The sequence below is a fragment of the Rana temporaria genome, chromosome 7 (genome assembly GCF_905171775.1).
Source record: "Rana temporaria chromosome 7, aRanTem1.1, whole genome shotgun sequence".
Lineage (NCBI taxonomy): Eukaryota > Metazoa > Chordata > Amphibia > Anura > Ranidae > Rana > Rana temporaria.
In genome coordinates, this window is record NC_053495.1 from 68,557,671 (window position 1) to 68,629,759 (window position 72,089).

General features: G+C 43.6%; 1 protein-coding gene across 2 annotated transcripts; it reads right to left on the minus strand.

The window, feature by feature from the left end:
• Positions 1-13,565: 13,565 nt before the first annotated feature.
• TEF (TEF transcription factor, PAR bZIP family member) lies at positions 13,566-39,566 on the minus strand. 2 transcript variants are annotated; one of them, XM_040359562.1, is made up of 5 exons: positions 39,344-39,564; positions 32,896-33,204; positions 26,211-26,431; positions 19,480-19,691; positions 13,566-14,425 (listed from the first exon to the last, which is right to left on the minus strand). In XM_040359562.1, exons 1-5 carry the CDS (start codon positions 39,546-39,548, stop codon positions 14,404-14,406), a joined length of 969 nt encoding a protein of 322 aa, XP_040215496.1. In that variant the 5' UTR covers positions 39,549-39,564; the 3' UTR covers positions 13,566-14,403. The 2 variants fall into 2 exon arrangements, with proteins under 2 accessions (XP_040215496.1, XP_040215497.1); XM_040359563.1 differs by lacking the exon at positions 13,566-14,425 and having other exon boundaries at positions 19,476-19,691; positions 39,344-39,566.
• Positions 39,567-72,089: the final 32,523 nt, after the last annotated feature.

Consider the following 72,089-nt stretch of genomic DNA (forward strand, 5'->3'; position numbering starts at 1 on the left):
TTAACCACTTCGTTACCGGGCCTATTTTGGCACTTTTCTCCTTTGTGTAAAAATCACAATTTTTTTGCTAGAAAATTAATCAGAACCCCCAAACATTATATATATTTTTTTAGCAGACACCCTAGGGAATAAAATGGCGGTCATTGCAACTTTTTTTCTCACATGGTATTTGCGCAATCATTTTTAAACGCAATTTTTTTTTTTTGTATAATGTGAAAGACGATGTTACGCCGAGTAAATAGATACCTAACATGTCACGCTTTAAAATTGCGCACACTCATGGAATGGCGCCAAACTTCGGTACTTAAAAATCTCCATAGGCAACGCTTTAAATTTTTTTACAGGTTACTATTTTTGAGTTACAGAGTATGTCTAGTGCTAGAATTGTTGCACACGCTCTAACGCACGCGACGATACCTCACATGTGGGGTTTGAACGGTGTTTACATATGTGGGCGGGACTTGCATGCGCGTTCGCTTCTGCACGCGAGCGACCGGGACAGGGGCGTTTTACATTTTTTTTTTTATTATTTTTTTTTTATTTTTTTTAATTCATTTTTTTATTTTTACACTTTTTTTGACATTTATTTTTTTTGATCACTTTTATTCCTATTACAAGGAATGTAAACATCCCTTGTAATATGAATCAGTGTGACAGGTCCTCTTTATGGAGAGATGTGGGGTCAATAAGACCCCACATCTCTCCTACAGGCTTACAAGCATGAAATCGGTGAAAAAAATTTCACCGATTACATGCCGACAGCCGCGATAGCGGCTTTGTTTACTTCCGGGTACCGGGCGTGACGTCATAACGTCGCGCCCGGCCCTCCGACGGTCATAGAGATGACTGTGATCGTCTGGTCACCAGTCATCTCTATGGTTCAACAACGAGCGCCGGCCGATTCGCTCTCCGGGCCCCCGATGGCACGGGAGAGCCCGGAGAAGCATCGGATGGTGGCGGGAGGGGGGGGGACGTCCCCTCCCGCTGCCTAGAAGAACGATCGAGCGGCGGAACCGCCGCTTTGATCGTTCTTCTGGTGCACAGAATCGCCAGCTGAAGACGGCAATATCTGAATGATGCCTGCAGCTGCAGGCATCATTCAGATATCACCGCTCAAAGTGGAGGACGTCCCAGGACGTCCTACGGATCTGAAGTGGTTAAGGAATGATAGAATTTTAGGCTCTATCCTGCCAGAGAAACCCAAGGTCATATATATTAAAAAGTAAGATCGCACCAAGTATTATTAACCATCCGATTAAACCAACATTTTTTCCATAACTGGCTTGACTATTACCCCTGCAAAAAGGGTTTGGTTTGCCATTATAATACTTGTGGACATAAGGCCACTAAGGAATTTACATCTAAGGTGACTAACCACGTTTACTCAATTAAACAATTTTGCACATGTGCAACAACTAATATTGTGTACCTACTGACTTGTCCTTGTGGCACATCAGTCTAATTAAACTTGGTAGCACCAAACATACAGTCCCTCGACATTACCGGCAACACCATGCCAGTGACCCGACTGGCACTCAATTCTTGATCATTGACAGATTCATTGCCCCATGGAGGGGCAGAGCCAACACTAGAGGAGTATCCATATTGGAAACTTTCTGGATATACAAGCTACAGACCCACTAGCCATTAGGGATGAATGTGGAGTGGGACATTAACTCCTTTATTAATAGATCATAGTGCATTTGGGTTTGAATATTATCCACATACAACAACTCATTACACAGAGAACATTTCTTCTAATTTTATCATTTTCTGGATACATAGGTTTTAAATCAATGTTTTTCCATGCTGATAATTTCAACTAAAAAGTGTCTTTGCCATGTTTGACTTTTTATAAATCAATTTATAACACACTTATTTTGACACACATTTTACTATTCAATGGGAATGGGTCTTTAACCAGGCCATTTCTATATTTTATGTTTATGCAATTCGCATTAATTGTAACTGATGACCCCTGTTAAATACACACGGTACCTATATCAACTGCATTGGGTGACACCAATGCGGCTGGGAATGAGTGACCCCATTGCGAGGTTTGGCATGCCAACATGCTAACTTCACGATGAAGTTTGCCCTATATGTATTTTTCTATTATTGTAGCCCAGTGGCGTGTCAATGAGTTATCGCGAGGCTTGGCATGTATACGTGCCAACTTCAAGGTGAGGCTTACTCTAATTACTGAGCTTTCTATGTTTCTTAGTTTAGCTGGGTTCCCTTTAATACATTTGGATCCGCCCAGAGTCCTGATTCACTCTGGCTAGGGAGACTTCTGGCCTTGCGGTGAGTGTGAGGCTTGGTTGCCATTTCCATGACCAAATGTGGGAGCGGTCTGACGCAGGGGCGGAAGTGATGTCATACAGCTTGGGTTCCATAATGAGACTTGGTTGCTAGCCTCATAGCCAGACGTAGGCATGGTTTGACACACGGACGGAAGTGATGTCATACAGCCCCAAAGCGAGGCTTGGATTGCGATTTCGGACCAGGCTGTTTGTAACCAGCGTAAGAGCTGGATTTATATATGTAGTAGCACCTCTATGCAATTGGCATCTCCCGAGGATGAATTTGTCATTTATTAAATCTCATTTATGTCATACAAGACCTAAAATTAAAGATGTTATTTACCCATTCACTTCCTGGTTTGTGACTGGAAGTGATGTCATGTCCCGTTTACTTCCTGTGCGAGGTATATGTAGGGGGGTCCATACCCCAGATGATGACTTGTTAGTCGAAACACGTGTCGGGTGGACATACTTACAAGCATCGCTTATGTACCCGTCACGATAAGCTTATGCAAGATCCTCTAAATGTGAGTGTTCTGTTTTAAACATCATTAAATTACTACTTTTTTTAAACGGTATCACGCTATGCGAGTGAGTTCAATATATTCTGCATGTCACGTGGATACCAAGCCTTTGCCTTCTACATGAGTGTATGATATACACCTCTACATTCCATTGAAGTCCTGGTTGGTTGATGAGCCAGTTTGGATCCAGAATCAGCTGGTGGTTGTCTCTTTATGTATAGGCTACAGGTATACTAAATTGTTACAGACTTCAATACTAGGGCTGTAATATCACTATTTACTTTTTACCCATGGTATTTTCCTCTCTGCTTGGACTTACCCTGGTGTTATCTGTTTCTTTGTAGGAACTAGCTCTGGGAATCCTATACAATACCCTTGGGTTTATATACCCAGGAACTTTTGGATTGCCCTATCATATGCTAATATCTATCCTGTTTAGCCCAGCACTGTGAAATTTTGAATTACCGCATGCTATAGATCCCTGGATCCGAATTTTTAGTGCCCACCAGCACTTGACTGTCTGAACACCTGTATGCTTACAAACCAGTGTTGTTGGTGAGTAAGCTTTAATCCATGCCGGTGGTGGCTGCTCTTTATCAATTTTTTCTTTCTCTCTCCCCCTTTTTTCTGGACCCCTTCCCCCCCCCCCCCCCCCTACTATGTCCCAGATAAACAATACACTGATTTATGTTTAAAGTCCAATTCTATATTATTTACAGATTATTTCCCCACGTTTGGCTGGCTTGATATAGCCTGTCCGCCCAGCCACTGTGGGGCTAACACGCTATTGTCGCTTGTCTACCCCCAATGCGACCTATTTTTGTAAGTTATGTTTTGTTGTTACATATTCAATATATTAATATCTCTTTTTTTTCCCCATTCCCCTCCTTATTCGTATATAAACTCTCTATGACGCTGTCCCCTCCTTTCCTTTCTTTCCTTCTTTTTCTTATCTATATCCTCTCTTGATGGGCCTTGGGTGACACACTACTACCCCCCCTGCTGTACCACACCCGTACTGATAGACATAAATAATTTTCTTAGTTTTATAAACTGTTTTTGGTTTTCTTTTATTTACTGTATTATGTATATATTTTTTACTGTATATAAGAAACCCTCTTTTTATATATGTATACTTGTGAACTCATTGTTTTCTTGTATATATGTTTCAGTAGATGCAATATCTTATTCTCCTGAGGAAGCGCTAATGCGCGTAACATGTAGAGCAAGCTCTTCACCAAATCTTTGGAATACTACACTGGATATGCAACTCAACATTGTACCTGTAACTGTGCTCTCTAAATGAAGCCTATATATGATATGATTGTATAGTGTTGTAATCACAGCTGTGGTATTAGTTGCTGACCTAATTTCGTTAATTTTTTGATTTTATGTCATTCCACTTTTATGATATTTCATACTAAATAAACTTCTAGTTTTCTACATCTATTGGTACTGTGTGCCCTTAAAGCCCAACTTATTAGTCCTTTCCTCAATTCTCTTTATGTATATATCCAGAGGGTCCTACCTACCTAGTTTTGGACTGTGTCCACTTTTGGATCAGCTTTGCCTGGATTGTATTAGTCACTTTCATTCACTATATGGACCATTTTTGTGCACGATAATGTATAGAGACATTTGTTATCACATTGGGTGAGGCATTCATATTGCTATAATTTTATGCTTATGTGTAGGTTCATTTTTTCACATATACGATTACACTTTGTTCATTAATAGCGCTGCACTTTTCCACATCCACTGCTTTTGTCCACAAGCTGTGCTGGCTGCTTTTTTGACTTGTCACAGTCCAGTATTTATTTTCTATTTTCTACCAGACACATTGGGTAACCCAAGGCTTGGGTCTCTTTATTCCAGGCAGACAGAATACTGTAAGTCTTAAATGAAACTGGGCAGAGGGAACCACTTCAAATGAAGCCATCATCTTCCCTAGCAACCTCATGCAAAGGCGAATGGAAGGACCCTTCCTTGCCCTGACCACCTGGACCAGCTCTCTTATAGGGATGATGACTTTTGTCTGAGGCAAAAACAACCTTCTTTGGGATGTCTATAACCAGACCTAAAACACTCCAGCCTCCTTACCGGATGCAAGAATTACTTTTTTTTTAGGTTGAGAATCCAACCCAGGTGTTCCAGATACTTGACCCTGCTGGACACACCCTGGTTTAATCGAGCCACTGACTGATCTATCAGAAACAGGTCGTCCAGGTATGTCATTACTGCTATACCCTGGGCCCTTAGTTTCGTCAACGGTGGGGCCAGAACCTTTGTAAAAACACTCGGGGAGCAGTGGCCAACCTGAAGGGCAAGGCCACGAAATGAAAGTGGCAGTGTCTTACCTCAACACGCAGAAACTTCTGTTGAGTGGGAAAAAATTGGCACATACAGATGTGCATCTTTGAAGTCTATTGACGCTAGAAATTTTCCTCCCTGCAAGGTGGAAACGACTGACCGGATTGACTCCATGCAAAAAAGGAGTGGATGTTTAGGAATCAATTCAGATCTTTGAGATCTAGAATGGGTCTGACATCTCCAATCGGTTTCGAGACAGTGAAGAGATTTGAGTAAAGCCACATACCCTGCTCTTCTGAGGGGGTCTCTGATTACACCGAGACATCGATCGGTCTAGCTCCAGAAATAAAGATCTTCTTTTCACTGGGTCTTAGGGGACGTTCGAACTTACAAAGCGAACCCGGAGGAAACTCCAGTTTGTAGCCTAGGGCTACCACAGATGACCCATCCGTCTAGGATCTCTTCTTGCCAAGCCCCTGAAAACCACAGAAGTCTTCCCCCCTCCTCGATCAAGCGGGGGCGCCCCTTCATAAGGAGGCCTTGGGACTCTGTTTTGTAGGCTTCTGCCCTCAGGCACTTCTGTAATCCTATGCAAATAAACACATGTGTAAATAGTTCCAGAAAAAACAAGTACATATGTATACAGTTTTAATGTATGCATGTGTTAAAGCAATATGCCTCTATGGATGCATGCGTTCATGAAAGCACGAGTTCCTACAAATATGCTTTTAGGCAAAATATGAAAAGTGTGTGCTGTACACACGCATTCATGTAGCACGTATGCCATGAAACATGCATCTTTCCAACGCAAGCATGCGTTTATGAAACGTGTTATGCAACATGTATCTATGCAGACATGTATTCCTATGCAATCATGAGGAATCATGTATATTTAAGTAAACATGTATTAACATGTCTCATTATGCAATCATGCATTTTTAGGCGATCAAGCATCTCTGCACGACCAGGCACCCTTGTGCGAACAAGCATCTTTATGCAATCAGGCATCCTTGTCCGATCAAGCCTCTCTGTGTGATCAAGCACCCTTGTGCGAGCAAGCATCTTATGCTATCAAGCATCTTTATGCAACCAAGCATTTTTATGCGGCTATGTAAAAACCATGTATATCTTTACAAAACAAACATGCATCTTTATGTGACCATGAATCCTTAAGCGATCCTGTCGCTTGTTGCGATCAACAATAAACATGTTTTGTTATTACACAAACATGTTCAAACATGCATTTTTGTACAACCATGATCATGTATTTTTATGCAAACATGTGAACTGGTAAACAGTTCTGTTCAGCAACTGTGCGTTTTAGCAACTGTGCATTTAGCTAGTTTGTAAGCAAGCACCTGCTCAACTGCAGTTGGTCCCATACTTGGACCTGCAGGATACCAAGCACATATGCACTATATTGGAGATACAACTCCTTAAAATGCACCCATGCTTTTTCAAACATGTACTTTAAAACATGTAATTAAGCAATATATTTGCAAGCACATATATTATGCTGTTCCTACCTACAAACAGTTAATAACACTTTTAAAGTGAACTGCTAATCATCCAGGGGTGTATCTACTTACAGGTGTACAGGCCCCTCAGATAGGCAGAAAATATGCAGCATGTAATCATGACTTGTCGGCACCCAGTTCCCCAAGCAAGTACTCACAAACTCGCGGGCCGGCGTTTTATCTCCAAGACCTATCTGAACCTGTCACCACATGGCATAGCCACCCTTCCTGCCTATATAAAAATAGGCTAGGCTTGAGCGAACCTGAGCCCTCTAGTGGCTGGGGGAAAAACAGCAGCATGCATGAGTAAGAGCACATAGCATGATTGAACAGCAAACTGCTCCCAGTGGCCCCTGGGAGAACAGTCAGATCTCTTTTTTTTAAAAGAAACTGCAAACAAATGCAATCTTACCATTCCTGCTGCAGGACTCAGATAGATAACAGGAGTCCTATCTTCACTCATCACGGTGAGCTTTGTCATGACAGACCTTCAAGGACTTGGGTCCTTTTCCCTGGAGCTGTACAGCACCCTGCCAGAGCAAACCTTTGATATAGTATATATATATGTGACCAAGGAGCTGCATCCCAGAGTCCAGCCCTCAAAAGAGGAGCATTACAAGGTATTCCTCAAGGCTCGGAATACCATTCGCTTTGGCCTTTTTTGGCACTTTGAATGAATCTGATAAGAAGATCCTTGACAGGATTAAGAGGCCATGCTAACAGAGCTCTCTTAGCACATAATTAACCGTGACCAACACCTTAGACACTGGGAGGGGTTATATAGATGGGGACTTCCTGTATTTTGAGTGTCCCAGTGTCCATTCACCTATATGTGGCGTAAAACCGACATGGTAATTACTATGGCTGCTCTGTGTCCCGTGATTGGGATAAAATCTGGGCAATGACCGCTAAATCATCTATGTGTACTGCACAAGGAAACGAACTATAAGGTGTTAAGGTTTTGGTACAGAACTCCTGAGGTCCTACATGCACTTGATCGCTCCATTCCAAAAACACTGCTGGTATCGTGGACAGGCATAATACAACATACTGGCAGCAGGTACTTCGAGTGTTTGATGCATCTTTAGCGTTAGACTCTATACATTGTTTACTTGGTCGGTCTTTCCCAGGACAGCCTAAATATGCAAAGAAAATGACCGCTCATATTTTGATGGTGACTAGGCGACAGATTCCGCTCCACTGGAGATCTATTGTAATTCCGATGTGGTTACAATTCCTTAGTGGCATTGCAGAGTTGCATTGTTTAGAGTATCTCACGGCCAAATTGAGAGATCAACTAGATCTTTTTTGATTGCACTTAGTCTTACTTTGATAACTCACCACATGGCTTTTCAGACCCTCTTACCTCTCTTTCTGATGAATCTCCTGTTTCACACTGACTGGATCTTTCACAGCTATATTTCCAAGGTGGTATGGAGTTTTTTTGTATTCTTGGTTTACATTACTTTTTACTCTGTACATTATGTCCTACCAACTGCTTAAACTGAACTGAAGTTCCCATGCACACAGGACGTTAAAAGTAAAAGGCGCCTTTAGTAGCTGTTTGCATTGGCGTTAATGCGCGTTTAGTCATGTTAGCATTTATCAGCATTTCTCTGCCTCTACTCAAAATCAATGGTTCCCTTTGAGAGCCGTCTTAACTGATCCGACTTTCAGCCCATTGATTTGAATAGAAGTCAGATCATGATGATCCAACCTGTGCTCTGAGGATCTTGAAGGGGAACCTCATGCCAAATATAAAAAAAAAAAAAAAAAAAAAAAAAATGTCCCTTTGAGTCTGGTATGGATCTTGAAAGGGAACCCCATGCCAAAATGAAGGGAAAAAAAAAAACGGCGTGGGTTCCCCCCCCCCCCTCCCCCAAGTCCCTTTTCCGAGCATGCAGCCAACAGGTCAGGAAAGGTGGAAGTGGGACGAGCGAGCATCCCCCTATACCAGGCCACATGCCCTCAACATTGGGAAATGGGTTCTTTGGGACGGGGGGGGCTCTTGAGAATGCCAATCAGCAGTGTTCAAACTCTGATCAAGAAGTGGAAAATGAGGGGGTTCTGTTGAAACCAAACCAGTCAGGTAGACCAAACTAAAATTTCAGCCACAACTGGGAGGAAAATTGTTCGGAATCCAAAGAAAAACCAAATAACACAAATAACTTCAGGTGAAATACAGGACTCTCTGAAAACATGTGATGTGGCTGTTTTAAGATGCACAATAAGGAGGCACTTGATTAAAGATGGGCTGCATGGTGGAGTCACCAGAAGAAAGCCATTACTACACAATTGCCACAAAGTATCCCGCTTACAATACATCAAACAGCACAGAGACAAACCTTCTGGCACAAAGTCATTTGGAGTGATGAGACCAGAATTTAGCTTTTTGGCCACAACCATAAAACGCTACATTTGGATAGTCAACAAGGCCAAAGATAAATAGGTACACTATTCCGACTGTGAAACACGGAGGTGGGTTGCTGATGTTTTGTGTGTGTAAAATATTCAGATGCAGAATGACCCTTCTTTTATATTTTAAAACTGTATCTAAACTCAAGACCGAAAATGTAATATATTGCAGCTTACTAGTTCTTGGTGGCTGCATTCATTTTCAAGCTTTTTTGCTTTAATTTCACCTGGTAGTGAGAAAATAACACTTCCTGTCCCTGGGTGACTACATCATTCATTCAATGTAACTATAGAGGGAACCAAGGTTGTCACTACAATTTACTCTCCTCCTGCCATTGACTATGAAAGTGTCCGTATCTCTTCATCTCCCATACATTGGGAGAAAGGCAATTGGCAATTTATACAACATAACTATGAAGGAAAATATTCAGGTGAACACATTTCTGGCAAAATCAACAAGCTCTGCAAGCTGCTGTACATTGTATTTTTTGTTCTCGAGGTTAATAATACTTTAAGTCTTAATAAAATGGACAATGGACACTGTAAAACAATTCTACACAGCTGTCAGTCATAATGAAGCAAAACTTCATATGGTTCTGGAAACAGGTTTCAAATAGATCAAAAGGTATTTTGCAGTTTATCATCTATATTGAAATGGCCAGTCTGCATTGATATCTTTTATACTGTACAAAACTTTAAAGCATATATATAGAATTTTCATATTAAATAAATGGATTAGGAGCCACGATCATTCTTGTTTTCAAGCTATGATACATCACTAAACCAAATTTCCATAATGCAAGCCATTAGAATGCTAAAATGGCCCTAAAAAGGAAAACTGCGGTCTTGCGTAAATATTGTCTTTAAATAAATTACATACACAAACATGGCCAACTATAGTTTTACTGTTCCTCTGTCTGAATGAAATTTTGTGAGCATGACAAAGCTTTTCATTAATGTATGCCCAACACCAAAATACTTCTGTTGAATCAGAATGTTGGGAAAGTTATCGATCAGCAACTGCAGCCAACTGTTCAGCAGTGTATTCTGACAGTGGAAGAGTGCTACTGTCAGAATCCCCTGATCCCTCATTTGTATGGATGGAGGAACCATTTTTTTTATTTTTTATTCAGGCCGCTGGCTGAACAAAAATTATATTTTTTTTATGGCCAGCTTACTTAGGTTGATGCTGCATCTGTCTCCTGGCACTTCTGCACTGAGAACTGAGTGATCAAACACTGCCGATGGCTTGGTTCTCTCAGCTCTGCCGCCCCCCCAAGCTCACTGGAGTGCTGAGCTGTGGAGGGCAGGCAGCGAGACGCGTGGCAGTCCAGGCACCTGGCGGATCCAGACTTTGCCGCGGTGCCTGGACATCAGCAGAGAGCAGACTTCAGACCGCTCTGACGAAAACTGGTCACAGGAGTGCAAAAACAAATTGCACTCCTGTGACCCATAGGAGAATCCCAGCCAAACTAGCTCAGGCTGAACTTCTCCTTTAAGTCAATGTGGCTGCCGTTTTAAGTGTTAGGCTAGGAAGACTGACTGGTATCCAAGACTAAAGCTGGGCAAAACTGCAAAGCAAACATTCATCAAAATATTGTACAGCAAGCATGTAAAAATGGTTTAAAGCACCAAAAACAAACACGGAAGCAGCCATATTTGTGCGCTACATATGCAGGATGTGCCCTCTGGCAAAATTACAATATTAATCTCTCTAAAAAAAAAGCCAATTTGCTTAATAAACAGTTCAGGTGGCTAAAGATGATTTTGCTGTCTGTCAGAATGCCAACTATAGCAGGGAAGCTGTATTTTCAGGTAGTGTACCCAAGGTATAACTTTAAAAATAGTTAATATGTATGTTTTCACATACAGATGTTTCTACCTTCCCCACCCCCATTGTGGCTGTATGCAAGTCAGATAAATGCAACTGACAACCTTTATATATATATATATATATATATATATATATATATATATATATATATATATATATATATATATATATATATATATATATATATATATATATATATATATAAAAAATAATAATAATAATAATAATAATAATAATAATAATAATAATAATATAGGACTGCAGGTAAAAGTTACTGGATATAAAATGTTGTAGTTTTTATTGATCTGAACAGACTGACAACCTGCCATTAGGAAAGGGAAAGCAGTACAGCACAAATTTCTGTACACTTCTAGGAGGCAGAAAGCACAACTGAAACATAGTATGAAAATGTCACTGCAAGTACAAAAATAAAATGAAAATATTACACAGAATAAAATGAATGAAAAATAAAAACTAACACACATTGAAACTGTTATTTATATTAAGCTGAACAAAAGCACACATACCACAATAAAGGAAAATCTAAAACAGTTGGACAGCCTAAAATCAAATACATTCTCATAGCTGTAGCACATAATGTCAGCTTTCACCGTCTGCTATATCATTAACTATCTAGGAAGCTGGGCTGTAGAGATAGCTAGGAGGTCCCTGAAGATCTTCCAACCACAGCTTTTTTTTTTTTTTGTTTAACCTCTTCCCGCACGCACGGCGGGTTTTTACGGCCACAATGTGGCTCTGAATTGCCGCAAAAGGCCATCTATATATGGCCTCCAGCCACTGGGGGGGGGCGCGCCGCCGTGTCAGTCAGGTGCCGAAGCGCGTGCCTGACGGCCGCGATGTCCGCCAGGCACCCGCGATCGGCAGTCACGGAGACAGGGACGTGGAGCTCTGTGTGTAAACACTGAGCTCCACATCCTGTCAGGGAGAGGAGACCGATGGTGTGTCCCTTGTACATAGGGCCAACCATCGGTCACCTCCCCCAGTCAGTCCCCCTCCCCCCACAGTAAGAATCACCTAGCAGGACACGCATTAACCCCTTCCTCGCCCCCTAGTGTTAACCCCTTCCCTGCCAGTCACATTTATACAGTAATCAGTGCATATTTATAGCATTGTTCGCTGTATAAAATGTGAATGGTCCCAAAAAGGTGTCAAAAGCATCCGATGTGTCGCCGTAATATCGCAGTCCTGACAAAAATCGCAGATCGCCGCTATTACTAGTACAAAAAAAATAATAAAAAAAAGTTGTCAATTCTATCCCCTATTTTGTAGACGCTAGAACATTTGCACAAACCAATCACTATACGCTTATTGCGATTTTTATTTTTACCAAAAATATGTAGAAGAATACGTATCGGCCTAAACTGAGAAAAAACGTTTTTTTTTTTATTGGATATTTATTATAGCAAAAAGTAAAAAAATTAGTTTTTTTTTTCAAAATTGTCGCTCTATTTTTGTTTATAGCGCAGAAAAATAAAAACTGCAGAGATGATCAAATACCACCAAAAGAAAGCTCAATTTGTGTGAAAAAAAAGGACATCAATTTTGTTTGGGAGCCACGTCGCACGACCACGCAATTGTCATTCAAAGCGTGACAGTGCTGAAAGCTGAAATTTCACCTGGGCAGGAAGGGGGTATATATGTGCCCAGTAAGTGGTTAATATTATATTGAACTAAAGTTTAACTCAGTCAAGAGAATGCTAGATTTAGGCCAACATTTGCAAGGTATTAAAAAAGAAGAAGAGCACCAGAAATGCTTTGTAAGATGTCAATCTTCATTCAACCATTCAGGAATGAAAACCTTTATCTTTACAGGTTCTTTGTTTTGGATACACCAGATGGAAAGAAAAAAAAAAAAAAAAAAGGTTGGGCCAGCAACATTCTTTTTCCATAGGCTCCACTACAACAAAGCCATAAAAAAAACACAATGCTTTCCATATATCAATTGTCTTTCAACATCGGGGGGAAATCAAAGACAATATTGCTTGTGATTTACACTGAACGCAATTGTCCTTTACAATATTGATGGGATTTGGTTCTTACCAACTAGCTTTGAAAAAAAAAAAAAAAAACCCACACAGAATAAAAATGAGATTAGCATGTACACAATTAACTTCACACAAATTATTATGCAGGTCAGACAGAACAGTATTTTTTTATACTATGTATTAAAGCTGAACTCCATATGAAGAGCTAAATAGACAGTTGAAGGACATGTGTGAACGGTTCACCTACGAAAGGATATGCAAATTTTATAGCAAGCCTTGTAATCCAGGCACATCTGCCAGACAATACAACCAAATCCACTTTCTTAGATTACAGAAGGCAATTCGGTCAAATTTGAGAACACTAGCGCTACAAAAAAAAAACCACAATTAAAAAAAAAAAAAAATTATAATATATATATATATATATATATATATATATATATATATATATATATATATATATATATATATATATATATATATATATATATATATATATTATATACATATACACACACACACTGTCTGTCTGTGTGTATGTATATCATATAGAGATACACACAATTAAAAAAGAAAAAAAAATCATAACTTGGTAAATAGTTTTTGCCTAGAGTTCAGCTTTAAAGGGGTTGTAAATTCTACGCATTAAGGTGAAAAACATCTGATGTTTGCCGGCTCACCAGCCCCCCCCCCCTTTACTTACCTGAGCCCTCGAAAGTCCCGCGTCGTGAACAAGCATGCTTCTCGACCTGGCTTTTTGGCTCATTAATCAGATGATTGATAGCAACGCTGCCATCAATCAAACTAATGAGGCGGTGCCGAGTCATACAGTCGGCAGCTATGGCTGCCGGCTGTATCACGGGATCGCGCCCGCAAGCTAACCCCCCTGGGAGAGAGCTTCCCATTAAGAGGGTTAGCTGATGCAGAGAGGAGCCAAGACACCGAGGGACCCCAGAAGACCAGGATCGGGGCCACTCTGTGCAAAACGAGCTGCACAGTTGAGGCAAGTATAACATGCTTGTTCTATTTTTTTTTTATATTTGAAGCTTTACAACCCCTTTTAAGTTTACAGTGCAATTTCATTTCAAGGTTTCCATCCATCGTATATGGGAAGATACTGCGGTTCTCAGGGATGCTGACTATTCAGATCTGTAATAGGTTTCATATGGAAAGGTGCAGTGGTCCTCATTGCTTCTGACCATTTAGACCTGTAATAGGAGTTTGTCCAGTTCAGCCGTATACAAGGTAAAAGAAATAAAAAATAAAAAGGTGAGGAGCTTGAAAAAGGTTTACAAATCCATTATCCATAATTCTCTTCAAAAAGAAAAATACATTTCCTCTGGAAAAATCACATTCAAATGTTCAAATTCAGCTGTAGAATAGTAGATATTTTCAAGTGTTCAAGCAGTGTTCCACTTCTGCTAGGTCCATAAAATAGACCAAGTTTGCTCATAAAAAATGTCTAACAAATAAAAAATTGGTTTGAAAGAAGAATCACTCTGAATCACTGAAGTCACTTTGGATAAAAGCAAAAAACAGAGCAATTATAAAAGAGTTGAGTTTTCAATTACAGCAACTATACAACATTCATGGGTACAGTTTGACTCCAATTCCTAATGAGGAGTCGATTTAAGACCATGTCAAATACTAAGTAAAATCTATTTAAAAACAAATACAATAAAAAAAAAAAAAAAAAAAGTCTTACGTTTTAGACTACAAAACGTAAAAATTATATATATTTTGAAACTGATCGCGCCACGTTTTGTTTTAATATTTGCAGTGCAGTTAGTGAAAAACAGAATTTTAACATTTTTAGGCAGAAGCAGGATGGTGCAGTGTTTTCCAATCATAGTATCAGTGCCTTTATCTTTACTATGAATTAAGTCCCTGACCTGAAATAAGAACACAGCTGATGGATCCCAAACTCCTGAGCTGCATTCCTGTCCTGGGTCAGAAAGATCATCTGTGTTACCCTGGAACAGGCACTTGGCAAGAAGGGTGAACGTTTAAATGTTCAAAAACAAATTTAATGTCAAATTTAACAATTTAAGACAAGGCAATGAGGTATTTTTTGGGGATATTTATTGGAGCAAAAAGTAAAATATAAAATAATAATAATAATATAGAATTCTTTTCAAAATTGTCGTTCTTTTTTTGTTTATAGCGCAAAAAATAAACTGCAGAGGTGACTAAATACCACCAAAAGAAAGCTCCATTTGTAGGGGAAAAAAAGGAACGTCAATTTTGTTTGGGAGCCATGTCGCACAATCGCCCAATTGTCAGTTAAAGCGAGGCAGTGCCGAATTGCAAAAAGTGGCCCGGTCATTTAGCAACAAAATGGTCCGGGGCTTAAGTGGTTAAGCAATGCTCCTTCTCTTAATTGAGAGAAGACCTCCCTAAATCATAGTTCATAGCTCATCAAAATGGATATCCCCATCTAAAAAAAGTGAAATTAAATCTGCAGCACCAATTTGATGATGGTGTGAAAAAAACTTATGGCATAGATCCATATTTCTAGGGATAAAAATAAAATTTCTCGTGCAATTTATTTTGATGGAAATTGTGATAAAGAGCATTGAGGTCTGTCCAACAATACAGATCAGCATTTAATTAAGAGGAATATACACCTACTTTATAAAGACAGTGTAAACATTATTACATAAAACAAGGCTGAACCTATGTCTAAAAGAACCTCATCTAAAAACTAACTTCACAAAACATTAACCACTTCCCTACCGGCCCATAGTAAAATGACGTCCACAAAGAACTTCTGCCGTTCAGAGTGGACGTCATATGACGTCCTGGGCTTTCCGGGTGGATATCTGAATGATGCCTGCAGCTAGAGGCATCATTCAGATATCCTTCTAAACTGCCGGCGATTCTGCACAACGTAAGAACGATCATAGCGGCGGTTCCACCGCTAGATCGTTCTTACAGGCGGCGGGAGGGGACATCCCCCCCTCCCGCCGCCATCCGGTGCTTCTCCGGGCTCTCCCGTGCCATCGGGGGCCCGGAGAACGAATCGTCCGGCGCTCGCAGGAAGCATAGAGATGACTGGTGACCAGATGGTCACCAGTCATCTCTATGACCGTCGGAGGACCCGGGCGCGATGTGATGACGTCACGCCCGGGTCCCCGTAAGTAAACAAAGCCGCGATTGCGGCTGCTAAGCAACCACAAGCATGAGATCGGTGAATTTTTTTTCACCGATTTCATGCTTTCCAGCCTGGAGGAGAGATGTGGGGTCTTATTGACCCCGCATCTCTCCATAAAGAGTACCTGTCACACACATTCCTATTACAAGGGATGTTTACATTCCTTGTAATAGGAATAAAAGTGATAAAAAAAAAAAAAAAAATTAAAAAAAAAAGTGTAAAAAAAGAAATAAAAATTTATTTTTTTAACGCCCCTGTCCCCGGTAGCTTGCGCGCAGAAGCGAACGCACACGCAAGTCCCGCCGACATATGTAAACGCCGTTTAAACCACATATGTGAGGTATCGCCGCGTGCGTTAGAGTGCCAGCAACAATTCTAGCACTAGATCTCCTCTGTAAATCTAAACTGGTAACCTGTAAAAAATTTCAAATCGTTGCCTATGGAGATTTTTAAGTACCGAAGTTTGGCGCCATTCCATGAGTGTGCGCAATTTTAAAGCGTGACATGTTAGGTATCTATTTACTCGGTGTAACATCATATTTCATATTTTACTAAAAAATTGGGCTAACTTTACTGTTTTAAAATTTTTTTAATTCATGAAACATTTTTTTTCCCAAAAAAAGGCGTTTGAAAAATTATTGCGCAAATACCGTGCAAGATAAAAGGTTTCAATGACCGTCGTTTTATTCCCTAGGGTGTCTGCTAAAAAAACATATATAATGTTTGGGGGTTCTGCGTAATTTTCTAGCAAAAAAATTATGATTTGTACATGTAGGAGAGAAGTGCCAGAATAGGCCTGGTATGGAAGTGTGTATAACTGCCCGGTATGGAAGAGGTTAAAGTGATAGAAAAAAAATAAAAAACCTTTGCAAATAAACAAACATGTTATACTTACCTGCAAGGGTTTTGCACAGAGCAACCCTGATCCTCCTCTTCTGGGGTGCCCCAGGCCCCTCTTCTTCATCGGGTGCCCCCATGGAGAGCTGCTTTGCGGTGCTGTGTCCATTGGCACAGATAGCAGGAGTCGCCCCCGCCCCCCACTCCCATTTGATTGACAGCAGCAGGATCCAAATGCTCCACCTGCTATCAATCTATCCGATTAGGAGACAGTGGCTCTAGCTGCTGGGCTCATGCTCGGTCGATGGAACAAAGGGGTTCAGGTAAGAAAAAGAGGGTGCTCTTGGGGGCAGCTGCAGCACAGAAGTTTTTTTTACCTTAGAACGTATTAAGGTGAAAAACCTTGATTTACAACTCCTTTAAAAGGTGTCAATTTGTAAATGTTTTAACTCAAGAGTTACATTTTTGCATTTGAATTCAATAGGAAAAGTGTGTTAATTTTGGGTCAAAGTTGTTAAATTCTTGCATGGAAACATTTATAAACATATTTTTCTACAATATTATAAAGATTTTGCTACATTAAACCTAGATACTGAGAAAGAAAGCAGTATTGGTGCTCACAGCTAGGTTTTCTAAATGCTTAACTTTAAAGGATAAGTTCACCTTTGTTACGTGTTTTTTTTTTCCCCCCCTCTATATTTTTGCAAAATAAGTACATTAATGCTATTATTGGTACAATAATAGCATTAATGTACTTATTTTGCAAAAATATCAAAGCTTTCCATTAAATCTACAGACATTTACTTCACTTGTCCTCATCTATGTTTCCAAATGTATCCATTAGTAATTGCCTTACCTCCTGGACAGACTAGGGGTCATGACACAGGAAGGAGTTGACCAGCTGACCTCATTAGCATACACCCTGCATCATCCACCCACCCATTCCCAGCTGCACATTTTTTAAACGAAATGCAATCAGTGATCACCCGTCTCACTAAATACACAATCTACAATCAGATTGCATAGTGTATGGCCATCTTAATGAAAGTACATCGGAGGGAGTGGACAAACACTCAGCTGTCCCGTTTACATCTCTGCATAGTGGGAACTCGCATTCCCACATGCGTTTTTAGCAAGGGGAGGGTGTTTTGGAGCATTTTCACTCATCACACATAGGGCACCCCATCCACCTGAATGGGCTGCCCTACACACACAAAATCACCCCAAAAATGCTTCAGAACTTTTTTTTTTTTTTTAGAGCTTGGAGTTTTTTTACTGTGATTTTTGGTGCAGCGCATCTCTGAAATGCAAGGAAATGCACAGATGTGAATGGAGCCTCATTGTTCTCGTGTCACACCAACTTTACTTTCAGGCCCCATTCACATCTAGCATACGGAAATCACACATTTTGTGGCTTGTTTTTTATGCGTCATGCATTGTTGATTTCAATTGGCTGCGCTATATGTTGCTCATGGGACATTTTGGAGTTTTGTGGGATGCGCGTTTTGAAATCAACATGCTGCCCTATGCATGTCACTTAAACGAGTCACAAAATGTGCGCTACGCTGCACAAAAATAAAAAAACGCATGAACAAAAGTTCTGAAGCTTCTTTGGGGCGATTGCTGCATGATGTGTGAAAATGCTCCAAACATACATGTTCCTTTGAATCGTGATCCCTAATCCTGTACAATCAGAACTGCTTTCTTGGGGCGATCGCTCCTCTAAAAAGAAATTCATGCTCAAATTTGTTTTTCACAGTTATTTGACATGCAGCGATAAGAGGTAATCTTAACACTTGTTTTTGCCCAATACAGCATTACTACGCTGAAACTGTGTGTAATACATGCGGTTGCAGCATAGTCCCATTCACCCGGGAGTATACAGCTGTGGCCAAAAGTTTTGAGAATTACACAAATATTAATTTTCACAAAGTCTGCTGCCTCAGTTATGATGGCAATTTGCATATTCTCCAGAATGTTATGAAGAGTGATCAGATGAATTGCAATTAAAAGTCCCTCTTTGCCATGAAAATTAAACACAGCATTTTGCTTGTTTTAGAAACTGCAGTTTGGCACTGCTATTATGTCCATGATCTACCAGAACACCCAGATCCTTCACCATTGGTTTCCCCTGTTTTTCTCCTAGGATGTACAATGCATGTATGTTTTTAGCCCCCGACTGCATTTATCACTACATAATCCCTGGTACTTTAACAGGTCTATAATAAATTTTAACTGTCTATAGGCAAAACATCACAACTTACATAGTCAGTACTATGAGCTACTTTTGAGCAGCATACAGACCAGACCATACTGTGCTTAGTGATTCCACAAAAGAATTATCTCCTGTACTACTTTGCACTGAAATAATCAGCTCTGTATAAAAAGGGTGAGCAGCAAAGGTCAATACTTGCTCTTCACTGTTAACCAATGGCCAAGATTAGACCAGCATCACTGCCTGTACTGTAAACTACGTAAAGTAAGGAGTTATTTGCTCTAAAATTGCTACCAGCTTTACTATGGTTAAAGGGTTGACTGGATTCGGAAGGAAATAGGTTAGGTCTTAAGAGAATGCTTACAACTGTCCACATTGGCTCTCATATTTGGAAATGATGTTCTTGCATTTGCCCAACTCTCTGCGTAGTTCAGCCACCTCTGTGCGAAGTGCAGTGTTTTCTTTTTCCAAGAATGCTGCCCGCACAGTAATCTGGTTCTCTTTGAGCCGCCGTGCATCTCGAGATCGCTTTGCTGCCACGTTGTTCTTCTTTCGTCTGTTCCAGTACTTTTCATCCTACATCAAAACATCACCATAACGGATTAAAGAGGAAGTAAATTATGCTTTGCATACCAGCACATTATACACTTACCTGCAATTGAAGCCCTTGTCGTCCCCGCTGCAGGTCACATCCATCCAGCCATAATATATATATATATATATATATATATATATATATATATATATATATATATATATATACACACACACACACACACTATATATATATATATATATATATATATATATATATATATTACACATATATACACACACACACACACACACACACACACACACAGTGCCTTGCGAAAGTATTTGGCCCCCTTGAACTTTACGTCCTTTTACCACATTTCAGGCTTCAAACATAAAGATGTAAAACTGTAATTTTTTTTGAAGAATCAACAACAAGTGGGACACAATTATGAAGTGGAACGAAATTTATTGGATATTTCAAACTTTAACAAATAAAAACTGAAAAATTGGGCTTGCAAAATTATTTAGCCCCCTTAACCACTTCAATACCGGGCTTTAAAACCCACCTCCTTCCCGGGCCTATTCTGGCACTTCTTTCCTACATGTACAAATCATCATTCTTTTGCTAGAAAATTACTCAGAACCCCCAAACATTATATATGTTTTTTTAGCAGACACCCTAGGGAATAAAATGGCGGTCATTGCAACTTTTTATCTTGCACCGTATTTGCGCAATAATTTTTTAAACTGCTTTTTTTTGTAAAAAAAATGGTTTCATAAATTAAAAAATAACAAAACAGTAACGTTAGCCCAATTTTTTGGTAAAATATGAAAGATGATGTTACGCCGAGTAACTAGATACCTAACATGTCACGCTTTAAAATTGCGTACACTCATGGAATGGCGCCAAACTTCATTACTTTAAAATCTCCATAGGCGACACTTTAAAATTTTTACAGGTTGCCAGTTTAGAGTTACAGAGGAGGTCTAGTGCTAGAATTGTTGCACACGCTCTAACGCACGCGGCGACACCTCACATGTGTGGTTTGAACGACGTTTACATACGTGGGCGGGACTTACGTGTGCGTACGCTTCTGAGCGCGAGCTACCGGGGACAGGGGCATTTTAATTGTTTTATTATTATTTTTTTTTATTTATTTTACTTATTTCTTTATTTTTTACACTTTTTTTACACTTTTTTTTTTTTTCAATCGCTTTTATTCCTATTACAAGGAATGTAAACATCCCTTGTAATAGGAATGTGTGTGACAGGTCCTCTTTAAGGAGAGATGCGGGGTCAATAAGACCCCACATCTCTCCTCCAGGCTGGAAAGAATGAGATCGTGAAAAAAAAATTCACAGATCTCATTCAAACTAGCCGCAATTGCGGTTTGTTTACTTACGGGGACCCGGGCGTGACGTCATCACATCGCGTCCGGGCCTCCGACGGTCATAGAGATGACTGGTGACCAGATGGTCACCAGTCTTCTCTATGGCAAACATCCGGCGGACGGCGATCATCTCTCCGGGCCCCCGGTGGGACGGGAGAGCCCGGAGAAGCACCGGATGGCGGCGGGAGGGGGGGGATGTCCCCTCCCGCCGCCTGTAAGAACGATCTAGCGGCGGAACCGTCGCTATGATCGTTCTTACGGTGCGCAGGATCGCCGCCGCTAAAAAATGATATCTCAATGATGCCTCCGGGTGCAGGCATCATTGAGATATCCCCCCCGCAAAGCCCATCACGTCATATGACGCCCACCCAGGATAACAGGTCCCCGTTTTGGACGTCATATGACGGCGTGCGGGTGTCAAGTGGTTAAGTTAATACTTTGTAGCGCCACCTTTTGCTGCGATTACAGCTGTAAGTCGCTTGGGGTATGTCTCTATCAGTTTTGCACATCGAGAGATTGAAATTTTTGCCCATTCCTCCTTGCAAAACAGCTCGAGCTCAGTGAGGTTGGATGGAGAGCGTTTGTGAACAACAGTTTTCAGTTCTTTCCACAGATTCTCGATTGGATTCAGGTCTGGACTTTGACTTGGCCATTCTAACACCTGGATATGTTTATTTGTGAACCATTCCATTGTAGATTTTGCTTTATGTTTTCGATCATTGTCTTGCTGGAAGACAAATCTTCGTCCCAGTCTCAGGTCCTTTGCAGACTCCATCAGGTTTTCTTCCAGAATGGTCCTGTATTTGGCTCCATCCATCTTCCCATCAATTTTAACCATCTTCCCTGTCCCTGCTGAAGAAAAGCAGGCCCAAACCATGATGCTGCCACCACCATGTTTGACAGTGGGGATGGTGTGTTCAGGGTGATGAGCTGTGTTGCTTTTACGCCAAATATAACGTTTTGCATTGTTGCCAAAAAGTTCGATTTTGGTTTTATCTGACCAGAGCACCTTCTTCCACATGTTTGGTGTGTCTCCCAGGTGGCTTGTGGCAAACTTTAAACGACACTTTTTATGGATATCTTTAAGAAATGGCTTTCTTCTTGCCACTCTTCCATAAAGGCCAGATTTGTGCAGTATACGACTGATTGTTGTCCTATGGACAGAGTCTCCCACCTCAGCTGTAGATCTCTGCAGTTCATCCAGAGTGATCATGGGCCTCTTGGCTGCATCTCTGATCAGTCTTCTCCTTGTATGAGCTGAAAGTTTAGAGGGACGGCCAGGTCTTCGTAGATTTGCAGTGGTCTGATACTCCTTCCATTTCAATATTATCGCTTGAACAGTGCTCCTTGGGATGTTTAAAGCTTGGGAAATCTTTTTGTATCCAAATCCGGCTTTAAACTTCTCCACAACGGTATCTCGGACCTGCCTGGTGTGTTCCTTGTTCTTCATGATGCTCTCTGCGCTTTAAACGGACCTCTGAGACTATAACAGTGCAGGTGCATTTATACGGAGACTTGATAACACACAGGTAGATTCTATTTATCATCATTAGTCATTTAGGTCAACATTCAGAGATCCTCACTGAACTTCTGGAGAGAGTTTGCTGCACTGAAAGTAAAGGGGCTGAATAATTTTGCACGCCCAATTTTTCAGTTTTTTGTTTGTTAAAAAAAGTTTATAAATATCCAATAAATTTCATTCCACTTCATGATTGTGTCCCACTTGTTGTTGATTCTTCAAAAAAAAAATTACAGTTTTATATCTTTATGTTTGAAGCCTGAAATGTGGCAAAATGTTGCAAAGTTCAAGGGGGCCGAATACTTTCGCAAGGCACTGTATACACACATACACACAACAGACCAAACATTTGGACACACCTTCTCATTCAAAGAGTTTTCTTTATTTTCATGACTATGAAAATTGTAGATTCACACTGAAGGCATCAAAACTATGAATTAACACATGTGGAATTATACATAACAACAAAGTGTGAAACAACTGAAAATATATTTCATTGTCTAGGTTCTTCAAAGTAGCCACCTTTTGCTTTGATTACTGCTTGGCACACTCTTGGCATTCTCTTGATGAGCTACAAGAGGTAGTCACCTGGCGCAGCACCCCATCACTCTCCTCCTTGGTCAAATAGCCCTTACACAGCCTGGAGGTGTGTTTGGGGTCATTGTCCTGTAAAAAAATAAATGATGGTCCAACTAAACGCAAACCGGATGGAATAGCATGCCGCTGCAAGATGCTGTGGTAGCCATGCTGGTTCAGTATGCCTTCAATTTTGAATAAATCCCCAACAGTGTCACCAGCAAAGCACCCCCACACCATCACACCTCCTCCTCCATGCTTCACGTGGGAACCAGGCATGTAGAGTCCATCCGTTCACCTTTTCTGCGTCGCACAAAGACACGGGGGTTGGAACCAAAGATCTCAAGTTTGGACTCATCAGACCAAAGCACAGATTTCCACTGGTCTAATGTCCATTCCTTGTGTTCTTTAGCCCAAACAAGTCTCTTCTGCTTGTTGCCTTTCTTTAGCAGTGGTTTCCTAGCAGATATTCTACCATGAAGGCCTGATCCACACAGTCTCCTCTTAACAGTTCTAGAGATGTGTCTGCTGTAAAAGGTGGCTACTTTGAAGAACCTAGAATATGAAATATATTTTCAGTTGTTTCACACTTTTTTGTTATGTATAATTCCACATGTGTCAATTCATAGTTTTGATGCCTTCCGTGTGAATCTACAATTTTCATAGTCATGAAAATAAAGAAAACTCTTTGAATGAGAAGGTGTGTCCAAACTTTTGGTCTGTAACGTATGTGTGTGTGTGTGTGTGTGTGTGTGTGTGTGTGTGTGTGTGTGTGTATGTATGTATGTATGTATGTGTATATATAATATATATATATATATATATATATATATATATATATATACACACACACACACACACACACACACACACACACACACACGGCCATCAGAAATTTTGGGGCCCCTTACGCACACATTTAGGCCTGGACCGCCCACTGCCCGTCCCATCAAATCCACCCACTGGCCATCCCACCGAGTCCCCATCCACACCCAGCATCATCCAGCCCTCTCCACAAATGTATCCCCATCCACGCCCATCTATCCCTCTCCACAATGTATGCACACCCAGCACATCCCGGAGAGGGATGGATGGTGCTGGGCAGGATGGATGGATGGCGCTGGGCGGGGATGGGCATGCACTGTGGTGAGGATGGATGTGTCGGGCAGGGATGGGGCTGAATTGTGGAGAGAGATGGATGGTGCCGGGCGGGGATACATTTTGGAGAGGGGTGGATGGATGGTGCTGGGCGGGAATGGGGATGCATTGTGGAGAGGGAAGGATGGATGGGGCGGGGATGGGGATGCATTGTGGAGAGATGGATGGTGCTGGGCGGGGATGGGGATACATTGTGGAGAGGGATGGATGATGCTGGGCATTGATGGGGATATATTATGGTGTCCCATCCATGGTGAAGTATATTTATAATAAATTCTAAATATACAGGCAGCATATGGGGCAGAGCAGCACACACTAAACTTTTATAACTTGCCCTCCAGGCTGCTCTCTGGTATTTATCTGCATGCACCTGATAGGGCTGGGTGCATGCAGATAGATGCCGACGAGCTGACCACACCCCCTGCATGTGTCCCAGCCAATCATAATCATTGTAAACCAACCTAGCAGCAGCCAGCAGGCTCCGCCTCACCAGGGAAGAAAGAGGAACGAGTGCTGGCCACGATCACCTGCAGTGCTGGGGGGTGGTTGTTCGTCAGAAAGGCGGCGGCCGGCGGATTTGTGGGATTCATGTAAAGCTTCTCTCCACTTCTCTAGCGTGCAGGCTAGCGGCGGCACAGATCAGGTTAATTTCATGTGCTGCTGTATGAGGAGTGGGCCCTGACCAGCTGGGCCCCTTACTTGAGTACTGCCAGTACCCCCCTGATGGCGACCCTGTATTTATTATAATATATATATTATAATTATACACACTTAATCCTGCACTTCCGGGTATCGGGCGCACGCTGCCGGCAGCCCGCTCCCGCTGAGATTCTACACAGCAGGAGCTGATGCCACGGACCCAATGTTCGCTGGCGATTATTCTGTACACAGGCAGAGCGGCGATCTGCCTGTGTAAACAAGGCAGACTGCCATTCTATCAGTACCTGTAAAGCAAGAACACTGATCCATGCCTTCCACTAGTAAAAGAACCTTCCCCTCAGTTAGAGAACACATTTTAGGTACACAGTTAACCCTTTGCTTGCCGCTGTTAACCCCTTCTCAGCCATTATTGTCATAAATACAGTGACTGTGCATATTTTTAGCACCGATAACTGTATGTATTTTGTAGTGTCGCTAGTTTCCAAATGTGTCAGTTAGGTGTCAGATTTGTCCGCTGCAATATCGCAGTCCCGCTTTAAAAATTCCATAAAAATATCCCATAGTTTGTAGACGTTATAACTTTTGCGCAAGCCAATCAATTTATGCCTATTGGGTTGTTTTTTTTTTTTGCCAAAAATATGTAGCAGAATACATATTGGCCTAAATTGCTAAATAAATTAGATTATTTACTTAATATGACTTAGAGTAGAAAGTAATAAAAATAGAATTTTTCTCTAAATTCAGTCGGTCGTTTTTGGTTTATAGCGCAAAAAAAAAAAAAATGCAGAGGTGATCAAATACCACCAAAAGAAAGCTCTATTTATTCATAAATTTTGTTTGGGAGCAGCGTGGCACGACCGCACAATTGTCAGTTAAACAGTTAGGAATGGCCTGGTCAGGAATGGGGGTAAATCTTCTGGAGGTGAAGTGGTTAAAACAACCCACTGGTAATTGATTGTCTGGTGTTTAACCACTTCCCGACCACACTATAGCGCATCACGGCTACAGTACAGTCAGCCAGTTCTGGGAGGGCACTATGCTCTGTGATCGCTGTGTCTTTCAGACACAGCTGATCACAGATCAAGGTAAAAGGTCAATCACAGCTTGATTTGCAGTGTCCCAAGTATCAGTGCAGCCCAAAACGGTCATTTAACGTGCGACAGAGCTGAAAACTGGCCTGGGCAGGAAGGGGGTAAAAGTGCCCAGTAGGCAAGTGGGTAAATTACAAACAATAGAATTGAGTGTAAAATTTACCTTCAGATCGTCTGGAACATATATTTTCTTTGCTTTCTTTATCATGGGCTGTGGCTTCAATTCTTCCTCTGCAAATCTGTGTTTTCTAGGGTCAAATAGCTCTCCTCCTGGCACACTGGAAAGCACCAGGTCAGTAGGGTCTGGGTTGAAATTTACTTCCACCTCTATTTTCTCTGGGTCAGCAGGGCTAGGAGGATCATTTTCTTCTTTCAGAGGAATGTCTGCATTGGAAGCATAATACAAAAAAACAAACACAAGAATTAACACCCTATTCTCATGCATAAAAACTTTTCCAAAACCAAGCAAACATTATTACTGTAATAAAAAAAAAAAAAAACAGAATTTATTCTAGTGCCTTATTTGCTTATTGTCCCCATCCTGCCCACAAACATTTATCAACCATTTGCCGACTACCTCCTGTAGCTTTACTGCTACAGGGCAGCCAGGCTGCATCGGGTTAAGTAAATATTTGCGGCTATGCGGACATTTACTACAGTACAAGCCGATCAGCGGGTGCCGGCCAACGATTTATGGCTGGAACCCGCTGATCAACCAAGGGAATAACAGGTGGGAGCCCTGTGTTGGTAACCAACACAGGGCTCTTTACAGACAGCAGAAATGTGCTGTATTTTTTTCTCCCTGCAAAGAGTAAAAATTGTCAGATTGCATAGTAAAACAGCACACACACCAAACATTGTTAGCGATCACCGCATTGGTGTCACTGGTGATGTCAATTCCCACCCAGCATCGAGTGAGGGAAAGATGGCCCCCACCCGTGTTCATATCACTGCAGGGCGGAAGCAAAGTCAAAATGTCACTTCCGCCAACAGCGCTTAACCACTTAAGACCCGGACCATTATGCAGGTTAAGGACCTGGCCCCTTTTTGCAATTCGGCACTGCGTCGCTTTAACTGACAATTGCGTGGTCGTGCGACGTGGCTCCCAAACAAAATTGGTGTCCTTTTTTTCCCCCCCACAAATAGAGCTTTCTTTTGGTGGTATTTGATCACCTCTGCTGTTTTTATTTTTTGCGCTATAAACAAAAATAGAGCGACAATTTTGAAAAAAATTCAATATTTTTTACTTTTTTACAGTTTAGGCCGATACGTATTCTTGTACATATTTTTGAAAAAAAAAAATCATCGCAATAAAGCGTTTATCGATTGCTTTGCGCAAAATTTATAGCGTTTACAAAATAGGGGATAGTTTTATTGCATTTTTTTTTTTTTTACTACTAATGGGGGCTATAAAAATGCACTGTTTACTGTGAAAATGACAATTGCAGTTTAGGAGTTAACCACTAGGGGGCACTGTAGGGGTTAAGTGTGACCTCATATGTGTTTCTAACTGTAGGGGGGCGGGGCTGGATGTGTGACGTCATTGATCGTCTTTCCCTATATCAGGGAACAGACGATCAATAACACTGCCACAGTGAAGAACAGGGAAGGTGTGTTTACACTCACCTCTCCCCGTTCTTCAGCTCCGGTGACCGATCGCGGGACACCGGTGGCGATCGGGTCCGCTGGTCCCGTGGGCGTGGAGCTTAGGACCGGGTCGCGAGCCCACGGCTGGGCTTAAAGAGACACGTACAGGTACGTGATTGTGCCCAGCCGTGCCATTCTGCCGACGTATATTGGCGTGAAGAGGTCCTTAAGTGGTTAAAAAGGGACTTTATTTTTTTTAAAGCGGGAGTTCACCCATTTCTAAAAAAAATTTTTTTCTTCCCCTAGATTCCTGCTCGTTCGGTCTAGGGGAATCGGCTATTTGTATTAAAATAGGTGCAGTACTTACCCGTTTTCGAGCTGCATCTTCTTCCGTCGCTTCCGGGTATGGGTCTTCGGGAGCGGGCGTTCCTTCTTGATTGACAGTCTTCCGAGAGGCTTCCGACGGTCGCATCCATCGCGTCACTCGTAGCCGAAAGAAGCCGAACGTCGGTGCGGCTCTATACTGCGCCTGCGCACCGACGTTCGGCTTCTTTTCGGAAAATCGTGACGCGATGGATGCGACCGTCGGAAGCCTCTCGGAAACCTGTCAATCAAGAAGGAACGCCCATTCCCGAAGCCCATACCCGGAAGCGACGGAGAGGATGCGTCTCGTAAACGGGTAAGTACTGCACATATTTTAAAATAAATAGCCGATTCCCCTAGTAATAACGAGCAGGAATCTAAGGGGGAAAAGTGCCCTCTAAGGGTGAACCCCCGCTTTAATGACAATTTTTTTATTATATTTTAGTCCAAATATGAGATCCAAGCTCTTTTTGACCCCAGATCTCATATTTAACCACTTCCATACCAGGCACTTACGCACCTTCCCGCCCAAGCCAATTTTCAGCTTTCAGCACTGTCGCACTTTGAATGGCAATTGCGCGGTCATGCTACACTGTACCCAAACAAAATTGGCGTCCTTTTTTCCCCACAAATAGAGCTTTCTTTTGGTGGTATTTGATCACCTCTGCGATTTTTTTTTATTGCGCAACAACTAAAAAAAGACTGAAAATTTTGAAAAAAAAATATGTTTTTATTTTTTTCTGTTAATTTTTTTGTAAATACGTTTTTCTCTTTCAATTACGGGCACTGATATGGTGGCACTGATGGACATCGATGAGGTAGTACTGACGGGCACAGATGAGGTGGCACTGATTGGCGGCGCTGGTATGCAGCACTGATGGGCACACATAGGCGGCACTGATGGGCACACATAGGCGGCACTGATGGGCACACATAGGCGGCACTGATGGGCACACATAGGCGGCACTTATGGGTGGCACTGATGGATACTTATGGGTGGCACAGATGGGCACTGATAGGTGGGCACTGGGCATGGATGGGCACTGGGGTGGCACTGGACACTGGGGTGGCACTGATGGACACGTGGGGCAGCACAGGTGATTTACCCAGGTTGCCAGTAAGTGCCCATTTGTGGGCACCGATTAGCATCTTTTTTTTTTAATGCTCTTTTTTTTTTTTTTTTTGCTTTTTTTTTTTTCAGGCTTTTTTTTTTTTTGAGTGAGCCGAGAAGCCACAGCGCGGTACTTTTAAAGGGGTCAGGTAAGTAAACGTGGGCTCGGGGGGGGGGGGGGGGGGGGGGTGCTAATTCTCTAATGTTTTTTCACCTAAATACATAGAATGCATTAAGGTGGAAAAAAAAAACATGTACCTTTACAACCCCTTTAAGAGGTTAAATTCCGCACCATAGTTGCTGCACTATGATGGACCCATCAATAGAACCAAAGAGATCCACACTAGTGGATATTATATATGGGGAGGATAACTAAAAAGTCCAGATATTATTAAATTTAGGCAAACAAACCCTGTACTTTTAAGTCACTCTATCCAGCACAGAATAGGCTCTATGGAGTATATAAAGCTGTGTCAGCTTTTGTTAGGAGCAAAGTGAAACTTTTGGAAGGAGCTTTACTACTGCTATCCACTGATCCTCATTGCCTATATCTTGATTTCATGCTTGTCTGCATTTATTCAACACTAGCTGAATACCCGGCGTTGCCCGGTCTTCCTATCTTAACCTTTTGGGGAGGAAAATCATAGTAATATAAATATACCCATCTTTTATATAAGGGTGTAGGTAAGGGTTAATTTAACTGTCATATATTTTTATTTGGCATATAAGTAATATGTGTACCAGGTATTATTGAAATATCTCCAGGCGTACAGAAGTTATGTGGGAACATACATTTCCCATTGATTTGCATGGGACTTTAAACAAAAACCCCGACCCTCACAAATGGGGGTAGTTAAGGGATAAATTAACTATCCTATAGTTTAAGTGGCCATATAAGTAACATGTGACCAAGTGTTATCGAAATATGTACAGCCGTTTGGAAGTTATGAAGTAACATGTATTTCCCATAGAGTTGAATGGGACTTTAAAGAAAAACCCCGACCATGGCAAATGGGGGTGGGTAAGGGTTAAACCACCTATCCTATGTTTGTTGCTGACATATAAGTAACATGTGTGCCAAGTTTCATGTTAATATCTTTAGCCGTTTGGACGTGATGCTGGAACATACATACACACACACATGTTGAGTTTTATATATATATATATATATATATATATATATATATATATATATATATATATATATATATATATATATATATATATATATATATATATATATATATATAGATTTTAGAGCCAACTGCCAGCAAACCACACTAAAATCTTATATAAAATCACCAATTAGACCCTTTTTAGATTCAGACGGTGCCACCACCATAGAGAGAGAATGTTTGAATAGTTCAAATATATGGGATCTAAACAAGTCTGAGACTAATGCGTGGCGAAGCTGTAAGTACTGGAAAAAAACGTTATTCAAAAAGTGATACTGCTCTTCGATAAGGTCAAAAGCTAGCATAGTGGCGCCGTTATACAGTTGATGAAGATATACAAGACCAGATGCTCAAAACCTGTACATTTACTTCTGGAAGATTTAAATTATTCCAGATGGGCATATACTGTGTATGGCCCATAGTGACACGCACAGCCTCCCAAAACTTCTGGATCAGCAAAAAGGTTAGGGGAGGAATGGCGCTTCCAAAAATGAACTGCCTAAAACAAGGAGACAAGAGGGTCTCTAGACAAAGAACTTTCTGGATTGGATCACGAATGTCAATCCTGCCATCTGTTGCATTGGAGATGCAAAAAGATATACCGGTAATCTAGCGTTGGGGACCGCTGACCCACCACCACCACTTGTATGGAAGTATGGGAAGGCCAGGATCCATCTAAGTTCTTGAAATAACAGATCTATCTCTCTAAATATGTGTTAGATTATCCAGCAGTGTCAATGAAAACGGTTTTGTCAAAGATTTCGTTTTCCAGTGACGAAAAGTACAGCATATTTTCGTCCACTGTGACGAAAATCGATCAGATTTTGTCAATGAAAGAAAGCGGGACAAAGGATGGCAAGTAGGGACGTTTACCCTTGTGAACCTAACTTCCAGGTTTTTTATGGAGCTCCGCCTACTTCCACAACCTCAGAGTCCGACAGATCCTCATCTTGTAAGTGGGGCAATGTGGATTTTCTTATGGCATGGGCATACTCCTCTGGCTTCTTAACCATTTCCCTACCGTAAGGACGTCCTGGACTTTAAGGGGGGATATCTTTCACATTATACAAAAAAAATTGGGCTAACTTTACTGTTTTGTTATTTTTTAATGCATGAAACCGTGGACAATTACAGAGCAGTTTCAAATCTTATAAACTTTTCTTTGCTCTTTGTGCACAAGATGTTCTTTACAATCCATCAGAAATTAAATAGGCCAACGGATTAGCTAAGGGAGATGCCCACAAACGTGAAAGAAGAGACAGTCGTTTTGGGACCCCTCAGGACAGAGAAAAGGGATGTATTAAAGTACAAGGACTAAACATAATAGACAAGTCATTTCAAGGACCTTATTACAACCTTAATAGAGAAAGGGGAGGAGCTACCATAAACTGTTTTGCCTACAAGCTGACCAGAGTTAAGTTTTTCTGGGTCAAATTCAAATGTACTACACAGATTTCCGATAGCTTCACCTGCAGGCTAGATATGACAACCGAGCTCCTGACCTTGGGGAATAAAGTAATTATTTGTTTAGTTACTACATGGGGTGTCTGAATTAGATTAGTTAGGTTAGACTGACAGAAATTATCTTTGAAACAATAAGGCCCCTGTCGTACTGCAGCGCCGTTCGCTTTTGTGATGCTTTTCGGGTGCATTTTTTAAGGTCACATGACCTTAAAGTGATTGTTATTTAAAGAAAAAAAACTGAAGGTTTACAAACATATTATACTCACCTCCACTGTGCAGTTAGTTTTGTACAGTGTGGCCCCCGATCGTCGTCTTCTGGGGTCCCCCGGCGGGGGTCGCGGCTCCTCCTCGCATTGCTAAACCCCCTGAGAGAAGCGCTCTCCCAGGGTGTTACCTTGTGTCATTGGATTTCATTGAACACAGCCAATGAGACAATGGCTGCGCTGCAATCAATCTATCCAATAGATAGAGAGGAAAAGCGCGTCTCTGCCGAGGGAATGAAGGGCTCATGTGACTAAAACAGGGGGTCATTTCAAAGGACTGGAGCATTTTGGGAGTGCTATTTAGAGCGCTCCCAAAAGATGCTGCTTGCAGGACTTTTCCCACAAGCGAAAGCACTCATTGCACAGAATGGGAGACAGTTTTTAGAGACATTTTTTAGCGCTAAAACGCCTAAAAACTGCCTCAGAGTGAAAGTGGCCTTATGGTGGCCATACACTAGATGAAAAAATCATTTGAAAGTCTGTCATTTGGACAATTCCTTTGTTTATCGTCCAGTTAATGGGCACTGACCGAAAATCGGTTGTGACGTTTTTGAGCCGAAAAATGGGAAAATGGAAATGTTTATAAAACTTTGGCCGAACAGACGATAAATTGAAAGGTTAATGCGTTTCTCGCCCAAACAGTTTGCACTGGACTTATGTGACAAAACAGTTGAACGATTTATCGATCAAATTTCGATCATTACATGATGGCAAAATCATTTGCTCTCACGACCATGTGTTTTGTTTTTTGAAAAACTTGTGCAAATTATTTTTCGATTGATGTATGGCTAGCATAAGGCATGTGAATAAATATTGTGGGGGGGATGGATAAGATAAATTTAAGCTAAGATTTATTTTTAAAAGAAAACCCTTGAACAAAATCACCTTTGCTTTCAGATGTTTGCAGTAAACCTGATGGTGACACGGGGGATGCAGAAGTGGAAGCGGTCTCCTCTTCATCTTCCAGCTCAGCAACTGGCATAAGTGGGTTTTGAATTGCCTGCGCAAGCCGTGTTGGGCTGGATGGGATGCCATTTTCAAACAAGAATTCATCAAGGTCCATGTACTCCAGGTGGAAAGATTCCCCATCATAAGGAATCGTCTTATCCCAGATAGGTGGCATGAGTGCCGCAGAAACAGAGAATGAATTTCCATCAAGGCTGTCATCTTTGTCCAATTTGGTCTTGTCTTTTTCTAGAACAAACAAACAAAAAAAAAACACAAACATAAGAACACTAAAATTAATATTTAAAAACTGCATTAACTGCAAACAAAATAGAAAATCGGTCTGTAAAGGAACATGAAAACTAAATTACTGATTGTCTATGAAAACGCAAAAATAATCTAGGATATCATAAGCTTTGCACAGTCCTACCCTCTAAAACAGTGGTCTCATCCAAATAAAACTTTTTGTAAACAAAAAATAAATAAAACAGTGGTCTCCATGGGCCGAATACTGCCCTTTGCTTGCCTTTATCCATCCCTCAGAGAACTATTCCTCCCCCACTGACGGGGCAACTATTCCTCCCCCACTGACGGGGCAACTATTCCTCCCCCACTGACGGGGCAACTATTCCTCCCCCCACTGACGGGGCAACTATTCCTCCCCCCACTGACGGGGCAACTATTCCTCCCCCACTGACGGGGCAACTATTCCTCCCCCCACTGACGGGGCAACTATTCCTCCCCCCACTGACGGGGCAACTATTCCTCCCCCCACTGACGGGGCAACTATTCCTCCCCCCACTGACGGGGCAACTATTCCTCCCCCACTGACACCAGTGACTAACACTGGGGCATTTTCTACTTCCACTGGCAACTCCGACCCCCCCTATAGTCTGAAGGACTTTGTTCGGAAAGTTTGGAGACCTCTAAAGTACAGTAAAAAAAAAAAAAAAAAAAAAAAAACTAACCTATGAAACGTTACAAAAATAAAAGGAATCTAAAAATGCATTGCACGTGACATCTCCGTTTTAAGGTTAAAACGCACTTTTAGAAAGAAATTGAAACCCCTTCTACCCCAACCTTACAGTCACCAATAGAAGCTTTGTTGACATTTCCAGCACAGTGCCAGGATGAATGACTGTTGCGCATGCATTGGTGACATCATCCTGCACAGACAAAGGCCAGCACACAGAAAAAGGTGGGGAGAAGATGCCAGTGTGTCCAAGGGACCAGCGATTTCAAGCAGAGTTCTAGTCTTTTTTGTGTTTATTAATAGTCAGCAGCAAAAAAAAAAAAAAAAGTGTAGCTGCTGACTTTTAATTAACACACACTCACCTGTCCTGCGATCCAGCCACCCGAACCCTCGATTCTCTCCCCAGCATTACAACCGTGGCTACACAGCCGGGTGCGCTGCACCGCCTTAAAGCGGTTGTAAACCCACTTTTTTTTACTTTTGCCTACAGGTAAGCCTATAAGGCTTACCTGTACGGTTTAGGAGATATTCCCCTCGCAATGCACCGCTGATTGCAGCGGCGCATGCGCAGAGGGGATCCTCGGCTGAAGGGCCGGCCCCGCCAACCCATGCCGGAATGAAATCTCCCGTCCGCATGCGCGGGAGTGACATCATCGCCGCTCCAGCCAATCACAGCGCTGAAGCGGCGATATCCGGAAGACACGCTCGGCTCGGCATGGACCAGGTAAGTTCCCTACATCGTTGCGAGGTAAGTATTTCATAATGAGCTCATTATGGCTTTTGCCTTGCAGGTGTAAAAAAAAATTAAATAAATGTATATGCGGGTTTACAACCGCTTTAATGGTCGGGCAATCTTATGGGACCTGCAAGATAATTGCAGGGAGGGAGGGACAACCGCATTAATGGTCGGGCAATCTTATGGGACCTGCAAGATAATTGCAGGGAGGGAGGGGCAAAGGAGAACTGACCAGAACCCCCCCCCCCCCCAAAAAACAATAACATGTCAAATGTGGCATGGGGGGGGGGTAGAGGTGTGGAGAGGAATACTTAAAGCGGAACTTCCCCTTTAACAATCGAAGGAGCTGGGCAGAACATTCTCATGCCAAATAGTGACTCCATCCATTCAGATGTAGCCACTGTTTGGGTTTTCAGACAACCATGGCTGTCAGAATATAGTAACTAGCAGATGGAGGGTTGGGGGAATCCAGCGATTTCTCTTTTTCCGCCCACGGAACTGAATGAGCGAAATCCATGCCTAACATTTGCAGAAAAAGAAAATCAGCAATGGCGACTTCCAGGTTCTTCCAAGTACAATGTATCTAAATTAGAAAATAAATGAACTGTCTCCAATGCACAGATTTTTCCAACTGGATTGTCCATATCAGCCAAACTGTAAAAATCTGTCCAATGAGTGGCTCGAATGCCTGATACACAAGATGAGATTATCGGACGAATGATCATCCCTTTTTTGTATACTAATCTCATATCGAAAATGAAAAGTTTACTACAGTTACAACATTTCTTGTACAACGAATAAAAATTTAGAAGTGTATTTGAATTGTATTTTCAGATGACAACTGTACTTATTAAACGAAAATCCGCACGATCTGATATTGTAAAAGAATTTATTTTTTGTATTTGTCCGATTGGATTATATCGGCTGAACTGTCATGATCGGGTCTCAAAAGCTCTGTACTAACGATCAGATCATTGTACGACCACACATAGAAAACGCTAGATGTGAATGTGGACAAAGGTCTGTGTGTGTTTTTCATGCGCATTATTTATCTTTTTATTTTGTTTTCATGCTTTTTTTTTTGTAGGAGGAGGGGACTGGATGTTGCACACAAAACTCTACCAAAAACAATATATACATGCGTTTTTGTATGCAATGCACTTCCATTAAAGTTTATGGGTCCAAAAACACACCAAACAAAAAAAAAAAAGGCAAAAGTCCCTGCACCTCTCCCAAAAATACACTGCAGGAAACCGCAATAGCTGTGAATGGGACCAATAGGAAAATTGACAGTTACTTACTGGTAACTGCTTTTCTAGGATATGTTCCAGGACGGCAGGCCTACTTAGGTGTGCCGTCCTGGAAGATGACTAGAGAAAACATGTTTAAAAAAATAAAAATCGATCGCCATGCATTTCTGCGCTTCTGACACACACACACACGTGTGAACCTAGCCCGAGGATCAGAAAAGTTTATCGCTCTTTAGAAGAGCCCTAGAACACAATCATCACAACAGGCCAGTAATAGGAATAACGTCAGGCTGTGTATGGGCAGCTATATGATCACAATAGCCCCCAACTGTCCCTCATTTGACACCAAGTTCCTTGTGCAGCCTTAGACCGGTCATAGGTGCTGAACCGGGCCAAGATTAATGCATGTGGGCAGGTTGAATGTACCAAGCTGATCAATCGCTCAATTTGGGTACAACTAGCCTTCCGGATTCACTTGTAATTATCATTATCTTATGGCGGGGACGGCTTACATTTCTATACCACTGTACTATTTTATTAATCGGAAGTGTTCTGCTGTACTACTCTTTATCCAAGATCTATATCAGCCTTTCTCAAGCGGGGTTCCGCAGCACCCTGGGGTGCTACCGGAGGTGATGCAGAATCCTGGTAGAGAAAGGCTGTTAGATGAGACTGACCTCCTGATCCCCAGCCAAACTGTACATCGGCACTGGGAGCTCAGCAAGACTCAGCAAAGTTACACCCCTTTCACACTGGGGCGGTGCGGGCGTTAGCGTTAAAGCGGTGCTAGTTTTATATATGTGTTGTATTGGCGCTTTTAACATCCCCGCTAGCGGCCGAGGAAAGGGTTAATGGTGCACAAAAAGCCCAGTGTTCCGTCACATTCAGCTACCCATCACATTTGGCTACGGAAGTGACGTTGCGCTGAGAAATTTCAATGGGCAGGGGCGGAACGGTGTATAAACCACCCCAAAGATGCTCCTTGCAGAATTTTCCTGTCCTGCAAGCGCACCGCCCCAGTGTGAAAGCACTCAGGCTTTCACACTGGGGCTGCAGAAGATGCAGTTTACAGTGTGAAAGGGGTCTAAAAGCAAAGGGAGAGTGTGCTGTGCTCTCTGCCTCCCCCTACAGTGTAGTACCCGGCTGTGTGAGGGGAGGTACTGTACTGCAACTTTTTAAAGGGCTGTATACATGCGTTTGTGTGTGCGTGTGTGTGTCCGTCTGTATGTATGTTATGTACCTGTGTTTATACGTGTGTATGTATGCGTGTACGTACAAGTGTCTGTACATACGTTTGCGTGTACACGTTTCAGTATGTGTGTTAACACCGTAAATGCAGCATCACCACACCACAACCGCATGCAATGCACACAGTTGTGGGGTGGTTGCAGTGTAGCCCTATTCACCTGGGGGTATACTTACAGCTGCAGCATGTACACTGCCTCTGCAGCTAAAGGGGGAGCAGTTGGGGGATGGTAAAGACAGCTCAACCACATGGTTTTACCACCATCTAACCTCACTTGGTTCACATATGTGTGGCTGCATTTGTTTGCATGTCAGGAATAGGCGCAATTTAGCATGCGTTCTGCAACACGCACTACCGTGAATCAAGCCTTGGACAGGGGTGACTCGTCACTGAAAATACTTTTCAAGGGCGCCCCGATTGAAAAAAGGTTGAGAAACACTGCTCTATATCACTGCATTTGTTATTATGAAAAGCCAATATAAGGGCTCTTTAACACGGAGCGGGCCAGCTGACTAACACGGATCGATCCCCGCTGAGCAAGCCGATGACAGGTCCGTCTCCGCTCACTGTGCGGAGATGAACCTATCAGAGTCCCGCTAACCTCTTTGGGGAGATTGGATGAAAACTGACCTCCTGTCCGTTTTCATTTTATAAACAAATGGAAAATAGAGTGTACATCCGCCGCTCCATAGGCCTGAAAAGCGCGTCCAATCAGCACCTGATCGGAAAGGGCCCTTAAAGTGGAGTTCCACCCAAAAATTTACCTCCACTGCCCTTACTAACCAATCAAAAAAGCACTGCTCAATATCACATCCGCCCCATGCTGTGTAGAGCGGCGCGTACGATAGAGCGCCGTGTATAAGCAGGCTTCAGGCAGCGGGAGCGAGCTTGTCTAAGTTGACAATCAGCTGTTGAGGCTCAGATTTCCATGGCCTCCTACTGCGCCTGCGCAGTCGAGTCAGGAACCATATCGATGGAGGAACCAGCTCGACAAGACACCAGTGTTTCGTCACATTACCCATCACATTTGGCTACTGAAGTGACGTTGCGCTAAGAAATTTCGCACTGCGCATGCGTTCCAAAAGTTTTGCGACAATACGGAGCAGTGAAATCGTCATATTGTGATGTTACAGACAATAAAAAAACTGCTATGCATTCCAACACTAAGGCTTCATTTCCACTGGCGTTTTTACAGCCACTTTCTTTAGCCTTTTTTACAGCTTAAAAACACCTGTCCATGTTTATTTATTTATTTCTTTTTTTGAAATTTATTTTTTTTGAGCTGGAGCTCAAAAACGCAACGGTAGCGTTTTCGCGTGGTTTTGAACGTCTGGCGTTTTTACAGCTCTACTCTGGAGCTTCAGAACGCCCTGGTCCTGCGTTTTTTTTACAGCTCAAAAACGCCTATGCCATTTGCAGCTCAAAAACGCCTATGTGGGCATGATGCCATAGAATAACATGGACAGGCGTTTTTAAGCTGTAAAAAACGCTCAGAAAGGTGGCTGTAAAAACGTCAGTGGAAATGAAGCCTTAGTTCCCCAGCAACAATCTTGCACGGTACAGACATGTGTAAAAGAGGCGGGAGCGCGCACAGCTACAGCTGAATTCAATTATGTAAAATCAACAGCATTTGCATGTGTTTGACGTCACTTCCTTCATACTATCTGACGGTTTTAGTGTGCCGTTTTGCCGTAAAAGTGTTGGAACGCATATGGCGGAGGCGCGCGTGCACACTCCAGCGGGTAGCCAAATGTGTGGAAACACCGGTGCCTGCACCCGGAGCAGAGGGGACGGATCGGCTTTGGGTGAGGACATCGCAGGTGCTCTGGACAGGTCCTTCTTATTAGTGCTTTGGGGTCCATGGACTGGGGTTATGGCATGGATGTGTCCCTCTTTATCATATTAGAAGGTAGGTGATCACCTACCATAAGCTCGGTGTACATACAGTTGGTGTGCCTCTCGTGAAGTAAACCCACATAGGTTAGGAAGGGAACCTCAGCCTACAACAAGGCCACTAGAAGCGACACTGACTGCGGATATGTGGCCACCTTTCTGGTGACACATTTCCACCACTCTTCCTATTGCCATGCATCTACAAGCAACCTTGCTAAGCCCTGGCCCTAAAGAAATGTGAGTTATGGCCGCTGAGGGAGGAGGCGCCATGGCCGCTTATATCTCCTCACCCACTTCGCCTGTATCCAGAAAGTTCTTCGGAGGGTTCTCTATGAGTTTCTTCAGCACAAGGGGAAAGGACTGGCCCAGAAGACACCCGGGAGAGGTCGGAGAGGTGGAGGCCTCGACTGAAGGCTGAGGAGCCGACATCCTGATCGCAATAACAGCGTAACCAGGCTGTGCAGACCACGGCTTCACATTCACTGAATTATTCATGCACTCTATACGCTGACTGGCCAGCTGACAGCCACTATGCAAACTAGTTTTTTTCTGCGCTAGCTTTCTCGACCAACAGGCTGTCGAGCACAGACAATGACGTAGTTCGATGGCGGGCCCTTAGTGACTATTAATTAGGTAAACCACCAGTAAAAGACGCTGCCTGAACTAAGATTCATTTAAAAGCAGCTCATTGGCTCCCGCAACTTGCATTAGGCCTTTCTAGCGTTCTGATTTGTCGACGCTTTCCCCTTACGCAACTCTACTCACGCCTCGGCGTCACGAGATGCCACAAGGGAATTGACGTTTTGGAGGAGAAAGATGTTGCGGGGGTCAGCACCGCCTCTCTTTTTGGGCGTCAATGAGGAGGCGGAACCCATAGGGGTGTATAAGCATGCGTTGTATATGATTGGTGGAATATGAGGAATGTCGCCGCCCATAGTTTAGCACTCCGAGCTGTCACAGGGCCGAAGCACGTGTTGGGAACATGAGTGTCATGTGATGTGGTGACCACGTGGTTGGAGGAATGTCAGTGTTCTTTCCTCAGTAGTTGTATGTCTGCTTTCTTCTGGTCCTGCCGATCTCTACAGCCTATGCACAAGTTGTGATAAATAATATATAGAACATTTAATATGAATGGACTAATCTTAAAAAAAAAAAAAAAAAAAAACCCTATAAATTCACTGTAGCAGGATTATTAGACCTGGAATATAAATTTATCTGAATCAAGTAATTAACCACTTGCTTACTGGGCACATATCCCAAGCTTTCAGCACTGTCGCGCTTTGAATGACAATTGCACGGCCGCAATTTAGAAAAAAACACAATGGGCCAGATCCACAAAGCACTTACGCCAGCGTATCTCGAGATGCGCGGTGTAAGTGTAAATATGCGCCGGCGTAAAAATGCGCCGTATCCCCAAAACGAGATACGCCTGAAAACCAGATTTTTCCGACCGGACGTAAAAAGATTACACCGGTGCATCGCGGGGCGAAAAAATACGCTAGACACACCATTGTTTTGCTATGCAAATGAGGGAGATACGGCGATCCACAAAGTACGTTTAACCGGCGCAGGCTACGCGCTGTGCGCATCAGCTGTACGTCCGGTCTAAAGTTACCCCTCATAAAAGCAGCTTTAACTTTGCACCAGGCGTGTGCAGGTCAGCTTCAGCAGCACCGTTAGGGATGAGCTGAGCAGCCACACTTGCAGGACAACAATCTGTATGCCAACATGCCAGGGGCATCCATGGTCATAGCTATACTACTGGCTTTAGATGCGCACAGAAGGAGTAGGGAACAGAGGAGGAGAGCACGGGAGAGGATATACCGCACACGCATTGACGTCTTTGCCATGGCTGCTTCTGAGGTGTATCGCATCTTCAGATTCACCCCTACTGCCATCATGGAATTAACCACAACCCTGCAGGATGACATCACCAGCCAGACACACCGCTCACATGCAGTGCAGCCACTGGCCAAGGTACTGGCAACACTCCATTTCCTTGCCAGTGGCTCTTTTCAGCGTACAAGTGGAGTGGTGGCTGGGATGGCACAATCCTCCATTAGCAGATGTGTGCACCAGGTTATCCCCGCAATCCTCAGACGCACGGCCAACCAAATCATCAGACCCACCCAGGAGGACCTGCAGGGGAAGGCAATGCGTGATTTCTACAGAATTGCCAGATTCCCACGCACTGTGGGGGCCATTGATTGCACACATGTGGCACTACAGCCCCCCCGTGACACAGAGCACCTATACCGCAATCGGAAGCATTGGCATTCCATCAACGTACAGGTGATAGTCGATGCCCAATGCCTCATTTGGCACGTCCGTGCCAAAACACCCCGGGTCCAGCCATGACAGCTACATATACCGTCAGAGCCCCATCCCGATGAAATTTGAACAGAACGTGTATGGGGACAGCTGGCTGGTTGGTGAGTGACATGGGTGTCAGTCATGACTGTCCCCCCCCCCCCCCCCCCCCCCTGATGCAGCCATCACTAGGGGCACATGCACGACTAACATCCTCCTGACTTTTCCCTTCCAGGTGACGCGGCATATGCACTTGGGCCCCATCTCATGACTCCATTCCGCAACCCCCAAACCCCAGGAGAGCAAAGATACAATGAAGCACACGCACGTACCTGTGGAGTGGTGGAACGCACATTTGGCCTCCTGAAGTCCCGTTTCCGATGCCTGGATAAGTCTGGGGGGACCCTGTTGTATTCCCCAAACTTTGTGTGCCAGATCATCGGTGCATGTTGCATGCTGCACAACTTCGCCGTGAGAAAGGGCCTGGAGATTGACATACGTGATGACCTGACCCCCGAACCCGACAATCCCCCCCTGACCGAGGCTACCCCGTCTTCTGAGGGAAGAGCAGCCAGGAGACAGCTCGCATTAGGCATCTTTGCACGTTAAACCCACACATTAATCATGGCACAAGTAGAATGCATGCATGCACACCACTGTGGTCCCTAGCACAGACACATCACATCCTCATCAAATTGGATTAGCACAAGCCCACCATGCAGAACTTGGGAGCAGCAACGCCAAGGCTCCAGTTATGTCACTGTACATTCATACACCATTCACACGGACCTGGGGATCACTTCTCCCTGGTCCTGGGGATCTCTTCTCCACCACAACTGAGGGTGACACCCCTTTTCCGGCAGGAATGTCACCCCCACAATCATACATCATTCACAAACATAAAACAAATCATAATCACAGTAAAAAAAATAAAAAATAAAACACTGAAAACAAAAAAAGAGAAAAACTTAACGCCACTGGCGTGACCCACGCCTGGGCCGGCCACGGCCCCGGGCCCCTCAGGGGAGACTCATGGGGGGGGAATCAGGGGAAGGAGGAGCATCCCCCTGGTCTCTGCCCACCTGGCGGCCTGCCCTCCAAGGCCTGGACGATCCGTGTGAGGCACACATTGAGGGCTGCCATATTGGCCTGGACACGCACATCCTGACCAACGCCTGCTGTGGTAGTGTGCAGGTCATTGTAGCAGTTTATCATTGCCAAAGAGTTGCAGCCCATGTCCTGAACTGACTCCTTGATGGCTCTCCTCCATCCGGCCCAAAGTCTGGGTGACCTGACCCAGATGGCGGGTCTGAAGGGCCTGGTCCCTCCGCAGATTTGCCGGCAGAACCTCTGCCAGCCCCCTGGTCTTTCGGGTCGCCTTCCTGCCTCCAGATGAGGCTTGTGGCCTGGGAGAAGGGGAGACCCCTGGGGGGGAAGCCCTGTTGGGGTAGGAGTGGGAGGGGCTACCCCTGATGGAGGCCTGACTGCTGCCAGCCCTAGGGGGAGCCTCCTCCAAATGGAGCGTGACATCATTCCCTGACATCACCTCCTCCTCCTCAACCTCCTCCTCCTCCTCAATCTCCTCAGAGGACTCCGGGCTTGCCTGGGTGTCTTCCTCAGACTGATGTCCGGTGGAGGCTGCAGACTGGCCAGATGGCCAAGCACCCTCCTGCACATCTGTGGATGACACAAAACAGACACAGGTTGGAGGATCCACACACTTGTCACATATTCCCTCCCCCCCCCCCCACACATGCTACTCACCAGATATAAAAAAAAAAAAAAACACTTACCTGTCCTCACGGCCTCCTCAATGGAGTCAAAGCCAGGCAGCCCCTCCACTTGCTGCCTGTGGAAGCACTGGGCCACCAGCTGCTCCTCAGAAGTCAGCCTGACAGTGCATGGTGGTCCCCCTCCAGTGCCCCTGGCATGAGCCACGATCTTTGCCAGCTTCCCACAGACCACACGCCTGAGATTATTTTTTTTTGTATCCCATTACGGGTCCGGGTCTCACCCCCCAACGCATTGACAGCGTCTGTGATATCCTGCAATATCTGCTTCCTCCTGGCCGGGGTGGTGTTGGCACTCTCAGGGCCATGCAGCAATCTACCTAATCTGGTAATGGCCCTCACAATAATCTCCTTCTCCTGCAAGGAGTAGTTCAGCTTTCTCTTCCTCTCACTCATCTTTCCAAAACACACGATCAAAAACACTCTCCAAAAACCACAACGACACAACACAAACCAACAAACAGCCACAGACAACGGAACAAAAGCACCTTGCTTCAGGAAGGGAAACAAATGGATGTACTTTTGCAATGGAAGGGCGTATGTCTGGGCCTATTTATGCACTGGGCGTATCTCACTAAGTATGCCGGGCCTAGTTCCTATCTCACTGATTGCGCCGGGCCGAGTTCTGAGCATGCGCAGAGAGGCTCTGACTATAGTCGCCGTCATGCGCATGCGCAGTATGGCCGGCCCTTCATTTGCATGGGGTCACGGCTCATTTCAATGGAACACTCCCACGTCCTTCCCACTTTCAATTACCCTGCCTTACGCCTCGTAATTTACGTTACGCCTGCGCATATTTGGATGCAAATACTCTACGGATACGGTACTTGCCTCTCTAAATTGAGCCGGCGTAACGTAAATGAGATGCGTTACGCCGGTCTAGATATGCGCCGATGTACGTGGATCTGGCCCAATATTTTTTACTTTGTGCTATAATAAATATCTTTTTTTTTTACTTTTTTTTCTCAGTTTAGGCTGATACGTATTCTTCTACATATTTTTGGTAAAACAAATTGCAATAAGCATATATTGATTGGTTTGCGCAAAAGTTATACAAAATAGGGGATAGAATTAAAAAAAAGAAAAAAATTAATTTTACTAGTAATGGCGGTTACCTGTGATTTTTGTCAGGACTGCGACATTACAGCGGACACATCGGACATTTTTGACACCATTCACATTTATACAGCGAACAGTGCTAAAAATATGCACTGATTACTGTATAAATGTGACTGGCAGGGAAGGGGTTAAGCACTAGGGGGCGATCAAAGAGTAAATGTGTTCCCTGGGAGTGATTCTTACTGTGGGGGGAGGGGACTGACTGGGGGAGGTGACCAATGGTTATCCCTATGTATATCGGTCTCCTCTCCCTGACAGGAAGTGGATCTCTGTGTTTACACACAGAGATCCACGTCCCTGTTTCTGTAACTGACGATCGCGGGTACCTGGCAGACATCGCGGCCGCCAGGCATGCGCATTGGCATCTGAGTGACGCGGGGACCCCAGTGGCCGAGAGGAGCCGAGGACGTCAATAGACGGCCTCCCGGCATTATAGAGCCACCTTGTGGCCGTCATTCTACAATTGCCGGGATGGCAAGTGGTTAAAGCCAAACACAAAACTTTAATTATTTTTTATACTCAATAGCCACAAATGATAAGAATTTACTTTGTATGCACTAGATGCAAATCAAGCTATTATCTTGTAATAGTCACAGCAACATCATCATTGTGTTGTACACAGCCTGAGCAGAGCTGTGGGAGGGGCCCAGCAGGCTCCACCCACTACAGGCTGCCTGCAGAAAGCTACATGAGGGGCGGAGACAGTGTTGCCAACCGTCAGTATTTTTACTGACAGCCAGTAAAAAACAGGCAATTTTCTCCTGCCAATAAATGCCAGTAAAAGGTTGCCAGTAAAAAATATGGCTGTGACGCTCAGCTTAGTCTGGAGCTGAGACCATATCAGTGTGCCTACTACAGTGTGATCGGGTGGCTCTGGTGGAGGTGGTGCCTGAGCGTGTCTTATGAGGTCATGGTGCAATGGAGCCAAGCAGAGCGGCCAGAGCCTTGTATGCTGGTCTGCGGTATAGGAGTAAGGCAGGCTGGGACCGGGACCATCAATGCTGTTTAGACTGGAGTGGTCACTGGGCTTGGAGAGAGGCTGTCACTGTGACTCAGCATGGGATATGTTGTGTCAGTAAGGTCTCATCATCATCTGTGCTACTGCACACTGCTGTCACTGTAATGCCGCGTACACACAGTCAGAATTTCCGACAACAAATGTTCGATGTGAGCTTGTTGTCGGAAAATCCGACCGTGTGTAGGCTCCATCGGACATTTGCTGTTGGAAATTTTCGATGACAAAAATTTGAGAGCTGGTCCTCAAATTTTCCGACAACAAAAGTTGTTGTTGGAAATTCCGACCGTGTGTACATAATTCAATGCACAAAAATTCTACACATGCTCGGAATCAATTCGACGCATGCTCGGAATCATTGAACTTAATTTTTCTTGGCTCTTCGTAGTGTTGTACGTCACCACGTTCTCGACGTTTGGAATTTCCGACAACATTTGTGTGACTGTGTGTATGCAAGACACATGTGAGCCAACACCAATCCACGGTTTTGTTGTCGGAATGTCCGATCGTCTGTACGCAGCATAAGAGTCAATTTTATGTGTGTGCCGGCCTTTTTTGAATTTCTTGTCCTCCTGTCTCCTGTCCCTGAGCTACTTACTTACTATATCGAAAATAATATAGGACATTTTCCTTATTATCTACCTTAAATCATATTGCTAATTGCATATTGTATATGTTTGTAGCCTAAATACTCTAATTTGCACTTGAAACTGTCCTTTTTAACTTTTGGAAATGCCAGTAAAAACTTGGCTGTGCCAGTAAATTCTGGGTGTTGTGTCAGTAAATTTCAATCTGGTAGGTTGGTAACACTGGGCGGAGACAAGATCAGCCACTCTGCACAAGGAGGTGGAGCAGCAGTGACCGGTCTTTATTACAGGAAGAAATTCACAAAGCACACCAAGATTCCAGATTGTTTGGCAGACAACTTTCCACCTTTGACAAAATTCAATTGTTCATTTTGACTTTTGCCAAGCAAGGTGGTACCATCAGGGGCTCAAATGGCTCAAATATCTGCTGATTCAGCATGCAGCCATGTATGGTAATCTATAGTTTGTTGCAGACATTTTTTATTAAATCCCCCCAGACATCTACAGTCAAAGCCGAAAGTGGAACAAAAATCCTGCTATAGTCACCTCCACCTTCCAGCGATTACATCCCTCACCAACCACCATTGTCATCTTCTCCCAAGTGCCAGTTTTTCAGTCTCCCAATTAGCCAACGGTAGATGACGTCATCCTGCACATGCCCAGACCAGCATGCATTGAATAGAAGGCTGTGTGCAGGCCAGTAAGTGTGTAGTATTGCAGAAGAGACTAGACATAGCATGTCCCTCCTGCAATAAAGAGCTGCTGCCTGCTCAGTGTTTTTCAACTTTAGTTTTGGCTACTTAACCACTTAAGGACCGCCTCCTGCACATTTACGTCGGCAGAATGGCACGGCTGGGCACATGCACGTACAGGTACGTCCTGTGCTAGTATCCAGCCGTGGGTCGCGGGCGGGTGCCCTGGTCCGAAGCTTCGTGACCGGGACCGCGGGAACCCGATCGCCACTGGAGTCCCGCGATCGGTCCCCGGAGCTGAAGAACGGGGAGAGCCGCGTGTAAACACGGCTTCCCCATTCTTCACTGTGGCGGCGTCATCGATCGTGTGATCCCTTTTATAGGGATACACAATCGATGACGTCACACCTAAAGCCACACCCCCCTACAGTTGTAAACACACATGAGGTCACACATAACCCCATCAGCGCCCCCTTGTGGTTAACTCCCAAACTGCAATTGTCATTTTCACAGTAAACAATGCATTTTAAATGCTTTTTTTGCTGTGAAAATGACAATGGTCCCAAAAATGTGTCAAAATTGTCCGAAGCTTCCGCCATAATGTCGCAGTCATGAAAAAAATCGCTGATCGCCGCCATTAGTAGTAAAAAATGTATAAAAATGCAATAAAACCATCCCCTATTTTGTAAACGCTATAAATTTTGCGCAAAACCAACCGATAAACGCTTATTGCAATTTTTTAACCAAAAATAGGTAGAAGAATACGTATCGGCCTGAACGGCCTATTTTTGGGGGATATTTAGTATAGCAAAAAGTAAAAAATATTGAATTTTTTAAAAAATTGTCACTCTATTTTTGTTTATAGCGCAAAAAAAAAAAAACCGCAGAAGTGATCAAATACCACCAAAAGAAAGCTCTATTTGTGGAAAAAAAAGGACGCCAATTTTGTTTGGAAGCCACGTCGCACGACCGCTCAATTGTCTGTTAAAGCGACGCAGTGCCGAATCGCAAAACCTGGCCGGGTCCTTTAGCTGCCTAAAGGTCCGGGTCTTAAGTGGTTAAAGGGGAACTAAACTTAACAGTTTCCTCTTTGAAGCGGCACTCCGCCCAAAAGAGAAGTACCCTCTTCCACTTCGGATCGCCTAGGTGATCAGAAGCAGAAGTTCCCCTCCATACTCCCTCTTCGGGGACACATGACAGGTCCCAGAAGACTATGGGGTCATTCACAATGCTTGAAGCCACAAACTGTCACAGCCAGGTGCTCACAGTTAACATGCCAGTGTCGGAGATAGATGCCAGGAGATGAAAATGGCTGGGATGAGCACACTGCTGGATCCTGGGACAGGTGAGTGGCTGTTTATTAAAAGTCAGCAGCTACGGGGGCGTGGCCAGGCAGCGGATGTAGCCGGACGCACCTTTTGCTTCTCTCCGCCGAATCTCCTGCAATCCATCCTGATACTCACCCGACAGACCCGCTCTTCACGCCAGCTCGCTGCAGGAAGGTCCCCTGATCGCTCCGGTGCCTCTTGCTCCTCGATCCGAACACGATGGCGGCGGCTAGGAGACAAAATGCGGCCCGATCCCCGGACAGCGTGGGGATCCAAGATGGCGCTCAGGCCCAACGCACGGCCAAGGAAAAATACAGGGACGGGGCGGAGAAGTTATTCTCCAGAGTGCTGGCCGCCGATCCCAATGCTCGCCCGGGAGGCCAGAATGAGATGCAGGGCGCTGGGTCGGACGCGGATGATACGGTCCCCCTGGAGGATGGTGGAGGCCCGGACTTTCCATGGAGTGCAGTGAGTACCCCTAACAGCAATACCACTAGGCCGCAGGCCCTCACCAGCCCAGCCACTAGTCCTGCTACTGACGGTGAACCCTCATTAAGGGATATATTTGCAGCTATTACTACATGCAATACCTCCCTAACTGCCCTGACTGCTGATATTAAGGGGGTGAAGGCAGAAATGTCATTTATGAGGCAGGATGCACAGAAACTAAGGGAGAGGACATCTGCTGTGGAGGGGAGGGTGAGCTCCATAGAGGATGACATGGCCCCCATGCAAAGGGATCTTTCCTACAATAATCATCTCCTTACACAACATTCCTCTCGTTTAGAGGAATTGGAGAACAGAATGAGACGAAATAACGTGAGGCTGGTGGGGCTACCTGAAAGAGCTGAAGGGAAGAATCCTGTAGAATTTATTGAAAACTGGCTGGTGACTGCCTTTGGCAAAGAAGCTTTCACTCCATTATTCTCGGTGGAAAGAGCTCACAGGGTGCCCTCCCGTCCCCCTCAGCCAGGAGCACCTCCGAGACCCTTTTTATTTAAACTTCTGCATTACAAAGACAGGGATGCCATACTGCGCAATGCCAGGATTAAACCCGAGGCCATGAAAGTTGATAATGCTAAAATCTCCTGCTTCCCTGATTTTTCTGCTGAGCTGCAAAAGCAACGTGCAAAGTTTCTGGATGTTAAACGTCGCCTCAGAGTACTAGATGTGAAATATGCTATGCTGTACCCCTCCAAGCTTAGGGTGGAAGCATTGGGATCTGTACACTTCTTTGATCTTCCGTCGTCAGCTGCACAGTGGCTGGACAGAGAGGAACATTCAATCCGAGAAGGTCGCAACCGTCACCGCGCTCAACAAGATGGGTAATACCTAGATAGACTTATCCTGCCATTTACCTACTATTCCCCTTTATCAAGGCGGAGAAGTTGCTGAGATTTCGCTTATACTAGATTCACTGGGCTATTTGTTCTTGCTGTTGAGAAGTTTAGACACTTGGTGCACTTCCACTGTTGCCCCCATGCGGGCCTGGTACAGGCCCCGCACTGCCTGTAGGCACACAAAGTTGGCCATGTTGGCCTGTTATTTTTTGAATATATCTTTTTTTCTTTCTTGCTTAATATCCCTTTTTTCATCTGCCAATGTGACTGTGGGTTCGTCGTCCTCTACATACCACCTGCTTTGGGGGTTTACTACCCCATCAGTGACTACCTATGTTGTGCATTTTGTGATACTCCTCGGCCTAACCTCATCAACTACGTTGGACCATCTGGCCCTGCTATGTGTGCCTCTGCACTTGACTGAGGGCATACTAATGATCCCTCCCCCAAGGGGAACTGGCTGTCCTGTTTTTTGCTGCTGTGTGTTTGCTATTGACTCCTATGTTTTACTTATTCCTAAGGTGCAATGTCTAAGATAACCAGATTTGTGTCCTGGAATGTGCGGGGATTGAACAATCCTGTTAAACGCTTGGCTGTGCTCCGCACAATCAAGCGTATAACCGCTGATATTGTCTGCCTGCAGGAGACTCATCTCCCCCCGACCTCCACACCCCAATTTGCGATAAGGCAATTTAGCCACCAGTATCATTCTACTTTCTCAGTGTACTCGAGGGGGGTGAGCATCCTAATCAAACAGGGCACGCAATTTACGGCTCTGGAGACACTAATTGACCCAGAGGGGCGCTATGTCATTATTCTATGCTGTATATGCGGTACTAAATGCTTACTTGCAGGTATTTATATTCCCCCTCCCTTTTCTACCAGCGTACTGAAAGTATTGTCAGATTTTGTTGCCCGTTTTCCAGGTGTCCCTGTGTTGGTGGTAGGGGATTTTAATAACTGTCTGGACCATGCTAGGGATAGGTTGTCTGCCCAAGGGGTGGTTGGAATACAAAGGGGAAGTGGGCCTACCCCGTTCGCTCGATTACTAATGGAAATGGGCCTAACAGATGTCTGGAGGGTCCGCAATCCGGATGCCAGAGTCTATTCATGTCAATCTGCCTCGGTAGGGGGCCTCTCTAGAATAGACCTAGGGATGGGAAATGCATTACTCCTGTCATTGTTGGAAACCTCTCAATACCACCCTAGGCAAATTTCTGATCATGCTCCTCTCTCGATTGACATCAGGTGTGGGGCTCGCAGGGGCAATACCCTCTGGAAGCTTAACCCCTTTTGGCTATCGCTTTTTCCGGACCCTGATCCTATCCCAGAGCTCCTTAAAAAATTTTTCAATCAAAACCTAGATACTGCGACATTAGATATAGTCTGGGACACAGCCAAAGCCTTCCTCAGAGGGCAATTTATTAGAGTAATTTCCAAGATAAAAACCTCCACTAAGGAATGGGAAATGTCGGTCCTAGAGGAAGTACGATCCTCGGAGGCCAGATATATTGCTGACCCCACAGACGATACGAAACGCTCGTGGCTAGCATCCCAAACCTTACTTAAAGATCTAACTATGCAACTAGCTGAAAATAAGCGCTTTTTCTTACAACAAAGTCATTTTGAGGAGGGAGAGAATACGGGGCATATGTTAGCGCTACTGGCCAAGTCACAACAGCCGTCCTCGCATATCGCATCTATAACAAATTCCGAGGGGAATCCCTGCCACTCTACTAAAGAAGTTACTAGAGTATTTAGTCTTTTTTTTCAGGATGTTTATTCCTCCAAGGTTAACCCCACTCGAGATGACATACATTCGTTTCTGGACAAGTATCCTGTACCATCCTTGTCTGCTTCGGATGTGGCCCTTCTTAATGCTCCTCTGACTGAGGATGAATTACTTGAGGCGCTGGCCCACTCGAAAAATAGTCGGGCTCCCGGGGCTGATGGGTTACCCTCTGAGGTATACAAAAGGTACTCGACTCAACTCCTCCCCATTCTTCTTAAAATGTATAATCATGCATTCGAAACAGGGTCTCTACCCCCTTCTATGAATGAGGCGCTTATTGTGGTTCTGTTGAAGCCCGGAAAGGACCCATCGTCTCCGGACTCTTACAGACCGATCTCACTACTAACCTATGATGTTAAGCTGCTGGCCAGGATTTTGGCTAGCAGGTTGGCTAGCTGTATACAAAAAGTGATACATAGAGATCAGTCTGGGTTCATTCCTACGAGATCCACATCTCAGAATTTGCGCAGACTTTTCCTGAACTTACAACTCCCCCCGGACAATGTAGGTAACAGGGCAATCCTATCGTTGGACGCCGCTAAGGCGTTCGACAGCGTGGAGTGGCCATACCTTTGGGAAGTCCTAACTCGATTTGGGGTGGGTCCCTCATTTTTGAAATGGGTGCAGTTATTGTATAGCTCCCCGTCGGCGAGAATGCGTATTAATGGTGAGGTCTCGGAACCCTTCTGTCTGGCTAGGGGCACTCGGCAGGGGTGCCCTTTGTCGCCCCTGTTGTTTGCCCTGGCTCTTGAGCCACTGGCCATTCACATTAGAAACAGGCAGGATATAGTGGGGTTTCAGAGAGGTCCCAGAAAAGATGTGGTTTCCCTTTATGCGGATGATACATTGATATATCTGGGGGATACGGCAAGCTCCCTGCAAAACGTAATGGGCCTGATTGCTGACTTCGGTCGGCTCTCGGGGTTCAGTATTAACTGGAATAAATCAGTTATTATGCCACTAGACCCTCTGCCAAGCCCTCTGCCGGACTGTGCGAAGGACATTGCAATAGTAGATGAATTCCGTTACTTGGGCATACAGGTCACGCCTAGTCCATCCCAGTACCTTGACAAGAACTTATCTCCACTAATGCAGAAACTACGGCTGAAATGCTCAGCCTGGAGAAAGTTACCTCTATCCGTGACCGGTAGAGTTAACCTAATTAAGATGGTTTGGGCACCTCAACTTTTATACGTTTTTCACAACTCCCCGATCTGGATCACTCATAAATGGTTTACCCGCATAGACTCTCAATTTAGGGAGTTGATATGGAGGGGGGGGTCGGCCCGTATTAGTTTGCATTCTCTGCAATTACCAAAAGATCAGGGAGGTATGGCAGTTCCGCATTCTCGGTTTTACTTCATAGCGTCGCAGCTCCAGCAACTTGCTAATTGGGGAATAGCAGATGAATCTGACCCGATAAGATCACTGATAGTACCAGTGGACTCAACCCTTCCGGCGCTGGTGTATCTAGAGGCAGGCCTTACTCAATTCCCTACTGCACTGCCCACAATTAGTCTATTAACCAAGTTATGGGACTATGTAAGGTCCATTTTTAAGATCAAGACAATGTGCCAGTTCACCCCAATATGGAGGAATAGACATTATTGTGAACTTCTTAAGTTGAAGGGATTTGGTTCGTGGGAGGGGTTGGGCATACATTATATCGCCCAGCTGTTCTCTGGAACTACACTTAAATCCTTTGCGACTCTAAAAGGGGAATATGGTTTATGTAACTCCCAATTTTACCAATACCTGCAACTGAGACACGCTATACAATGCGAAAGCAGACTTACTCGACCAGCTGTAATGGTACACCCTCTGATGAGAGATGTGCTCATTGCGGATGACCGGGCGGGCATGATATCTAGAGTCTATGCAAGACTAATCCAATCTACACATGATGCAAGTAAGCTCCCCTGCAGACGAGGATGGGAACGAGATTTGGGGCCTGTAGACGGTGAAACATGGGAACTGTGTCTGACGTCCGCCCCACTAGTGTCTGTATCGGCGTCACAGAGGCTCTCTCACTTATATTTGCTACATAGGGTATACAGAACCCCGGCTAGGCTACATAAATGGGGTTTTAGAGAGACACCTTTGTGTCCAAAATGTAATGCGCATACTGGAGATCTCTTGCACATGTTCTGGAAATGCCCGAAACTCTTTAGGTACTGGAAATATGTCCTTGATACCATAGCCCAGGTATTTCAGATACCAGTAATTACTGACCCAGTGGTCTGCCTCCTTGGCGCGTTGGAGTTACCTGATCTGTCACCAAACGGTCACACGGCGGTGCTACGGTTGCTCTACCTAGCTCGCAAGGAGATTGCGAAGATGTGGATTACGCCTAGGGTACCAACGGGCACATTATGGGTGAAACAGGCCAATAACTTACTGATTCGTGAAAAACTAACATACCAACACAGGGGTGCTTCGAAAAAGTTTTATTCATTATGGCAGCCCTGGTTAGATGTTCCAGGATTGGGACCTCTTCAGCTAGTGAGGGACAGATTACTACAGGGATGATCACTCAAAACAAACGACGATAAATCAATATTGAATAGTGTAATTGTATTAACAGTGGGGTATGAGGAGTGAGAATACCACACTACCCTTTGCTACACTAGGTGGAGGATGGAAACATGTTGAGGACCACAGTCCTAGAGATAAAGATCCTTTCCTTCTTTTTTCTCTCTTCTCTTTCTTTCTTTCTTTCCCCCCCCTTTTTTCTTTTTTCTTCTCTTTCTTTCCCTATTTGGTTTTATCTTTCTACATCCGGAGTTAAAGAGTTACTATTGAAATACACAGTCAGACTGAACTAAAGTGGCAATGCTTTGTGTGATGAAGTAAGTTATACTATCATACCCATCCTTCTATAAGTCTGGAGTGTAGATATTGATTCGTTCATTTAATATTTGTCTTGGCATTACTTAAAGATTTGGATGTTTGCCACTGTGGGAGTACATTTATATACTCCCTTTACCATTCTGATGCACTTTCTATTGATCTGCCTGTGTATATATATATGTTTGTATTGATACAATAAACTTATTTTTGATTTAAAAAAAAAAAGTCAGCAGCTACAATTTTTGTAGCTGCTGACTTTTAATTTTTACACAGGAGACTGGAGTTCTTCTTTAGGGCCGAGTTCACACAATTGCGAATTGGATGCAAGTTCCCCGCAAAAAAAAAAAAAAAGAAACCTTTTGGCTAGAATTACACTTATACCTGTTCTTCTATGTTTTGTCAAACGCACCAAATAAGGACCAGTAAAACTAATTTTAATTGCTTCCATCAGATCAACTGGCTGGAATACTACTGTAGAAAACGAAGAGAAAGCATCAAAAAGCTTTCCTCTGTAACATAGTAAGGTGTTTTTATACTTTGTAATCTCACCAGGTACATAACAAATAAAACAAATGACACAGCACAGGCAGAGCAAGGTAGTATACATACATTAGCCCATAAATACTTATTTTAAAGTGCATGTAAACCCACTCTCGTCCTTTCTAAACTACTGCCATATTGCTGATCTATAAGGATATACATGCCTCCTGCATGTATCTTTACCTGTCAAATGTCTCCCCTCTGTCTGTTATAAGAACTTATGGGTGGGTCTGTTGTCTGGAGCTCTGTGGGTGGAGTCGTGATGTCAGTAGACTCCCTGCCCACCTCTACACTCCCCTTGTCAACATGCATTTTCTCCTGTGTATTCCTTACACTAAATTCTGCTATAATCACTAACATCCAGTCAAAATCCAGAAAAGTAACCACATGACTTCAAAAAAGGAGTGGGTGTGGAAATTAAAAAATAATGTCTGTCTCAGGCTAGTGCATGAGATATGTAAATAACCTGTCATCCACAGCAAGGGGGAAGAACGGACAAAAGTTTCCTGTTTGTCCGTTTATCTCACTGAAAAAAGAAAAGAGGATTGCTCAGAGCTGGATTCATTCATTGTGGCAAGACTGGGCACAGATGATAGGAAATCTTATACTCTACATTGTGACAGGGCTCAAGTCCTGCGGGAACGCAGTCCCTGTACTTTTTCACAGCAGGAACGCAGTTCCCTTTGCAGGACTAGAGCAGCCGAGAGCAGCCAAGCCGCCCGAGCCAATCCTTCACTTAGCGGTGATGCCCAGCTCGAGTCACTGTCAGGGGCAGACGAACCTTAGTAATCCTTTTTCAGAAAGAACTTGCTTAAAGTTCTTCCTAAATCCCGTGATAACTCGCGGCAGACCTCCGCAATGTCTCCTGGGAACAATGACAAAAGCTCCCAGGAGACATTGCGGCATCGAGGAAGTGACGGAATACTCGCACACTACTTGATAAATCTATATACAGGAAGCGGCCAGTAACATAAAGGATTACTAAGGTACAGTGGATCGAAAAAAAAAAAAACATGCAGTTTAGTAATTATGCATATGCGCGTATCATTTTTCTTTTTTTTTGGTGGGGGAGTGGATCTTGGGTGGGAGTTCCCACACTTTTTTCCCCAGGACTTGACCCCTGCATTTATACCAATAATAGTGCTGCATCCATTATTAAAGCCATATCGTTGTATAATTGTTTATTCTTATTTTTTTTTTTTTACCAAAGACGTAACAGAATACATGTTGGCCTACATTTATGACGAAATTGAGTTTATTGGATATTTTTTATAACAGAAAGTAGAAAATATATATTTTTTTTTTCATTATTTTTTGCAAAAAAAACAAAAAACAAAACAGTAGTGATAGAATACCACCAAAAGAAAGCTCGATTTGTGTCAGGGGCAGGCGAACCTTAGTAATCCTTTATTAGAAAGAACTTGCTTAAAGTTCTTCCTAAATCCCGTGATAACTCGCGGCAGACCTCCGCAATGTCTCCTGGGAACAATGACAAAAGCTCCCAGGAGACATTGCGGCATCGAGGAAGTGACGGAATACCCGCACACTACCCGATGAATCCATATACAGGAAGCGGCCAGTAACATAAAAGGATTACTAAGGTACAGTGTATCGAGAAAAAAATGCATATGAGCGTATAATTTTTTTTTTTTGTGGGGGAGTGGATCTTGGGTGGGAGTTCCCACACTTTTTTCCCCAGGACTTGACCCCTGTCACTACTGGTGAACATTTGCATGTTTTCCTGTTTTTGTACTTGTCTAACGTATATATGCATCCCACTGCAACTTTTCCATAAAGTCATATACCTATTTTAATTTAAACTTTTCTAATAAAAAATATATATATTTTCTATAATAATTTTTGTCAAGGAGTTTCTGCCTTCCAAAGCCCCACAGTGGAATTGGCTCTTTTTTGTATTCAAGTTTAGGGATGTGGGCAGCAACTCCTTTTTGATAGATCTATGGTACTATCACATTTCTCTCGTGTTGGAATACTGCCCTGAAGTCTCTGAAGGGAAGGGGTCATGTTGTGCTTCAGTATGTCACAGTACATGTTGGCATTCATGGTTCCCTCAATGAACTGTAGCTCCTCAGTGCCAGCAGCACTCATGCAGCCCCAGACGATGACACTCCCACCACCATACTTGACTGTAGGCAAGACACGCTTGTCTTTGTACTTCTCACCTGGTTGTCGCCACACAAGCTTGACACCATCTGAACCAAATAACTTTATCTTGGTCAGACCACAGGACATGGTTCCAGTAATCCATGTCCTTAGTCTGCTTGTCTTCAGCAAACTGCGGGCTTTCTTGTGCATCATCTTTATGTAGCGCCCCCTTATTTCCAGTACGGGCACTACACTAAAGTTAGTGGGGAATGGGAGAGTTAAATTTTGCTCCCATTCACGATTTGTTAAATTGGGCTGCTGTCATCCTGGAACTGTCCTATGGGTCAGTCTGCGTCAGTCTGCGTTCCAGGGGTGCGATCCCACCCCTGGGCGACAGTTGGTGCTAGAGAAGTTCTGGCAGAGCCACTTTTCCCCAGCAGCCAATTAGAGGAGTTTTCCCTCGCTGGGCATGCTGGGGAGGGGTATATCTGTGGCAGACGCCATTGATTCTTCTCTCTGCGCGGGGTCCGAGTTCCAGGCCATGACTAAGCACTAACGCCAGTGCGAAACGCGTTGGCCATACTGATTGTTGTGGGCTTGCAGTGACTGTATGCACAGTTGAAAATAAAGACATCTCTTTTAGAGAAAATTTTGGAGTGCGGCTGTCCAGCTTTTGTCCTTTTATTTTTGCTATTACCGCATTGCCAGCACCCTGGTGGTTCAACAACCCTTGATCATCCACAAGGCTCACCTGGAGCGGTGAGAATTCTGTCTGTCCGAGTTCCAGGTGCGGCATCCACCTTTGGGGTGCGCGCATCCATGGACCCCGCCACTATGGCCTACCTGGCCAGAGTTGCGCACCATGAAGAGCTCTATCCTGATTTTAAAAGGGGACCCAGCGACTTGCTGGGTCCTGAACTTTACTAGGAAGATCCTAGGCTGAAGGCTGCGCGGTGGGGGATCGGCTCAGGGAGAACCCAGAGAGAGGTTATCCAGGAGTTCTGAACGAACCATCGGGAGTCTGGTTACCGAGATACTGACAGGTACAGTGCAGCTGTCTACCGGTAACTCTAACTGAATTTACTGGGAGGATTTGCTCGATCCAACCATCGCTCATTACATTTCTAAGCCTGTGGCAGAGGCCTGTTTCCTCCCAGCGATCTACAAGTGACACTACGGCTGCCAGGCTTGTGGCAGAGGTCTGTCCGGAGGCACTTCACCCACTCTGGCTGGAGTGGCGACGAACTGATTTCATTGTTACTGAGAGCAGGATTGCTCTCTTCATATCTAAGGCCTGATACTTTCATTCTTCTTATGCTTCATCAACCTTTCCTATCCTGCCTCATGTTGATGTTGGCCGTGTTGGGCCTTGGAATAAAGCATTCAAGAAAATCCATTTGATGACTGGACATTCGCTCACAGTTTTGGCTCACTGCTATCACCCCTTGACACACTGCAGGGTAACTTAATACGCCGATCCCAAAACAATCAGCGGCTCCTTCGGGGGTGGCGCTGCATTTAGAAGAGGCTTCCTTCTGCGACGACAGCCTTGCAGACCAATTTGATGCAGTGTGCAGCGTATGGTCTGAGCACTGAGAGGCTGACCCCCGTCCCCCCACCCCTCCAACCTCTGCAGTAAGCATTGTACAAGCAGTTATTCAAGCAGTATACTCACTACTTTACATTGTAGCAAAGTGTTATTTCTTCAGTGTTGTCACATGAAAAGATATATTCAAATATTTACAAAAATGTGAAGGTGTACTCACTTTTGTAAGATACTGTAGATTATGGGCATCACTGTACCAGTGTTGCCAACCGCCCATAGATTTACGGGCAGCCCGTAAATGTAACCCCTTTTTCTGGGTGTCGTTAAAGTTCTTTACGGTCACTGGTGCCCGTAAAAAAAGATGGCCGCTAGCCGGCCATACAACTGTGCATGTGCCGTTCCAAAGCTGGCCGAGCTTAGGGAAGCTTGTACACGCTCGGCAGCGCACGGGCAGTAACGTGATGGCACCGCCCCCAGCGCCATTTTTGAATAGACTATCGAGACCAAATTTTTTGGAAAATTTCATGATTTTTTGCCAGTAAATTTCACTTCAGGGGGTTGGCAACACTGCACTGCACGACTCTGATGTAAGGGGAAACACTGTGGCCTCTGGTGTAAAGGTGAACTCTGATGTAAGGGGTGCTCTGAGAACTCTGAATTATCTTAGTGTACTCACTCAGAGGCAGGAGAGAGAAGGGGGATACTTTAGTCACAGACAGATGTATCTGAGGCTGCTAGACTTCCAATTTCCAGCCCCAACTTTCCTTTTCTGAGGAACAGTGTCAGGGATTGGAGTGCGGGCAGACACAGAGGGGTAGGGGTGGGGGCAAAGAGGCACAAATAGAGCCCTCTCTCATCTCCCGTCTGTGTGTGTGTTTAAGGGGGGTTGTTAGTGCTGGCTTTGGGCAGTGTGGAAGAGTGTGTAACAGACACTCTCAGCTTAGACAACTGCAGCCAGCAACCCTGCTGGGAAGCCATAGAACTGTGTAAATACTGGGCATAGATTCAGATAGCCCGCCGTAACTTTGTGCGGGCGTAGCGTATCTCAGATAACTTAGTGGGGCTGGATTCACAAAGAACCTGCGCCGTAAGTTACGGCGGCGTATCATAAATCTGCCGGCGTAAGCGCGCCAAATTCAAATTGTGAAGAGGTGGGCGTGTTTTATGTAAATAAAACACGACCCCACGTAAATGACGTCTGTAACGAACGGCGCATGCTCCTAATCACGTCGCAAATAGTCAATGCTTTCGACGTGAACGTAATTAACGCAAAGTCCTATTCGCGAACGACTTACGCAAACGACGTAAACAACGCAAAATTTTACGCTGTCCTGACGTCCATACTTAACATTGGATACTCCTCATATAGCATGGGTAACCTTACGCCGGAAAAAGCCTTACGTAAACGACGTAAAAAAATCTGCAGGGCGCACGTACGTTTCTAAATCGGCGTATCTAGCTAATTTGCATATTCTACGCCGAAATCAACTGAAGCGCCACCTAGCGGCCAGCGTAAATATGCACCCTAAGATACGACCACGTAAGAGACTTACGTCGATTGTATCTTAGCAAAATTCCGGCGTATCTTGCTTTCTGAATACAGAAAAAAGATACGCCGGCGCATCCTAGAAGTTACGCGGCGTATCAACAGATACGCCGACGTAACTTCTTACTGAATCTAGCCCAATGTGTCCGGGTTTCAGGCAGTCTGAAACCTGGACGCATGATTCCAAACCCGAACTGTCCGGGTGAATCCCGGACAGGTGGCAACCCTACTGCTAACTCCAGGTTCACAGTGCAAATTCCCTGAACTTCCATGGGGTGGAGTGTACTCCCTGAGGAGTGCACAGTGAACTAGGGACTGTGCGGGCTACAACTGCTGCCAATCACTTCACAGGGAGGAGGAGGAAAAGGAGAGTGGCCTGTCCCCGGGGCTATCTCCTACTATAGACACAAGCAGACTCATCCATAGTGCCAGTCATTAATAAGCATGCTCATGGGTGGCTTTATGGAATTCTACAGGGGAAAAGAAGCCACCCTAAAAGCAGACATCGTGAACAAGCTAATTCTCAAATTCTCATTGTTCATGGAAAAGAGAGAATACAATAAGAATCAGGAAAACTGTAAGCCATTTCAGTAGCATCTGAAATAATTTATAAATATACAAAAGGGAAATTCTGCTTTATGTCCTCCTCCCCACCCTTTTAGCACTTTTTTGTTAAAGGGGAGCTGGTACCTTGTTTTGTCAGGTACCCGCTCCCAATTCCAGTGGAAGTTCTCCCCCAATTCACAGGTCCCAGGATGCCACGGGTCCATTCCCAATGCACAGCGTGACTTGCATATGCATAGTAAGGAGCCAGCTGTGAAGCCACAAGGAGCCACAGCCGGTTTCCCACAGTAAGCATGCTGATGCCAGGGACCCAAAGACTGATAAAGAATGGGCCCAGGTGAGGACAGTGCTGGATCCTTGTACAGGTAATTGTCCTTTTATAAAAAGTCAGCAGCTACAGTATTTGTAGCTGCAGACTTTTATTTAGATTGAGGAACCTCTTTATGTTATTTAAGTAGCCCTAATCCTCATACAAAGCAACGCCTTGTGTTTTATTTCATAGAGAAGAATCAATTTTTTGCACAGTGATTTCTTGGCTACGACTTCAAAGAGAAGGAAAGAGTGGAGATCCGCACTGAGATGTGGGAAGTGTGACCGGTGCATGTGATTTTCCTCTCTCAAAGAACGGTCTTTACAATTTAGATACTGGTATTTTGGTCTTTTTATGCCTTTACTTCAACCTTAATACTATAATACTTTGTTATCTATAGAACATACAACACTAGCTTTGTTTTCTTGAAGGTGCTACATATTCCAAATCAAAGTTACTTCCAAACAGAATAAATAATTTGATTTTAATGCTGAATACAAATCTGGTCCGATTCATTTGGTGGAGAGGGTATAATGGTATGGGGTTGCTTTTCAGGGGTTGGGCTTGGCCCCTTAGTTCCAGTGAATGGATATTTAAAGGTGTCAGCATACTAAGACATTTTGGACAATTTCATGCTCCCAACTTTATGACTACACACCAGTGCACAAAGCAAGGGCCATAACGACATGAGTGAGTTTGGGGTGGAGTAACTTGACTGACCTGCACAGAGTCCTGACCTTAACCTGATAGAACACTTTTGGGACTAATTAGAGCGGAGACTGCGAGCCAGGTCTTCTCATCCAACATCACAAATGTGCTTCTGGAAGAATGGTCGAACATAAGGTGACCAGATTTTTTAAATTAAATCCGGGGACATATATTTTTTTTTTACTAGTAATGGTGGCAATCAGCGACTCTCTGCCTCACAGCCTGTCAAGTGTCCCTCTCCGGGCCCTGGCTACTACTGGGTGGGGAGCAGAGGAATATCACTCCACCAGGGAAGGCAAGGAGATAAGTAGGCAGGCGGCTGGCCGGGACTTGAGCTAAGGCAGAGGAACATGTGAGGGGAGCTGAATGGGCAGGCTCATGATCATCAGAATGGGGCACAGATAATGGAAAAAAATACACCCCCCCAAGCTAGTAGGAGCGGCGGAGCCGGGGGGTGCAATTCAGATTTTTTTTTTCTGCACTAACTACAATTGTGTTCAAAATTATTCAACCCCCCAATGCTGTAAAGGGTTTTAGGGAATTTAGTGTACATTTGTAGCTGTATTCAGAATGAAATCCTACAAGGACTTCTTAAAGAACCATATGCAACTAAAATTACATCAATTGGTTTTGTAATACAGTAGTAAATGTTTCTTTTGTGAATTCTTCATTTACACAATTATTCAACCCCTTAAAGACTACCACTCTGAAGAACAGAGGTTCATTGAAGTGTTTTCAATCAGGTATTGAAAACACCTGTGGATGTCAGGGAGCAGCAATAAAGCCTAATAAGCACCAATCAGGCAGCTTTAAAATGACTGTGATACTCAGCTCCTTCTAGACATTTACTGGTGTGGTTACAAACATGGTGAAGTCAAGAGAATGGTCCAGGAAGACAAGAGAAGAGGTGATTACTCTTCACAGGAAGGGCAATGGCTATAAGAAGATTGCAAAGATGTTAAACATACCAAGAGACACCATAGGAAGCATCATTCGCAAATTCAAGCCAAAGGGCACTGTTGAAACGCTACCTGGTCGTGGCAGAAAGAAGATGCTGACTTCGACTGCTGTGCGCTACCTGAAGCGTAGAGTGGAGAAAAGTCCCCGTGTCACTGCTGAGGAACTGAGAAAAGATTTGTCAGATGTGGGTACTGAAGTTTCTGCTCAGACAATACGGCGCACACTGCGTAATGAAGGCCACCATGCCAGAACTCCCAGGCGCACCCCCTTGCTGTCTCCAAAGAATAAGAAGAGTCGACTGCAGTATGCAAAAATCATGTGGACAAACCACAGAAGTTTTGGGATTGTGTTCTGTGGACTGATGAAACAAAATTAGAAGTGTTTGGGCCCATGGATCAACGTTATGTTTGGAGGAGGAAGAACAAGGCCTATGATGAAAAGAACATCTTGCCTGCTGTGAAGCATGGCGGGGGGTCAATCATGCTTTGGGGCTGTTTTGCTTCTGCAGGTACAGGGAAACTTCAGCGTGTGCAAGGTACCATGAATTCTCTTCAGTACCAGGAGATAGTGGAAACGGAAGTTCCATGTTCCATGTTTAATCATCGTCCAACCAGTGGGTTGAAAGAAAAAAAATTACCTCATTCCCCCACTTAATGTGGATGGCAGAATCACTCCCGCTGTGCTATTGTGTTCTGGCCGTGAGGAGACTTTCCCGCCATCAGAACACGACTAAAGCTAGCAGCACTGATCGTTCAGGAAAAACCCAACAGGCTGGTTGTACAGAAGTTGACTGGCAAAATTTCGATCCATGTATGGCTAGCGTTAGATTTTGCCTGTAGGCTGAACAAAAAAAAAATCTTAAAAGCAGCATCTCATCAACTCCCACAATATATATTTAACCTTTTCCCCCCGGGCATTACTGGTGTAAGATTTCAGCAATGGCTCAAGGCCATACATTCAGACAGCTTCTTACAATATCCATGGTTTTCTGTGATTGTATGTGTGATCCGGGCTGAAAAACAAGTCTGGGTGGTTAGACAGCTTTTAGTTACTAAACATTGTCTTGGGGTTTACATTAAATAAATGAAAGACTCGCTTCCACAACCCGTGACCTCTATCTTCCTATTAGAATAGAAGAAAGTCAGCTTTACAACATGGTGTCCTTTTATTTTGTAATTACAGTATTATTATAGTCATTGGTCAACATACTAGCTCCCGACTCTCCCTGATTTCGAGCAATGTCCCTCTGTCCCTCATTCCTCCCCATTTGTCCCTCATTTTGGTCTGATCTATAGAGTTGTATATAAAATACACTTTTTATCTATCATAAAGTGTTTTCCAGCCCTAAATCTTCCCTAAATTGCTGCATTTGTGAATTTCAAAAGCCAATATAAAGGAATAGTAGTGGTAAAAAAAGCACTTGTGGGTTTAACAAATCTTGTTTTTTGGTACAATTCTCCTTTAAGGGGGTGTGGCAAGGGGTGTGTCCTATGTCTGCATACTTTTGCTGCTGGGTGTCCCTCATTCCCATCTCAAAAAGTTGGGAGGTATGCAACATAAGTGATTCTGAAGCTTACATTTGCATATTATTTTATATATACTTTTATATTTTTTTATATATATATTTTCATACTATTATTTTATATATACTGTGATCCTGTACTTGCCAAATATGCTGCAGAAATCTCCCTCCACTGAGTCTGGCTGCATCCATTTTAACTGTGGGTAGCTGAAGCTGCTGCCTGTTCACTTCCTGGATTTACACAGACACACACCTCCAGCTCTGCAGCTCTCATTGTCCCTCTTATGACTCATTCCCCCTCCCTTCCTGGCAAACTGTGACAATAGTGAGAGAGAGAGAGCTGTGTATAAAGTCATAAGCCTAGGCTTTGTACTAGACAAGAAACAGGAAGTGGGCTGTATAAGGTATTTACTGGCAAAAAAAAAAATGTTTTACTATCCAACGTTTAAACAACAAGGGCAGAAGATTTTATAGATAGAAAGTTGGAAAAGTGACTGAAGGTCTGCTTTAATGAAAATCAATGGTTTGTAGTATAGCATATAATTCATACCTCCCAACTTTTTGAGGTGGGAACGAGGGACACCTATTAGCAAAAGTATGCCACGCCCCCTTAAAGGAGAATTAAAAATAAATAAAAAATCCTTTATACTGGCTTTTGGATTTTACAAATGCAGCAATTTAGAAATTGGATGAAAGATTTAGCACTGGAAAACACTTTTTGATAAACGAGTAGTGCATTTTATATACAACTATATAGATCAGACCAAAATGAGGAGGAATGAGGGACAGAGGGACTTTGTTCTGAATGAGGGACAGTCCCTCAAAATCAGGGACAGTTGGGAGCTATGTATAATTTAGATATTAGGTTTAAAGTAAACCCGTGACAAACCAGGGCCATTATAACAGAACATAGGTGAAAAATGCAAACACTGAGTAAAAAGAGTACTTCAGTTTTAAAACTGCATGCCAAAGCAATTCGCAGATTTAGGCCCCAGTCAGACTTAGAACTGGGGCCATGTGTGAGCACCTGCAGGAGACCCAATGGGAACCCATGCCAAAAGATGTGGACTGGAATCCCTATTAACCATTTCAGCCCCGGAAGGTTTTACCCCCTTCACATACCTCCCAACTGTCCCTGATTTCGAGGGGACTGTCCCTGATTTGGAGCAATGTCCCTCTGTCCCTCATCCCCCCTCATTTGTCCCTCATTTTGGTCTGATCTATATAGTTGTATATAAAATGCACTTTTTATCTAGCAAAACCTTTCATCTGATTTGTAAATTGCTGCATTTGTAAATTCCAAAAGCCAATAGAAAGGAATAGTAGTGGTAAAAAAAGCACTTGTGGGTTTAACTAATCTTGTTTTTTTGTACAATTCTCCTTTAAGGGGGCGTGGAAAGGGGTGTGTCCTATGCCTGCATACGTTTGCTGATAGGTGTCCCTCATTCCCATCTCAAAAATGTATGTATGCATGTATGTGCGCAGCTGTACTCTGGTATACGCCAGCACTTGCATAAACATGGGTATAGTATTTGGGCGTATGAAAAAAAGTAGAAAATTCAGTATATATAAATCTTTTGAATCAGTATTTTGCTTTTGGAATTTTCCAGTCTGTTCAAAATCAGGGTATGTATGCGCAGCTATTTTATTCCATATCTCTGTTTTTGGCATTATGCTTGTAGTGCCAGTTTTTGGGGTTGAACAGTTCTGGATGATTCTGCAATATGGGTATGAATGCCTCAAGGCGTGAGGCGTGTTTGAACACTATTACACTGGCAAGCTGTCAAAGTGGACACGGCATTTCCCACCCCACAGCTGCACATATTCATGCCCCCACCACCTATGATTGGCTGCCCGCTCTGGGAGCTTCCCAGCGGGATAGCTGAGGTGAGTTTGGACTAGTGTGTGTCCCTCTGTCCCTCTTTCCTCCTCATTTTGGTCTGATCTATGTATAGAGTTGTATATAAAATGCATGTTTTATCTATCAAAAAGTGTTTTTCAGCCCTAAACCTTTCATCTGATTTCTAAATTGCTGCATTTGTAATTTCCAAAAGCCAATATAAAGGAATAGTAGTGGTAAAAAAAGCACTCGTGGGTTTAACCAATCTTGTTTTTTTGTACAATTCTCCTTTAAGAGGGTGTGGCAAGGGGTGTGTCCTATGTCTGCATACTTTTGCTGATAGGTGTCCCTCATTCCCATCTCAAACAGTTGGGAGGTAGGTATGATGTCCAGATATGTACAGGAACCTGCACAACCACTTGCATATGTTTTCTATTAAAATAAGAAGTGGACTGTATAGTATGGATCACCAGAGGAGCCATTTTAGATGTTACTTCTTTTTTAATTCCTCTAATATTTAGGTGCGATTCGCTGCATTTAAAAGCATTCCCGTGCAAAAAATGCATGCTACTGTACTTGTTTTTTTTTTTAAAGCCTTGGAACTGAACGCAGTGTGAACTAAGGTGCTTGTAGAACGTATTTTACTGTGAATGTGTTCACACCTGAAAGCATTTGGTGTAAATAAGCTGTCAAGGATGTGCTGTTCAGATTTGTCTTGTGTAATATTGCTCACTCAGGCACTGTAAAAGTTAAGTTGCCATTGCCACATCACTTGGCACCACTATACAGAGTATGCTGTCTGGCAGACCTCACCCTTTCCATCCTGCTTTTTCATACCTGGAAAAGCTGCCAGTAGCTCTAAAAGTAGGTCAATGATATGGAAGTAGATCAGCCGCGAGCTGCAACAAATGTTCTGATGTACCACTGACTTGAATGAGCATGTGGTTACACCCAATCACTGTGTATCTCAACAGGCCCTGGCGTCATTAGGACATTGTTCACACCTGCCATCTAAACAATGGCATGAAATTCAACTTGCAGTAACAGCAATTATAAATGCTGGCTAATTACAGCCTATCCTCAAATAACCTTGCTATTTTCTTCCTGTTGGTATCAATACAGTGGGGATCGAAAGTTTGGGCACCCCAGGTAAAAATTTGTATTAATGTGCATAACGAAGCCAAGGAAAGATGGAAAAATCTCCAAAAGGCATCAAATTACAGATTAGACATGCTTATAATATGTCAAAAAAAGTTAGATTTTATTTCCATCATTTACACTTTCAAAATGACAGAAAACAAAAAAATGGCGTCTGCAAAAGTTTGGGCACCCTGCAGAATTTATAGCATGCACTGCCCCCTTTGCAAAGTTGAGACCTGCCAGTGTCATGGATTGTTCTCAATCATCGTCTGGGAAGACCAGGTGATGTCAATCTCAAAGGTTTTAAATGCCCAGACTCATCTGACCTTGCCCCAACAATCAGCACCATGGGTTCTTCTAAGCAGTTGTCTAGAAAACTGAAACTGAAAATAGTTGACGCTCACAAAGCTGGAGAAGGCTATAAGAAGATAGCAAAGCGTTTTCAGATGTCAATATCCTCTGTTCGGAATGTAATTAAGAAATGGCAGTCATCAGGAACAGTGGAAGTTAAAGCACGATCTGGAAGACCAAGAAAAATATCAGACAGAACAGCTCGCAGGATTGTGAGAAAAGCAATTCAAAACCCACGTTTGACTGCACGATCCCTCCAGAAAGATCTGGCAGACACTGGAGTTGTGGTACACTATTCCACTATAAAGAGATACTTGTACAAATATGGTCTTCATGGAAGAGTCATCAGAAGAAAACCTCTTCTACGTCCTCACCACAAAAATCAGCATTTGAACTTTGCAAATGAACATATAGACAAGCCTGATGCATTTTGGAAACAAGTTCTGTGGACCGATGAGGTTAAAATAGAACTTTTTGGCCGGAATGAGCAAAGGTACGTTTGGAGAAGAAAGGGCACAGAATTTAATGAAAAGAACCTCTGTCCAACTGTGAAGCATGGGGGTGGATCAATCATGCTTTGGGGTTGTATTGCAGCCAGTGGCACAGGGAACATTTTACAAGTAGAAGGAAAAATGGATTCAATACATTTCAGCAAATTTTGGATGGTAACTTGATGCCATCTGTGAAAAAGCTGAAGTTAAAGAGAGGATGGCTTCTACAAATGGATAATGATCCTAAACACACCTCAAAATCCATGGGGGATTACATCAAGAGGCGTAAACTGAAGGTTTTGCCATGGCCTTCACAATCTCCTGACAATCTCCTGACCTCAATATAATTGAAAATCTATGGATAGACCTTAAAAGAGCAGTGCGTGACAGACAGCCCAGAAATCTCAAAGAACTGGAAGACTTTAAGGAAGAATGGGCAAAGATACCTCAAACAAGAATTGAAAGACTCTTGGCTGGCTACAAAAAGCATTTACAAGCTGTGATACTTGCCAAAGGGGGCAGTACAAGATATTAACTCTGCAGACGCCTTTTTTTTGTTTTCTGTAATTTTGAAAGTGTAAATGATGGAAATAAAATCTAACTTTTTTTGACATATTATAAGAATGTCTAATCTGTAATTTGATGCATTTTGGAGATTTTTCCATCTTTCCTTGGCTTCGTTATGCACATTAATACAAATTTTTACCTGGGGTGCCCAAACTTTCGATCCCCACTGTACAAGTTATATTAGTGCCCCAAACAGTAAAAATGCAGAGCTGCTCAGGGAAGTTATACTTAGAAGGCAAGGTGCAATGATGCTTTCCCATGCAACCCCTGTGATATGACATGATCAAGTTCAAAGAACACATGTGGAAGCACCATTGCATTGTGCTTTGCTGCATAGCTCTTCTTTTTCCTGGATAGATGATAAGCATGCTGGAAAAAATGTAACCTTTTGAAGGTTTTAGTTAAATCTATAGTGCTTTGGTACTTATGTTGGAAACCCTATGATGCCTGCAACTGAAGATACAGTTATGCCCCGTACACACGATCCAAATATCGTACGAAAAATGTCGTCCGAGGAAGAATCGTACGATAATCGGATAGTTAGTACAGAGCTTCCGTGAGCCGATCATGACAGTTCATCCGATATTATATTATTTCGCACATGCACGAAAATTTTCCTCGTACGATACCTAATCGTACGATTTTCGTTTAGCCAGTACAGTTGTTGTCCGAAAATACAACACAAATACATTACAACACGGCATCACTTCTGATTTTTTTTCTGTCGTACGAGAATTTTTGTGACTTTAGTTACCTATTCAATTTCTACTTGCGACTAGTAAACAAAAAAAAGTCGGACGATCTGTCGTCCGATTTTCGGATCGCGTGTATGAGGAATTAGTCCCGTACATACGAACATTCAAGTTTCAAACTTTCAAAGATACGGACATGCGTTTGTATGTCCAATAATGTGAGTTAGTTCACATTTCTGGCATAAATTCTTATACATGCATCCTCTACAAGTGGTTGCGCTTCTGTGTACTTTACTGTATACAGTACTTTATTTTAACCTTTTTTCCCATGTATTATTTGTGCAAAATGTGTTATGAACCTATTACAGTAATTTATTAGGCTGATTGTGTTGACTGGGTACTTTGTTGGACAAACAAACTGCACATTTACGAACATGCTCTCGGAACGGAACTCCGTATGTAGTGGACTGTATAAAATAGTTTTTGCAGCCAATAGCATGGTGCTATAAGGGAGGGTGCCTCATTAACATATCTTAGTCACCAGGGTGCAGTGTGAACAGGTACAAACCTGTGACGTTCAATAAATAGACTTTGAATTGCAACTTTGCACAGTTTCTAAAGATCTTTTCGTTGGATGTCAATCCATATTATTGCTCAAGAGAATGTTTATATTAATTCATTTAAATCTGAAAATATTCTGAGCTTTACGATACTTTTTTGGGCTACATAATTTTATTATAGATTACTACCAGTAGATGTAGCTGCAGATCCAATTTTGCTAGAGCAAGGCAAGACTGAATTTTTTAATTAAAGTCACTTTTTCTTTTTAATGCTACAGATTATTATTATTATTATTATTATTATTATTATTATTATTATACAGGATTTATATAGCGCCAACAGTTTGTGCAGTGGTTTACAACATGAGGGCAGACAATACAGTTACAACAATACATATTATATAACACAATAATCAGAATGTGCGTTTTGTGATTAAATCATTTTAGTCTACTGCAGAACAATTCTTTAGGGTTTAGCAACAGGAATTCACAACAATAATCTCTAATGCAAAGTTAAGCTTGCTCAAGCAAACCCACTTCGAACACTTTGATAATACATTTTAATTTATCTGTGTTTTACCTGTGTCCTGCTGTGGCAAAGAATATTCCAGGAGAGATTTCAGCATTTCAGGGATATCCAGAACGCCTCTGACAGCCTCGGATTTGGACATTGTTGTTGCTGGAATGGAGCACAGGCAGCAGAGTACACACTATGACACTTGCCTGGGATTACACAAGAAAAGAACCCTAGGGAGGAGAGAGCTCAGGGCTATTACACTTAATGACTCTCCAAGAGCTGTAAAAGGGAGGGAGCAGTAACATGGACATTTTCCTAGACCAATGATATGAAAAGAGGATCTATTACTTAACCAGAAGGAGGACCTTTAGCTTGCAGAAGGGACTGGTTATGTAAGAGGACTGTACAAAGTGTGTCACCTATATTTACTAACTTTAACCCAAGCAATGCACATAATGAAACATAACTTTCATTCCAGCCACTCAAAATAAAAGACAGATTGTGCTCCTATTAACATAGATCTATAAGCTTATTTAGTCTGGGTTCACACTTGTGCAATCACAGACATCGTCTGTGATTCGCACCGCATTGCTGCGCAGAGCATATGCGGTGTCTGTGTGATGCAAAATCAATCATACAAACTGTATAGCTGAAATCCCATCGCATCGCATTTGCACCAAAAAGGTGCAGGAACCTTTTTTGGGTCTGCACTGGAATCAGATTGCATGGGTGTTCACATTCCTGCCCCATTTCACAGTTCGCACTGCGATCTGTGAACCGATCTGGGGGTGTCATTAATGTTACATTGACACCCGCAGCAGTTCGCAGATGTCAGTGGGAACAGCTGGCGTTTCAGGTGCAATGCACAGAATACACGTTACACCAGTGTGAACCCAGCCTCAATGGTAAAGTTGAAATTTAGGTTTAAAAAAAATCCCTACAGCTTTGGCTGTAGTGAAGTATGTCCCATATTGTGCAGACAGATGGATCCTGGAGAAATCTTCACTGCAGGGTTTCCTCTCCTTTCCCTATATCTGTGCTTCTGGCATGGAGTGGTTAAAAGCTTTGGTCTTTCTTATCTCCAGTCCTCAAGGCACCCCAACAGGTCATGTTTTCAGGCTTTCCGTTATTTTGCACAGGTGATTTGATCAGTTTCAGTGCCTTAGTAATTACCACAGCCATTTCATCTGAGGAAAATCCTGAAAACATGACCTGTTGGAGCTCCCGCGATTTTGCTTTGTAAAAATTTGCTTAGCAGAATCGCGGGATGCCTAACGCCCAAAAGAAGTACAAGAACTCAGCACCCTGGAGTTTAGGCAGGGATGCTCCTCACAATTTTACTTGCCAGGAGTAGATATTCTGGTTGACAGTTATGCCCCATACACACGATCGGAATTTCTGATTAGAAAATCCATCGGATTTTCCGATCGTGTGTAGCCCCATCAGAGTTTTTTCATCTGAAATTTCCGATGAATTTCATCAGACTTTAGATTTAGAACATGTTCTATATTCTTCAGATGGAACTCCGATGGATTTCCAAAAGCCTGATCGTGTGTACGCGGCTTTAGAGATCTATTGATTCTCCCTAAGTTTGATTTGGTTGCACTTGTCTCTATTACCACTAGGTGGCCGGGTACTTGGTGGTGATAGATTTGAGAAGAACAGCACAATGTCAAGTTATGGCTATGTCGGTATATCAGTCAATAGGCAAGGGTTTCTTTGAATCCCATGGCCTGCTGGGAGCACATGGCCTGCTGGGAGCTATATATTTGGGTGGAGTCAGGTGATCAAGGTTCTGTGCCACCTGGATGGTTGTCTGGGTGGACATGTGTCATGTTGCCCCAGAGATTGGGCCTATCCCGAGGGAATCTGGCTGCTAGGCCGTCTGAGGGCCTATCCAGAAGAAAGAGAGCAGCACAGGGTTGAGATTGCGGCTTGCAGTCCAACCAGAAATGGCGGTTCTGTCAGCCAGAGAACCTGTCAGTGGTCGGAGGTAGAGGGGGAGCTGTCGCCACTAAGGGACCATCCACCTTATTACCAGGGGCCACAGTGAGTAACTGAAGCAAGTACCGGAGCAGTATTCTCGCCAAACAGGCACGGTGGAGATTCGTAAACTTCAGGCAATGATCAAGTCAGGGATCCAGGCAGCAGAGGTGATGTTTGCAGAGCAGCCTTTTGTGCCAAGCCAGGGACCGAGCAGGCTAGCGGGGTGAAGCTTGAGAAGTATCTGGGAGTGCCAAGCTAGGGACCCAG

Excerpts from the sequence above, each read along its gene's own strand:
- TEF (XM_040359562.1), bottom strand. The coding sequence starts at position 39,548 with ATGAATAATTCAGTGAATGTGAAGCCGTGGTCTGCACAGCCTGGTTAC. Across the intron at positions 26,432-32,895 it reads GCAAACATCTGAAAGCAAAG|ACATTCCTCTGAAAGAAGAA; the intron begins GTGATTTTGTTC and ends CTTCCAATGCAG. Across the intron at positions 14,426-19,479 it reads GAGAGCCAATGTGGACAGTT|TGACTTCAGTGATTCAGAGT; the intron begins GTAAGCATTCTC and ends TTTTATCCAAAG.